General features: G+C 37.4%; 4 protein-coding genes across 8 annotated transcripts; all 4 read right to left on the reverse strand.

The window, feature by feature from the left end:
• Positions 1–9,774: 9,774 nt before the first annotated feature.
• LOC113064097 (beta-1,3-galactosyl-O-glycosyl-glycoprotein beta-1,6-N-acetylglucosaminyltransferase 4) lies at positions 9,775–14,631 on the reverse strand. 3 transcript variants are annotated; one of them, XM_026234648.1, is made up of 3 exons: positions 14,507–14,631; positions 12,239–12,316; positions 9,775–12,125 (listed from the first exon to the last, which is right to left on the reverse strand). In XM_026234648.1, the coding sequence occupies exon 3, from the start codon at positions 12,122–12,124 to the stop codon at positions 10,868–10,870; it is 1,257 nt and encodes a 418-aa protein (XP_026090433.1). In that variant the 5' UTR covers position 12,125; positions 12,239–12,316; positions 14,507–14,631; the 3' UTR covers positions 9,775–10,867. The 3 variants fall into 3 exon arrangements, with proteins under 3 accessions (XP_026090433.1, XP_026090434.1, XP_026090435.1); XM_026234649.1 differs by lacking the exon at positions 14,507–14,631 and adding an exon at positions 14,092–14,496; XM_026234650.1 differs by lacking the exon at positions 14,507–14,631 and adding an exon at positions 13,376–14,074.
• A 2,107-nt stretch (positions 14,632–16,738) lies between these two features.
• Positions 16,739–17,863, reverse strand: LOC113063732 (progonadoliberin IIB-like). The gene is made up of 4 exons (XM_026234060.1): positions 17,737–17,863; positions 17,339–17,478; positions 17,116–17,199; positions 16,739–17,009 (listed from the first exon to the last, which is right to left on the reverse strand). Exons 2-4 carry the CDS (start codon positions 17,474–17,476, stop codon positions 16,971–16,973), a joined length of 261 nt encoding a protein of 86 aa, XP_026089845.1. The 5' UTR covers positions 17,477–17,478; positions 17,737–17,863; the 3' UTR covers positions 16,739–16,970.
• A 1,937-nt stretch (positions 17,864–19,800) lies between these two features.
• On the reverse strand, positions 19,801–48,749 carry LOC113064098 (receptor-type tyrosine-protein phosphatase alpha-like). 2 transcript variants are annotated; one of them, XM_026234652.1, is made up of 23 exons: positions 48,354–48,749; positions 37,255–37,301; positions 36,601–36,688; positions 35,536–35,907; positions 35,387–35,401; positions 33,424–33,508; positions 33,073–33,146; positions 31,475–31,611; positions 31,144–31,234; positions 30,855–30,931; positions 30,168–30,204; positions 29,981–30,078; positions 29,668–29,787; positions 29,185–29,351; positions 28,507–28,642; positions 28,259–28,408; positions 28,045–28,138; positions 26,300–26,376; positions 24,509–24,643; positions 24,105–24,230; positions 23,842–23,993; positions 22,864–22,999; positions 19,801–22,470 (listed from the first exon to the last, which is right to left on the reverse strand). In XM_026234652.1, the coding sequence occupies exons 2-23, from the start codon at positions 37,273–37,275 to the stop codon at positions 22,396–22,398; spliced, it is 2,463 nt and encodes an 820-aa protein (XP_026090437.1). In that variant the 5' UTR covers positions 37,276–37,301; positions 48,354–48,749; the 3' UTR covers positions 19,801–22,395. The 2 variants fall into 2 exon arrangements, with proteins under 2 accessions (XP_026090437.1, XP_026090438.1); XM_026234653.1 differs by lacking the exon at positions 35,387–35,401.
• An 826-nt stretch (positions 48,750–49,575) lies between these two features.
• On the reverse strand, positions 49,576–57,345 carry LOC113064099 (isocitrate dehydrogenase [NAD] subunit beta, mitochondrial-like). Of its 2 annotated transcripts, none has more exons than XM_026234655.1 (11): positions 57,204–57,344; positions 56,253–56,426; positions 55,947–56,067; positions 55,741–55,801; positions 55,506–55,638; positions 54,195–54,328; positions 54,013–54,115; positions 53,389–53,535; positions 53,161–53,255; positions 52,943–53,003; positions 49,576–49,950 (listed from the first exon to the last, which is right to left on the reverse strand). In XM_026234655.1, exons 1-11 carry the CDS (start codon positions 57,246–57,248, stop codon positions 49,873–49,875), a joined length of 1,152 nt encoding a protein of 383 aa, XP_026090440.1. In that variant the 5' UTR covers positions 57,249–57,344; the 3' UTR covers positions 49,576–49,872. The 2 variants fall into 2 exon arrangements, with proteins under 2 accessions (XP_026090440.1, XP_026090439.1); XM_026234654.1 differs by lacking the exon at positions 49,576–49,950 and adding an exon at positions 51,127–51,514 and having other exon boundaries at positions 57,204–57,345.
• Between the last annotated feature and the right edge of the window lie 1,034 nt (positions 57,346–58,379).

Consider the following 58,379-nt stretch of genomic DNA (forward strand, 5'->3'; position numbering starts at 1 on the left):
GCAGACTCAAGCACATTCTCATCGGGTTCTTGTGCTGAATCACTTTAAGAGCCTGTGCTTACACATGAATTTCGTGTGATTTAAGTGTTTTAAACTCCTCTCAACGGATAACCTTTTCTGGGAATAGAATTGGACTCTCGCGCGACGACAGCAAAGCTTCTCTCCCGCGCGCTCAGTCGATTGCGTCATGCGTGCGACACTTCAAAGCAGGTCGCACAGTGACAGCGAGATTGTGCCTCACACTTAGGTCTAATGGCAGCGGCATTCCCCGTAATTTGTCTGGGGTTACTTCACATGCGCCCTTTTCAGTGAAAAATGGGCGGAAAGACGAAATATATCACCCCGTTGTCTTCCGCATCGGACGATTTCGGTGACACGGAGTTGTGTGATGTCGTTAAAACTATGGATGCCAACCGAATTTCTCCTACCGGGGTTCGGCTGGGGATTTGAGCTTTCCCAGAGACCGTCACGACGGATGCGTCTTTGACCGGTTGGGGAGCTGTTTGTCAAGGGCGACCAGCCCATGGAGTGTGGACAGCTGCACAACGCAGTTGGTATATAAACACGTTGGAATTACTGGCAGTTTTCTGCTCTCCAGTAATTCGCGAATCTGCTGATCGGCCTTCTTGTGCTGCTCAGATCAGACAACACAGCGTTTGTCTCATACCTGAATCATTAGGAAGGATTACGCTCTCGCCCCCTGTGCAGGCTGGCGAGACATGTTCTTCTTTGGTCTCAGAACAAATTTCTGTCGATCCGAGTTGTCCATGTCCCCGGACGTTTGAACTTCCGAGCGGATATGCTATCCAGACAGTCTCTGGAACAAGGGGAATGGAGATTACACCCCAAACGATGAATCTCTTATGGCCTACGCATTGCCCACTATGCTTCTCCCCATTGCTCCTGGGCTTTGCTGCGTTAGCTCACAGTTGGCCCAGGACCAGTCTGTATGCTTTTCCCCCGATTCATTTGATCCCAGCGGTATTATCCTAATAAGGCTGGACAGAGTGGAACAGCTGCTGCTGGTGGCTCCGTGATGGCACACGCAGCCGTGGTTTGCAGACCTGATCAGTCTGTTAGCGGGCTCTCCATTGAGTTTTCCCTCAGACAGGATTTGGCACTCGAGGCCGGATCCGTGGAAGTTGTGGGCGTGGCTTCTGAGCAGAGTGAGTTAGTATGTCCCGGTCTTTCTGTTGAAATTACCGAGACTATACTTAATTCTAGAACAGCTTCTACGAGATGCTTATATGCTTTCAAGTGAAGACTGTTTACGACCTGGTGTACAATCGTAATGTGGATCCAGTTTATTGCCCAGTGGCTTCAGTGCTGGAGTTCCTTCAGGATCGTTTTTTTAAGGTTTACGTGGCAGCTATTCAGCTTACCACAAATATATAGACGGTACCTCAGTGGGCCGTTATCCACTGGTTTCTCGTTTCATACAGGGTGCGTGACAGGTGAGGTTTTTCCGCCCCGTGCGAGTCCTTCATGGGATTTATCCATTGTGTTGCAGGGTTATCAGGGCATCTGTTGAGCCCTTGGAAACCATTCCGGATAAAATCCTGACTCTGAAGACACTTCTTATGGCTGTATCCTCCCTCAAGAGAGTTGGGGTTTACAGGCTCTCTCTGTCTCACCCACATGCATGGAATTTGCACCGGGATCTATGTAGGTGTTGTTGCGACCGAGGCCTAATTATGTTTCTAGGTCGCATCTAATCCCTTTCGCTTTCAGCTAATGGTCCTGGAAGCTTTATCCCCTGCTGAGGCGGGGTCAGAAGATCTAAGTCTTTGCCCTGTGAGCTTTAAAGACTTGTGTATCTTACAGCCCCATGGCGTGAGTCTGACCAGCTGTTGTCTGTTTGGACATAAGAGTAAGGCCATGCGGTTACAAACAGCGCATGTCCCATTGGCTGGTGGAGGCAATATCTTTAGCCTATGAGGCGTGCAGACTCGCTTCGCCCTTAGGAGTTAAAGCTCATTCCACTAGAGCTGTGGCTTCTTTTCAAGCTTTTCTCAGTGGATCTTTTATGTATGATATCTGTGCTGCGGCAGGATGTCCTCACTGAGCACTTTTATCTAGTCCTACAGTCTGAATGTGAGGATGGCTCCTGGCTCCCGGGTTCTCTCCGCTGAGCAGATACTTCCTCGGATCCCAGCTATCAGGTACGTCAGGCGTTTTGGTATAGCATTCCCATACGTGGTGACGTCACCGCAGCATCGAAGTGACCTATGAAAGGGAACATCTCGGTTACGTATGTAACCATGGTTCCCTGAATAGGGAACGAGATGCTGCGGTCCTGGCCGTGCCGTACCTGATAGCATTCTTCTTCTTCAGTCATGAAATCTGAGCGAAATGGCGCGCGGCACTCGGGTATACGATGTGTACGCATGCGTAGGGCGGTGCCAAGCGCTATTTGGCCTATAGGATTGGCGGGATGGTATAGGGCTTCAGACATTCGTCACACCGAAGGTGTTCCCATACGTGGTGACGTCACCGCAGCATCTCGTTCCCTATTCAGGGAACCATGACCGAGATGTTATTTTTCGTAAGGGTATACTACTGATGTTTCATGTTGTTTCCATTAACATATATGCACTTATGTGCTGATTTCCAACAAAAGACAGAAATCTGATGCAATTGTACTTACGTGAATTGGGTCTTTTATCACAGGGACCGTTCCATTCTCCAGCGCTGCCGACGATCTCCCGAGGAAGTGCGTTGATGTGCGCGGTCTTGCTCCCCTCTGGTTAACGTGTGCGCGGGCATGCTTTTCCGAGAGAAATGCTCATTTAAGGAGTTCCGCTCTCGTCTACGTCATTAGATCCACGATCGAAAAATAAAACTTTGGATATGTTTAGCATGAGAATCCATCTCTTTAACACTGTGAACAACTCTGAATACATGAAACACCATTGTACCCCCCTTTAATGTTTGCTCTTCATATAAAAGTTGTCAATGATCACCCACATCACCAAACATTTTTAAAGTAAACCATGTATGTATAAGTGCATTCATCTCATGTTGTAGATATTTGCCATAATTACTTCCAAGATTTATTTCCAAGATTCCAATTTGGAGAATTAATCCATAAACCCGGTAAAACTCATAATTACCATCTGTAATCTGGGAATTTTCTTAGAGCTTCAACTTGTATCACATGACTGTACCTGACTGCTGCAGATTTAGGCATCATAGTGTTACTATAGAAACGCACAGTTCTCGGTCCAAAGACATGAACAGTTTTAAGTAGAACATGGTGTGAACGCAACATTTGATCTTGAGTATTTGACAACAGCATTATCTAACTGACTTGAAAATGTATTTATCGATCTGTTTCTCCCTCTGTTAGGATGCAGCTGAAAAGACAGACACCAGTAGGAATCAAGCATGTCCACATCTAGTTTGTTAAACATTTTTTATTTTTTTATGTTTTATGGGGAACTGTTTTCAGATAAAAATGTAGGTTTTGTTTTTTCTTAAATTGACATTTGGAATTTAATTAAAATAAAACGAAATTTGCAAAAATATTATTTTATTTGTTTGCTTTTTTCTTAATTTTATTGTTTAACAAGTTGGAAAAATAAAACAATTGATGGAGATTTAACTTTGGAAATGACACTGAATTTCTTTTTTTCATTCACCCAATTAGGGTAATGATTTCACATCTATATTTTATAATTTGAGTCAATGAAAAATACTTGTCCTAAACAATATTTTCTATGTCTGTGAAAACTATCTCACTATCGCACACATGATTAAAAAATAAAAAAAACTCTCGTGTGCACACACTACTTGATGTGCTGTTGTGGTTGGCCAGTTTCAAATCGCACATCTGGCACACTGCCTTTGTCTTGTCCTCACTCAGTTTATATTGGGAGGAAGTTGAATCTGCACACCCTTTCTTGCTTTGTGAAACAATTATTCACTGAACTTTACTGTTTGCAACTGGACACAATTGATCCTCATACCCTGCAATTTTTTATCTGCTTAGTGTTAAATCAGTAGCACTTTTAAAAGTGTTGAAGAACGTTCTAAAAGAGCTGAACTAACACTGATAACTTTGTGTTCATACAATTCAATAACATTGACATTCAAACTTATATATCTCCTTAATGAATCACAAAATGAATAAAAAAATATAATTAAGATTAATTTCAACAGTATTATTTTAACTTAAAGCAATTATTTTAATTTGTAGTTATTTTACAAAGGTGATACTATGATAAACCAAAAGTGCTCTAATCTTTTGCACACAGCAGGGGGCGACAAAGAGTAATTTATACAATCTGCGCAGTATTTACGGTAATCTTTAGTATTAAAAGGGTCATATGAAAGTTTTTTTTTTTTTTTTTTGTAGTCTGAGCCGGAAGTCCACTTAATAATAATAATAATAATAAGCAACTCTTTATCACCTTTGTTACAACATTCAGTGTATGTAAAATAACCATCATGACAGAAATTCACACATTTAGAAACTGTAAGAAGTAAAAAGCTACAATTTGAGACCAGAAAAGCAGTAACTGTAAGAGTAAATAATAATTATAATAATGATGATAATGATGATGATGATAATAATGACTGCACCCGTTTGTAAGGAAGCTTGTAAATTAATTTCTTTATCCAATGCTGTCACGTCACATGACAAAAAAACAATGATAGTTTAAATTAATACAGTAATTATTTTAATCATTATTAAACAATACAAACATTAAAACATTAAGGCAGTACACTTAAAATCATAATGACAAAAAAATAAAAGGAATATACATACAGATTTGTTGCCAGGGTAACTCCAGTCTATGGTCAAAGCTTATGGTCTGTCACGTGATCAATGACTCAAACCTGAAGAATCATGAGATGAACTAATCAGTTCTCTTTCCGGCTCAGACTGCATTGGTAACGCTTATGGGTACGACTCAAAAAAACATAAGAATCATGAGATGAACTAATCAATTCTCTTTCCGGCTCAGACTGCATTGACTGAAACAGGTGAACTACTAGACAAATTCCACTACAGAACCTATAGAATTTTGCGCATTCACAACTGAACGAATCACTCCCCGAGATAACTCATTCTTCCCGAGTCACTTTAAAGATTAATACGTTCACAATGAACGAAATGTTTAAGAATGACCCATCACTAATCGAGAGCTTCATCTTCAAAATAAATGAAAAGACAGTTCATTTTAAAGTTAAAGCAATAGGGCCTTTTGCACACGGGAACCTTTTCACAGTACCAGAACTATTGTGGAACTACCCACTTTTCTGTGTTTGCGCGCCGCTGGAACTAGGTGCGATTTTAGTATTGGACTGCCTCTTTCGACATAAATACACATTGATTGGCCAGACGCATTCGACAATGCTCTCACCCACCATGATTTAAAAAACAGTGTAAACATACTGTAAACATTCTGTCAAATTATTTCGCAATGATGAACAGTGATAAATGGGTGGACGCTGAAGTGCAGGCACTTGAAGCAAATGTAACACTGTCAGTTGTCGTTGGAGATTCCTTCTCTCCGTTCTTTCAATCGTATAACGTATACATCGACATTCCATGTCCATTATTGTAAAACCCGTGAGACACAACAAAAACACAGCTCCAATCACAGCGTCCTTCATCCTCCTGTTGGTAACGTTGTTCTTTGTTAACGTTGTTGAATGCTGCCATCAAATAACATGGCTGTCGACCGGCTTACGTCACTTCCTAGTACACACTGTTGGTGCGAATGCAACCCTGTGAATGGTACTGGGAAATAGTTAGCGCACAATCGTCCCTGTACTTTAGTACTGTACATTTAGTTCTGGAAATAAAGCGGATCAAAAGGCCCTAGTGTCCTACGTTTTACCATCAGCTTAAGCCCGAAAGGGGAACAGAGTGGTATGACAGACACAGTGATGATGCTCATGTATTTGCAGTATACAAGCCAAGGACGGTTAAGATGCGCAATGTGCAAAATTCTGCATTTGAACATGCAATAGCAAATATGTAAACTAATAACAAAGCATACCTACAGTAGCTGATACAGAAGAGCCAGATTGTTGTCAGAATTATCTCCTCTCCTAGGTTCATGAAACGGTCGTCAATAAAATGCGTTGCCGTTCTGTTGAAAGTAATCTTAAAGAGACTTAAAAATGCATCTACTTTCAGAAGGCCAAATAAAGTGCTTTTGCTTTCGCCTATACACAAAGCATCTCCCTGACATGGCTGCTTCAACAATAACTGCGGTTAGAATCACACTTGAACCACACTTTCTTCCTCTGCGTGAACATTTGGGCGGCAATATGCAAATATTTCCACATAGTGACATAGACATGTGGGGCGTATTTGAATGAACCGTTTTAGCGGGCTATGGCAGAGTCTTAACTTTGATAAAGAATATCTCTTTGGATTTGAGACATGAGTCTTTGCAACTTCACAGATCTTCTTTATGCACCAAGAGCTTGTATGACTCCAAAGAGAAAGGAGAAATTTAAATCACATCATATGATGATCATATGAGATGACCCCTTTAATTCTTATACTGTTATCTGGCACACATATAGTTTTTTAATATATAAATACTATTGAAAACCTTTGTAAACTTGTACACATACAATTGGTTTATTCGTCAACTGCAAGGCCCTACTCCATTCCAAAATAAATAGATAAAAATAAAAACCCTGACATGGATTCTCTCTCATGTGATTTCATATGATTAAATGGTAATATCAGTTTGTGAACATTCTTTTTTTACAAAAAGGGATTGGTGTTCTTTTGTGCTATTTCTTTTCATTCACTATTGTTCCATATCCTTATTGTTAACAGTCCAAAACAATGTTGCTTACATTCCTGCCCAGTTTGCTATGTTATTACATTATAAATACAATACAATAATTTGTATTATTTCAATAAAATTACAATACAGCTTTTTAAATAGCAACATTTCTAAAATGGATATTCCTACAATCTACAATCAAGAGAATTAAAAGACTTGCTCACAGTTTCATAGAGTTTAGGACATCAAATGTGATACAGGCATAACAAACAGCCCAGCGTGTGAGCATAAAAGATTTCAGGTGTGTACCAGAAAGATCAGCATGAACACACAATGTTTTTCTTTTCCTTTTGGCGTTCAAAGAATTGAGGCGTATGTGAAACAATTACTTTCTCATAAAATTCATTTATGATTCACTCCATTTGTTGCAACATTTTGTATAATGTTTCCACTGAACTCGTATGACAGAATACATTTAGAATATGAGCCCTTTGATTCATATGTGCGTGTATGATATTACATATATGCTTTAATAATATAACACATAATTTCTGTTACTGAAATCAGAGGTGCTGCCTCTCAAGTTACCATCGATTTGGATAATGGATCCCATGACGGGCTGATTTGAATATTTCACTATAATGATAAATATTTAAATAATACAATTGTATATTTCAGGAACTACATCAAAGCCATGGACACTCTTCTACTTCATGTTCTTTCTTTATTGGCATTGATGGTTCCATGAAGAAACTTTAACATCTGTGGAAACTTCATGTTACACAAAAGGTTAAAAAAGGTTGAATCAAAAAGAAGTGGAGAGTACTGTGAAAAGAGAAGTGAAAATACAAAGTACGTTTTTACTCTTTTTGTTATCCAGAAAGACTCACTTTTTGTTACAATTAGCAAAATAGGGTTGCGATCTCTTTAATATATTAAAGTTCAGAAGATTGCCAGAGCCATCTTTTACCATCTTTCATCTTTCTCCATTTTAGTCAAAATAATAAGCAAAAATTACCTTTAATTGAATTGTTTTTCTAAAAGCTTCTTTTCAAAATATTCCTTGATAAAAGGATTCATGTTGATTAGCATAATTGTGGCCATATTAAATCCGAATTTTAAGTATAAACTAGATTAGTACATAAAAGAGATTAAGAATGCACAAACGCACAGACATTTTGAGGGGTATAGTGGCCCAAAGTAAAATGATAATTGAAACAAACTTATTCTTCACTGTAAATGATCAATCAGCTTGAATAATTAAAGAAATGTGTATATAAAATTAAAAATAGATATATATAAAACACAATCCCCAAAATAAAAATGAATATTAATGTATAGATACATAATATATATACATATTTGCCCTATATAATAAATGATAGGAAGCATGCAGATTTGCTGAAGGCCATTGTGGCTATTCATTGGAATGTGGCACTCCTTTCTAGTCATGTCTGATTATACGTGTCTGATGAAATAATGGAATCATCCCTAATGGTGAAGTCATACTTATGGAATGGGGCCATGCCCACCTCTTTATTATTTTTGATAATCAGTAAGAAGTCATGTACATCAGAACTTACTGAGTGGCATAAAACATGGGAAACCTGCTTGGCAGGAATTATCTGAAGAGACGTTTAAGTGCAGGTCAGTCCTGACTTGCTGATGTATTATTGAGAAATTGTAGTGGGTTGATTAGCTGATTTATTGACTCCAAAAGCATAATAAATGTTGGCACTGTTGCCACCTACATTTAATGGAAATTAGCTAGAGGCAGTTTGAAAAGCCACTAAATGTCGATAGATGATGTCATACATGGCTTGCAAAAAAGTCGCTAAAGAACTTTGGAAAATTATCAAAAATTACAATAAAATTATGGCAAAAAATAAGAAACAGAAAGTGTGTAATAAAACTATATAAAACTGTGAAGGGATTCCTGATATCTTAAATAGTGTTGCTACGGCAATGTGTCAAATGTTAAGATTCTTTCAACTTTTTTGGCACAAGCAGAAGCCAATGCCTACTTGGACAGGTTGACTCACATGGTAAAAGAAGATTCATGTTAATTTGCATATGCTTGTCAAAAATCAGAAATCACTCTCCTCATCTAACCCAATTGCTCTAAATAATCTGTGTAATCACACCATAAGACAGAACATACTGAAGAGGTACAGTATCTTCCCTCTTCAATGCTGATCTACAATTGAGGCCTTAACAATTGAACAATGTATTCACACACAACAGAGCAAACTTAAACTGATCAAAACTTTATTTTGGATGTACTGGCATATTTACCATAAAGCATCAAATGGAAATGTGAACTCTAAAGTAATTAGAAATGTTAAAAATGCTTGAGTGTTGGAGATAAATTTGTTGAGTTAGTGACCTTCCATGACATTAGACAGCAATGCAAGTTATGAATAAATGATGCATTTATATAGGGGTTTATTATGTATTGCTGTACACTTAAAGCACTTTACAATCATGTGTGTGTGGGGGGGGGAGTACTGCTAATATGAGAATAAAATAATAAAATCAGCAGAATGAAACAAAAAAAAAGAAAGAAACTCAGATTAAAAACCCTCTTTCTACTATATGTAAATATATTTATAAAATTCTGTAAAAGTATCGATAAATTAAATGGAATAAAGTGCATATCTTTTCTCTGAAGTGAGGCTAAACATTTTAGTCATCACTCAAAAACACACATTGCATGTAACTATAAACAACTGACAGCATGACATATGACAGAAAATGAAAGCACTGTGAATATGACTTACAATGAAATAATTTTTTTTTATATAGATTAATCAATACATCAATAAACCACAGATGATTATTAAACTGATTCAAAACAATAAAAAGTTGGGAATTGTAAAGTAAACCCACCCCTTCACTTTATGTATGAAAAAATATATAATGTACAAAAATATTTATTTATATATTTAAATAAGTGTGTGTGTGTATATATATATATATATATATATATATATATATATATATATATATATATATATATATATATATGTATATAGTCTACAAGATTAAATTCTTCAGTATTTACATTCTGATAAAATCAACAAAAAGAGTTCAATGCTCAGAGGTAAATTCACAAGAGATTGTCTGTGGTTTTTCCTCAAAACCTGGGACTCACTCACTAACATCAAATATATATATGGCAGCAGTCAAATGATAGTTGAGCACTCTTTTTAAATGTTAAAGGAATTATTTAGGTATTTGGATTGGTATAGCACCAGTGGTGTGTGTCAGATCAAAGGAAGTCTGCTGCATTCTTACAAGCCTTCAAAACCAGCCCGCAAGTGGAGAAATTGCAACATGCAAATGGTGTCTAGTTCTTTTTTGGGGTTGTGTTTACTCGTGATTCTGACCAAAGACTAACCAGAGAACACATGCAAATTCATTTCCAGTGAATTGTTGTTCGAGTTTCTTTAAGTCATTTCTCTGAGCCTAAATAAATTAGAATATATATTTATATATATATTTGCCGAAAATGTACTCACTCTCAGGCCATCCTCCTGCAAGTTTAAAACAGCTCTAAACAAATATGACAGTGGATTTGATGTGGGAAGTCAACAAAGGATGGATTTTTTTCACTAGAGGACGCATCTATGCATTACAGACTCTTATTTTTCAAGATTTAAATGCCTTAATGATGGATTTAATGTCTCATAAGCACATAGCTTTTCACTTCAAAAGAATTTAACTGATGGACTGGAGTTATGTGAATTATTTGTATATTATTGTGATGTGTTTATCAGCTTTTTGAACTCTCATTCCGACGGCACCCATTTACTGAAGTGGATCCATTGGTGGCCAAGTAATGTGATGCCAAATTTCTCCAAATTTGTTTGGATGAAGAAACAAACTCATTTACATATTGGATAGCCTGGAAATCAATACATATTAATCTAATTTGTTATTTTTCTTTTTGTGAACTATTCATTCATAACTTTGCTCAAATGCCTTTCAAACCCTAAAACTAAGGATTGCACTTCGTGCTGACTGAATCACACAAATATACATACAGTACATTCAAAACAAGTGCATTTTCAAAGTAAGTTATACAAATCCTGAAAAATATGTCCTTCTCACTGCAATTTTGGCTGTTTTTCTGAAAGTATCTCTTCTAAACATTCTGTAAGAACAGGATCCACTTTTGGATCGACTTTGTTAGCAAACCAGTGGCCGTAGTTTAGCAGCCATCTGAGCTCAGCAGCACCATAAATACATACAGAACGTATACTGACTCCAGTGCATGGTGGATAAAGAATCGTTTCTAGATATGACCACTTCACCAGGCGGGTTTTACTGATCAGTTCTGAGATCTCAGGATCCGATCTTGGTACTTCCCCTGGTACTCCAGGCACACGAATCAGAGTTGCCCAGAAATGTTCATCAGGTGAGTATGTATCCTCACACCAAGTCAAGAAATCCCTGACTAGCGAACTCTGGTGAACAATAACCACAAATTCTCTTGAAAGCGTGAAGTATGCGCTGCCCACAAACATTTCTATGTTGTGAGGAGGTGGAGATTTCATCTCAGGGGTGCTTACAGGAGACTCATAATACTGTGAGTTATTATCTTTTAGTAAATAATGAACACTCCAGCGACCTGTCTTTCCTCCAGGCTTCTTGCTCTCCACCATGTTCCTGCCTTTCAGCTCTTTTAGATCTGACACCAGCTCAGCATTTGCCCGCAGTGGAAAGTCCTGACCACAGAGGTTGATGACATACTTCCATTTGACCTCAGAATATAGGAGGTCAGACAAGCAATTAAGATCCGCCTTGAGTCGTGAGATTCCTGCGTACTGCACCCTCTCCAATTTTGAGGCAATGAAGACGTTGGGGATGCAGCGGGCCAGACCTTTCATTGCTGAAATAAAGTCATCTGAGGACTTCAGATCATAATGTATGCAGTATATGTTATGCGGCATATAAATGGCCCTTAGCAACCTCTCCACAAGAGCCGCATCCTGGTGAACGACCAAAGAAAAAGCAAGGGGAAATTCACGCTCAAAGTCAGAGCCTTGAATCTTATCATAGCCCCTTGACATAACAAACTGATCACAGTCAGAGGTGGCATTCACAACAGCCTCATCGGTAGGCCCTATGTAGCTTTTTTGCTTGCGAATTTCTAAAGTTTTGCCCAATTCCACTGGTTCCATTTCATATATTGCTGTGCAATTAATGTTATATCGCACTGTCAGCCGCGGCCTCTCAGACTGTCCTGTTTCCTGTTCTCCTTCATTTACTATTGTGATTCTGAAGCAACATATAAGAAGTGCCAGCGTTAAAACGATAAATATCATATGTCTCAGTTTGAGGCAATTCCACAATCTTCTCATTCTGTAGGGAGAAATTAAAGTTCATATTAGTAATTTAATGACTGTAATGTCTACTGTAATATATTAATGAATGACTTTGACTCTGAGCACACCATACATGAAGTGCAGCCATACCTTTGCAATGCTTTGAGGCCTTAAGATAAAAAATTTTCAGTAGCATTGGCACTATCCTCTGAACGACACCAGCATGCACTGTAAAAAATAAGTGTAATTTTAACTGTACAGAAAAAAAAACTGTAAATAGGTTAACACTCCTGTTACCGTATTATATACAGGGAAAAACTGTTAAATATCTAACCAGACATTTCATGTAATTTTACAGTGAAATGACGTAAATTTTTTGAAGTAAAAGGAACAAATCAATGTATAATTTACAGTCGAAAACTGTAAACTGATTTTCCCAGAATTCCCTTATTAGCAGTGTGCGTTGTGGAATTTACTGGTTTACATTCAAATTTTCTTGTTTGTAAATTACAGCTTTATACCGTAAAATTAAGTTTTTGACCGTTTACAGTTTTTCTGTATTTTTTACAAAATGATTCTGGCAAACACTGTTGCCAAAATTATTTTGTAAAAACTACAGAGTCTTTTTTTTTTTTTTTTTTACAGTGCGAGTTTGGTTAGCATTAGCATCGCCTATTGTTTAAAAAAAAGACAAAATGTTAAAACTTTGGTATAAGCTTCAGAACGACTGAAGAATGTTATGAATATCCAAATTATATGGATTTACATATATGTTGTTCTAGACTGGCTTTTAGTCTGTGCAAAAACATAGTAACTGTATTTATTTTTCTTAGAACTTCCATTTTTTCGTGTGTGTCATCGGATTCCACAACAATACTGAAACCACTGGTTTATATAGTTTACTACCATATTGTTTTCATCAAAAGGAAGTGATTGCGTTAAGAACAAAAACAAGAGATTAACCATAGCAATTTGTTTCTGTAAACTATAAGCACAGATAGCACATGTACATCTGCAAGATGCCTGTTAAAGTTCACTTCATCGGGAAGACTTCTGCTTTGTACAAACATCTGAAACAAATATATGTAAGATATCAGTTACATTCTAAATCATAAACATCATGGAGAAATATCTAAACGTCTATTTGACATATAATAGGAAACGTCCTATAGATGTATTGCAGATGAGGTAACACACTAAAAAAATACTTTCAGATGAATATGATGTCAAATAATAGAGGTGTCTGTGATGTAATTTATATATTATTTTTTTTTAATGTAGGCCTACCACACATTCTTTCATCATTGTGTCAGCCTTTGAGAATCCATGCATTTTGTTCAAGACCGTTTTTGGAATTTGACAGTAAAATCCAGAGTGGGTTCGTTTGGTCACGTGGCATAGAACAGAAATGAAACTTGTCATATCACCGTTTTTCAAACCCCAGACGACTACATTTCTTCTGTCGAACCAAAAGCAGATGATTATTCAATCCGTCGTATGTAAACAAGGTGTATGTCATTCCTCAAAATTCAGCCTTTTTTGTTGAAGAAAGAAACTTGGAACGACACGAGGGTTTGAACATGCTCCAAGTCACTCGTTTATGTCTCATGTGTTTCATGTGGTGTAATCACCTCATGAAACACACCTCGTGGACGCAATATCGATCAATGATCTACCATGACAACCCCAAACCCTTTTGAAAATCAAAGCGCTTCATTTGAAAGAAACCGCTAACTTTTTGTAATCATGCGATCATGCGATCTAAAATGCATTCGAAAGAATAGTAAGAAAACAAGTCAATGTTGATATTTTAAAATAAATAAAACCCTTTTAAATGACTTTAGTGCCTAAATTGAGATTATTTTTTGCACATTAATGTAGTAGGCTAGGCTATATGTCATATAAATGTCATTAAATCAAACGTCATTATTGGCGTATTTCCAGTTTCAAGCGTGTCAACAAATGGATATATAGCCTAACTAAACTAACTAAGTGAAACTTACCAAGTTGTGCAGTTACATCGACGTCATGCGCGCGAACAAAGGAAGTGAACTCGGGATATTTTTTATAAAACTGCTTAAATTTTCATTCCGCTGCGAAAGATGACAAACTTAACAAAGGAATGACATAAATCCAAGAAAAAAAGACAGTGCAGCCCAGGGAAAAGTTTCCAAACTCAAGTGTGCAGTGCTGACATCCCATACGCTTACAAATCTATTTAAAACACAGCTTCTAAATGCAGAAACAAATTCTCCAACGATGACATGCACTTTGTTCAGAATAGCTCTGCGATATGGAAATATTATTCCTGTAGGGCGACAGCAATTATTTGTTTTCCCCAAAGGTACACATTTCAAAGTTATACTATTTTATTTTCATCTCTAAGAAGAAAGAAGAAAATCTCTGGCCACAACTCACCTCTTTCGCAAAAGCTATAGCAAGAATGCAAACTATCAAATGACAACTAGTCTATTCAACATCTGTTTTGCTTATGATGGTGTAATAGCCTGTAGAACAATAAGAGAAAGAAGAGTTCGAGCAGTTAGTTCATGCCATGTTACATTGTTTTAGGTCCCTCCTACTTTACTTGATAAGCCACATATGGTATCTGACTTTAATGCTGGGAAATATACACAAGAATCTTATCTATATTTTCTTTTTGATCGTTCTTGATTGTATTAATTTACATCTGATAGCTATGGGAAAATGTTTTTGGATTTGTTAAGGATGTATTCAATCATAACAGTATGTGTTGTGGTTCAAGAGGTGGAACTTATATATGAATAAACACATTGAGAATTAATAATAATAAATACAATAAAAAAAATCTTTAAATGAATAATTCAACAAAAAATGAAAATTTGCTGAAAATGTACCTGCCCTCAGGCCATCCAAGACTTGGATTAGTTTGCTTCTTCATCAGAACAGATTTGGAGAAATTTTAGCATTCCAGCAAGTAGGCCTAATACATTTATTTAAACTTCTAACCATTACTTGAAGCTAAAATACGGGATTTGTTTTATTTATTTGTTTTAATTTCTTTTTTTGGCTGAGCTATTTCTGTAGTATTGTGCCATAGTGAAACCAAAATGCCTACAACACATGAGAAAACAGAAAAGTCATCTGTGTTATAGCTATTAATATTCTAGTTACCAGTAGTGAACAAAATGCTCTTTCATTTTTCTAGGTCTGTGCTTCCGGTCAGCAGAAATGAAAGTTGGTTGCTTGCTTCAGGCTTATTTCCTTTTTCATCCTGTCACACAAGAGTTAAATTTGTATTACAAAAGTATATAATAATTGTGTGTTCAGTTATTTAATGAATAAGAAAATGTGCACATTTTGAATTTTGTGCATGTCTTTCTGCTGCATGATCTTTTTTCCTTTGGAATGTCTTCAGTTGCTGGAATCATTGACTGGAGAACTGCCTAAACAGACAAAAAATGCATGTACTCTTAATATGAAAACTACACATGTGAATGTAATGCCTTTGACCTAGTCATGTTTATTGCCGTTTTCTGGATTAGAAGAGAACATACATTATATTCCATGGGAATGTGGGTCTTGTAGGCTGTCACAAATATCTGTATGTGTGTGTGTGTGTGTTAGTGTGTGTGTGTGTGTTAGTGTGCGCTCTTGTTTTTGTGAAATATCAGGATACAACTCTGTATAATGACATGGGTATGACACAGGTATTACAAGGAGAGGATGACTAATGAGGACATAACCCATGTCCCCATTTTTCAAAACGCTTATAAATCATACAGAATGAGATTTTTTTTCAGAAAGTAAAAGTGCACAAAGTTTCCTGTGAGACTTATGTTTAGGGGTAGGGTTGGTGTAGGGCGATAGAATATATAGTTTGTAGGGTATGAAAACCATTACGCCTATGGGATGTCCCCACTTTTCACAAAAACAAACGTGTGTGTGTGTGTGTGCTTAAGAGCGAGAGAGAAAGAGAGAGGGGACAAGGTGGTGGAAGAAAGGTTTCAGTGTGTTTTCATGCTCATAATAACATAATTGACTAAATTGAGGTCTCACCCATTTCCTTCCCTGAGGGGAAATTATCTGGATGTACACAACTTCATTGACTATCTCCTTTAAAATCAAAAGCCTCAGTACTAGGGTCAGTTGAGAATTAATTGGTTATAGTGATCATTTCTATTGATCATTTTGATTTTTTGTTTTTACTGGTGATGGCAATATGGTATTTGAGTGGGATCAGTATGTTAAAAATGTACGAAAAGAGCAATAGTGAACATAAAATCCAACTGGAAAATTTAATTAAGAGCAAATGCTTTATTAGCTAAAATATTTTTTTTTTTCTTTTTTTTTTTTGCTTCAGTGTTAAAAGCGTACAGGTGCTGCGCTGAATTTAATGTAGTTTATACTGTCAATGATAACGTGAACATTCCTGGTCCTAATGAATTTTGATAAGCATGTCCATTTGCGCCATCTGGTGGCGAACATTTTAAGTTTAAAACGAGTATAAAATAAAAACGAAATTAATTTTTATATATATATATATATATATATATATATATATATATATATATATATATATATATATATATATATATATATATATATATAATGCAAAAATCTGTGTACCTAGAGCAAATTAAAGAAGACACTGAACAATTAAAACAAAATACCAAAATAAAGTCTTTATTGTAGGAACTGCTGCAAACGGTTACATAGTGCTGGCAGTATAGACTAACTCACAATGGCTTTGAGACGAGAACAAAAATACAGAACATATACAAAAATAAATAAATATATAAATAAATAAAATATCACAGGATAACTTGGATGCAAATGCAGGCCTAATGTGTTTGCTGGAAATGATGTTTCTTTGGACATGGGCTGATGCGTCATCTCGGTGTCACTTTCTCTTCTGGAAATCCCGTGTGAGGGCGTCCAGCTGTTAAAGCCATTAAGTCAGTCAAGTTTTTAAAGAAATATTCACAATATCCCCGTCATGACTATTTACCTACGAGGCTATAAGCCAAAACAACACCTGTACCCACCAGTATTGTCTTCAGAATGTTTCTTCCCTGGGGTATCAGGAAGCTGCATTTCCCTGCATTACAGAGTTTGATTTCTTCTGAAACCTGATTTGAATATAAAATAGAAAGCAACATGATGGCTTAGCACATCAAAATATGCCTTTCAATTAACAAAAGACAGTCCTTTTCTAACAGTAACCTTCTTTCTGACAGAATTATATATATTTTTGAAATATTCACATACCTCTGAAGGATCGTAAACGTCTATCTCTCTCTTTCCTCCAGGGTACCAGCCATGAGACCAGTGCTGAGAGCTGGCAAACTGGACACTTAGAAACATCAGCATCCCCATCACCACAAACAGCCTGCAGATGTGCACCATAACTGAAGAAAGAGAACAGAGACTGATGAGACAAATGGAGAGTAAGCCAGTAACTACACCTTCATGTCTAGGTTTACCAGCCTAACAATTTCAGGAAAAATGTTTGACAGAAAAGTATGATGGCGATGACGTTTAAGAGACAATAAAGCACAATGGAGACCATAATGTCTAAAGAATTCTCTCCGAATCACTGTCACTTAATAACAACAAAATATAATTTTCAAAGACCATCTAAAAGCAAAACTAAACATTGTTATTACCTTGTATCTGAAGGGTCTTCTGCAGTAGTTCCTCGACTGTGAAGTCTTGGTAATCCTGATATGATCTTGTTTCCCTCAAGTGAATGGTTCAGTGAGCTTCTGAGCTCATTCTCTGGAATCTTCCTCCTCCTCTTCCTCAAAGTTTATATTTCACTCCAGATCTCCCTCCCTGTCTAAATACACACACACACATACACACACTGACCTCCTCAGCCCTCAAACACTTTGCCTGGTCATTTCGGTTCCTTTGGGAGGAAAGCATGTGGAAGATAAGCTCAATTCCAATTATCATCTCCAAACACTGTTGACCCCCACGGGACAGTGTCCTCTTATTCCAACAAAACACTCATGTAAATATACACATCACAAGTCGCACCCATACACATTTGTCAACTACGTCACAAATGCGTAAATTTGATGCTATTCATATTTTCAGCTTCAAAACAATGGCCAAGAATGAGCCAAAGTGCAATTTAAAGCAAAGAGGGAAAAAAAGCACTATAAGTGATTCTGTTTATTTATTTAATCATTACGTAATTGTATATCTAGAATTTAATTTAGACAGCAATTTAATTTAAAAGAAACTAATAAAAATATGTATGTGTATATATATATATATATATATATATATACACACACACACACACACAGACACACACATTATTAATTAAATGTAATCTTTTTCAATAGTAAACATTTAAAAACCAGGCAAAGAAAGAAAAGAGAATATACACTAACTCTGCTGTTGAAAAGTTAGACTCTTGATTAAGTTAAAAGTCTTTTATAGTCATCAATGCTGCATTTAGTTAATTAAAATACTGTAAAAAGCTGTATTATTGTAAAATATGCTTGTGATTCAAAATTATCTAATAGTCTTTTCTACATATCTTTAGTATTTAGTATTTAGTCTTTAGTATCTTATGATCATTCACAAACTAATCTAATATGCTGATTTCCTGCTTAAGATTAATTTAAAAAAAATGTTTTTATAAATTAATACTCAGTCTTTAAAAAAATTGTGCTGTTGAATATTTTTGTGAAAATTATGATGTCTATCTTTCAGGATGTTTTAATGAACAGAATCTTCAAAATATCAGCATTATATTTATTTATTTATATATTAATGAACAGTGAAGTGTAGGCTTTTAAGAAATTCTACATTTATTGCACCACCAGCCATCTAAACTGGAACATTGTCAATATTTATCATACATATATAGAATATTCTTTTTTTTTTTTTTAACTTGGCAACTCCAGTGACCCCAATATCACACATTCTTGATGAGCATGTCCTTTTATTAAAGCAAATGTCTAGCTCATTTCCTCTAAGCTGTAAAAAGTGCCCAGTGTGACCTCACATCCATCAGTTGTGACCCCCGACCCGCATGAAACGCACGGTGGCCCAGAGAGAAAAACACTGTGCAAACACTCCAGCCTGACTTTGGTCTTAATTCCACACAAGTCTTCCCTCGGGGTGATCAGAGCAAAGAGTGTGACGGACGGTGTACGACTGACTCATCACAGAGTTTCAAGATCTGATTGAACTCCTGTCACATGGTATTTAAACACGCAGCGGGGTCTCCAGTGATAATCCGTTCACATCTCAGGTCTAAAGGGCCAGGAAGGATGGGAGACAAGGTGACGTGACACTCTCCTTGAATGTCCCCTCGGGGATCAAGCCTCACAGAGAAAGAACACTCACAAAATATGCATTTATTAAAACACAGTCAAAACAGTAATATTGTCAAATATTATTTCAATATTTTTTATTTATTTATTTTAAATATTAATAAGTAATTTATTTCTGTGATGGCACTTGAATTTTCAGCATCATTAGTCCAGTCTTCAGTGTCACATGATCCTTCAGAAATCATTCTAATGTGCTGCTTTGACATTTTTAATGTTCAGTGTATATTTGTTTTACTGTCACTATAGATCAATTTAATTCATCGACACCAAAGTAAAAGTAAAAAAAACTTTTGAATGGTATAGAGTACATATTACATATGTATACATGTATTTCTAATGTTTTAGAGATTTTACACAAAGTAAAATGACTGCAGATAAAATCTCAAGCACTTTTATTAGGTTTGAACAGTATCTTGTTTAGAAAGGCCATTTGGCATTATATAATTATATATCATTTGCATCATATATATAATTATATATACATATATATTCAAATTTGAATAACAAAACACTAGAAGAAAAAAAACAGATGTAAATAAAAAAAAAATTAAGATTTTAAGACAATAATACCGAATTTAAAATGGGGGGAAAATCTAATATTCAAAATGGTCCCAGTACAGTTTAATATACAAGTATCTTAAAAAAAAAAAAAAAAAAAAAAAACGAGTGAAAGAAAAATATAAAACAAAAGCAAGGCAACAGATAGGAATGTAATATAAATAACCTTACATTATGTACAGAAGGGTGCATAAACAGAGGGACGTTTTTAGGATTTATGGAATGTAAAACAGGCTGTAAATTGAGATTTAGAAACGATCCGATCCGATCAAAGAGATAGATTTCAGACAAAATCCTCAATTTCAATTTCCTTTACTTTTCAGTCTTGTTGTCATCTTTAGCTTATCCAAGCAGGCCATTTCAATGTCACATTCGACAGAAGAATGAAGTGAGCAACCAGACACGTGGCTTCCCTTTCTTGTCCAGAAGAACTAGATTGCTCTCAGCACATTAAGAGCTTAGATTTTGAGGAACTTGACCTAAAGTCTGGTGCTTCCTCCAGGATATAGTATGGAAGCAAAGAAGAAGAAGAAAAAAAGCTTTAAAAAACACCAAAAACAGTAACCGACCAAGTAACTATTTGGGTTCCATTACAGATTATCATACGCCATACAGGCCACAATGTCCCAATGGATTGGGAGAACATTGGCTACAAACGAGCAGGCGGCAATAAGCTTGAAGCTAGAGGAACATGAAGAGGCACTTTCCCACCTCTGAAGAAGGTTCCTGCTGCTATTGGCACAGTGTCCTGCTGCTATGTGGCAAGGGTTAGCAAATCACAACAGTCAACTCACACAACATTCAAGCAAATCCATCAGCACTTCTTGGAATATCTTCAAATGAAGCCCACGGAAAGCTGTAATAGAAATCCGTTATTCAGAATTCAGAACATCATGGATCTGTAATAATATATAAAAAAAACAGTTTCCATTGAGAACCCTGTTGACATGGAATGTGACAGATGGGTGACTGTCAATGCATTAACCTACAGGTTAATAGGGCTTAACCTACTGGTACATAAAACAGTCGCTGGAAAATAACTTGCTTTTGATGTTTTCACTAGTTAAAATGACAATACACGTCCTCATTCATACCATCGACCTGCTCTTTTTGCTTGGAGAACCGCTGATGGCTGAAAACATCATTTATCAATCTATCTGGCTCAGTGGAGCTGGAAAGGGCTCGTTGACTTCGGCACGACGGCTGAAGTCCTTTACATGGGCAGGAACAGATGATCAGGCCATCTTGGGTCATATCTACTAGAACTTTCTGGATCAACTTTGCACCAGTACCTTGCAAATAGATGGGCCGGTGGGATCATTTATCTTCAAATGAAGGAAAAGTAAATGCCTGTACACCGAAACCTTATTGTCAAGCACAGTTGTTAAGGCCAATTATCAGACATCTGGGCATGTAAACATCACTTTCTTGGTTACATTTGCATATACAGGAAGTGCTTTTAGATCGATCTTGACAAGAAAAGATGTTTGTGTAAAAAGCATGGAACGAAACTTGACACAAAAACCCTCGTGAGATTCAAAAAAGGGAACAGAACATCAAAAGAAAAACTGAATTTCTCTGGGTTTCCTCTTTTTTTGTCTTTTTAATCTTATCTTCCTCTACCATTGTCTAGTTTGGACCGAGGCAGAACAAGTCGGGTCTGGCACACTATCTAACAAAACGGACGCTTCACATTTTCAAATCTAAGTGATGCTTAGTCACACCGCAAAAAACGGTCCCAGCAAAAATAAAAAATAAAAAATGAACTCACTGAGCGTGTCAAAACACTCAAAATGGTATCTGTCACTCCAGCAAACAATGGAAGAGCACAGTGAAGGGTTTTCTGCGAATGCACGCATTTACAATCGCTCAAGCACCACGATTGGTTGATTTTGCCGTGTTGTGTGCTATGTAGCTACAGGCAAGTGGGATTAAGCTGCCATTCAAATAGGTTTCAGTCACTCAACTGCAGAGAAAGAAGGAAGTTCTTGTTGAAACACCCAGTGAAAAGCACCCTAATCTTGCTACCTCTCTTTTCACGCCCGTCTCTATAGCGCTATTCATATATGCATTTATATACCAGTAAACTATATTAAGGTCACACTAAAAACGGCTTCTAAAACCAAACAAACGAAACGAAACAAAAATACAAGAGCATATTTACACTGAGAGAAATGGGTAAGGGCCTTATTAACAAGAGCAATATTACAAAATATTCAAGAAGGCATCTCTAATGGTGTTTTCTTTGCATCTTCAGCACCAACGTGTTCTCGTGCTTGCCGGCCAAAGGATTCTCATTCCCTTTTGCTTTGCGCTGGCAGTCTTGTCTCATTTAGCGGCGTTTTTGTGAACGTGTGGACGCGAGTGCATGACTGGGAAAGTCTGTGTGTTCTTCTGCAGGTGGGCGGGGCTTTACTTGAAGTTGGCGTAGTCAGAGAAGGCATCAATGTATTCCTGGACCACTTTGTAGCAGAACTCGTACTGCTCCTGTGGGGAGAAGCAAGATATAACGAATCTGAATGACTGAAAAGAGAAGCTTGAAGGATTTTATGTGGTTTCTGCCAAAATAAAAGTTGGTAAATATAGCCATAAAAATGTATATTGTAATTTTACAAATGTACTATGAAATTATCATCATAAATAGTTGTCCGTTTTTATTTTACAGTGAATGTTACAACTGTAATAGTAAATTACAACATTAATATTTCTTATAATATTTAGTCATCACTCCTATTGATATATAACAACCAAAAAATTTTTACTCACATTTTTAAAATCACAATTTTCTCTAGTTTTAAGTCTCTGGCAAAAACAACAGTTGTTCAAAAACAATTAAACTGCACATTGTTAAATTCAGTAGGTCAACACGTGTTTGCTCACCAGTGTCTGCACCATGTGCGGTCTCTGTAGTCTTAGACTCTTCACCGTCTGAAAAACGTCCAGGATGCCCTCGGCCTTCACCCGCTCCAGGACCGTGCTCAGAGCACAGAATGTCCCCGTGCGCCCTGCTCCGGCACTGTTAACACACAAACATCAATCACCCACTCTGTGGATTTCAATGTGTCTGTTTCTACCTTCCTTGACTGGCTGACCCCGAAATCCCACTGGACACAGCAACTCAATCCGTTTCATCATTACCGAGTGCTTTGGAGATGTAATTAATGGACAGGTTTGTTTAATTCATACCAAGCACCCACGGATGCCTTCCAGAATTACAAAACCACTAAACCTTACTTAAGCTGCCAAACCAGTAAGACCTATTAAAGTTGCCATTCCTGTCTAACCAAAATATCCTGTATCCAGCCTAGAAGGTTTGTGGTAAAGTTGAATAACTCTTTATGTAATAATCAGAGTAGTACACAGCTGTCCCAACCATAAAATAATATAAACTTGTTATTTCCCGATTTGTTATATGGGATTCCTTTAAAGCACAAAGAGACAAGCCAAAGCATTTTCAAGCTAAAAAATACATTACTCTTCAAAAGGGTCAGTAAGATTTAAGAAATTATCATAATATATCAATACTTTTCATTATTCAACAAGGGCACATTGAATTGATCAAAGTGCAAGTAGAGACATTTGTGTTTCCATTTCAAATAAATGCCATTCTTCCGAACTTTAAACATTATTACTGTTTTTACTGTATTCATGATTCAAATTTTCAAATTGCAATTAATTTAATTTATTTAATTTTGGATTGCAATTTAGGATTATGAAATAAAATAATAATAATCATAATTGTCATAATAACAAAAATACATATATATATACACACACAAATATATTAATACAAATTATGCTAAATGAAGTTTCATGTTTCGGGGCTCCTGATTGGCTAGAGGAGTAGGTGTGGCTTACCTGCAGTGCACAGTGATTGGGTGGTTTCCAGACTGCTGCTGCTGTTTCTGAACGGCAGCGATGATGTTGATCATACCCTTCCCGTCAGACGGGATGCCCACCTCTGGCCAGCCGTGGAAATGAAACTGCCTCACAGCCCGAGACTTATTTTCCTGCAGAGAGAAAGTGAAATGAGAACGGGAATTACAGTAATGGCAAACATTAAAATACAGTGATAAAAGACGCATAAGTCTCTTTCAGGAGATCCTCTAACATGGACTCACTCTGTTATTGGTGACGAGGAGGTCCCTAACAGTGTAACTTTCACTTTCCTCCTCCCTCTTCAACTCAATAGAGATGTCCCCGCAAACCATCACACCATCACTAGACCAATACTGCGCACACTTCTCCTGCAGATAGTGGGGAACAGACAGATATGATTTTTTTTTTTCAGTCACAACAGGTGGGTTGACATTTTTCTGTTACTGTCCCAGATCTTTAACTATAAGTGAGTGAGTGAAGTGACATGTCACTTCCCCACACCTGAGACTCGAACCCGCAACCTTTGGGTTATAAGTCTGACTCTCTAGCCATTTGGTCACAACTGCTCCACATCAAACTGACAACTCTAAAAACAGAGTTAGCATGATCATATATGCTACAAAAGAGAGAAAGCATGTGAACTTGCCTGTCCTCTCTCCTCCAGCTCGGTCAGCATAACAATAGAACAGCTTCTCCACTCCCAGATCATTCTCCAGAAGTCCTCAATAGTGTGCTGCAGAGGTCCCTGACATGCCATGTAGGAGTCCTTTTGCCTATAACCCTGCACACACACACACACACACACACACAGAATGTCTACTTTATACCTTTGTATAAAATGGGCATCAGTAATTGTGGATATACACTACCAATCAAAAGTTTAGGGTCAGTAAGATTATAATGTTTTTGAAATAAATTCTTATCCTCAGCAAGGCTGCATTTATTGAACATTATGTTTATTAGGTTTTACTGAAATTAAACACAACATATAATCTGAATAGATCATTCCTGTATACACTGACTTATAACATGCCCCAAATAAGCTGTAAATAAAATTAAACGAAAAAGCATAAAAAGTTAGATGATATCTAAGCGTTCTGTCCTATTATGCCCAAATAAGAAAGACGCTTTTTCAAAGGAAATGCAATTATTTCCAAAGGTACATAAGATGACACTTTTTTTTATTTACATAGAAGTAGGTGGTGGTTTAAAATCCTTCCATCTCAAAGTAATACATCCGGTAGAGCGAGCCTGACAAATCTCAGATTAACCCTTTGTTGATAGAGTAGTGAGGTGTCCCCTAAAAGGGTAGGCTGCATTTATTTTATTTTATAACACAGTAAAAACTGTAATATGGTGGAATGTTAATGTTAAGATATTTTCAAATGCAATTTATTCCTGTGATGCTATGTAGTAATATTAACATTTATTATTATCAATGTTGAAAACGGTTGCAACTCTGAAACATTGTTTTCGAAACTGTAATGATTTTTGATTAATAGAAATGAAAAGCAAAGGAACAGCTTTTAAAAATATATATATTTATTAAATATCTTTTGTAACATTTCAAATATCTTTGATGTCACTTTTGACCAATTTAATGAATCTTTGCTAAATAAAAGTATGTTAATCCTTTCTCTTTCCCCAAAAAATACTGACCCCATACTTGTGAACAGCAATGCACATGATGACTATATTAATGGTTTATTAAAAGCAATCATAGTCCACAATGCTGCATATTTTAGATTTCCAGCACTCTTTTGGCAGTCATAATTGGATTTATTTGTGCCGGTGGCATGTACACTATAAAGGCAAAAAATTAAGACAAAACAGGCTTTTGTTCATCAGTATAGTTATCTTCCAGATTGCAAAGCAACTTTGGTTTCCATTATAGCAGCACCGGAGAAGTTTTTTTCTCTGTTTGATTACCTTTTGATTAAGTGCTTCAGCCACAGAAGTGAAAGGGCATTTATCCAAAACAAAGCTACCCCACTCTCACTGATCTGCATGAACCCATGAGGTCTGTCCCAAAAACCTAGTGAGCTGCCTCAATGCCTACTGCTTACTTAGGCAGCTGTCTTCTAAGGCAAACATGCTTATCGTCATGCAACATCCTAAAAGACTGATCTGAACCTTAGACACTCAGCATCAGCTAATTTTAAAAGAGTTTGTAATACTAACACTTTTTGGTACAGAATAAATAAATATATTTATATGACAACGTTCACCGTCCAGGCTCCTGATCTCAGCATGGGCGTCCGTATAACTACATGACAGAAAAATGTGTTTAAACCACTCCTAAAAGAAAAGAAAAGCTCATTTGTGTGGACTCTCGACAGAGCGTGGAATACTGTTGCATAACCTTCAGGCTCCACTGAGCAATATCACAGTTAGTTGGGAGTAAACGTTGGCTTGAGGTCAGACCGGTTGCACTCACATCTATAAAAGAGGCGTTGATGTAGTCGGTGTTCTCCTCCCCTCGTTTTACAGGGATGATCACTCTGTTAAACTCATCTGAAAGAGACAGGAATGCACTTCCTGATAAAACTCACTTTGGAAAAAAGCAGCTGCCAAATAACTTGTGAAAGGATAAAGTTATACAATAAAGTTACAATTCTTCTATCTGAATATATTTTAAAATGTAATTTATTGCCGTGATAGCAAAACTGAATATACAGCATCATTACTACAGTCTTCAGTGTCCCACGATCTTAAAAAAAAAAATCATTGTAATATGCTGATTTGAAAATAACTGCTTAATTTTGCATCTTAATGTGTCTGTGTGTGTGTGTGTGTGTGTGTGTGTGTGTGCATTATTTTGTGACATATCAGGACACAACTCTGTATAATGACATGGGTATGACACAGGTATTACAAGGAGAGGGTGACTTATGAGGACATAACCCATGTCCCCATTTTTCAAAACGCTTATAAATCATACAGAATGAGTTTTTTTGAGAAAGTAAAACTGCACAAAGTTTCCTGTGAGGGTTAGTGTTAGGTGTAGGGTTGGTGAAGGGCGATAGAATATACAGTTTCTACAGTATAAAAACCATTTCACAAAAACAAACGTGTGTGTGCTACTGACCTCTAATTAGGGATATGCCGGTATCTAATTTTCATGTTGTGATTAATTGCTCTTGTTCTTATCAAGGTTTACGGTATTATCATGGTATTTAAATTTCTAAATTTAAATTAAATTTTTAAAAAAGTGGTCATAGTACAGTATAATAGATTTAATAACTTTTTTTCTTATAACAAAAATAACGGAATATTTAAATACAATAATGAAATACAGAAAAAATATATAAAGTAAAAAAAATTCACACAGATTAAAGTGCAAAAGAACTATAAAGACCCATAGGTATCACTTTACAATAAGACCTCATTAGTTAACCATTAGCATTCACAATGAGCAAGCTGCATTTGCTACAGAAGTTTTAGTTCATGTTAGCTCATTAAATAACACAGTTGCAACCTTCAGTTTTAACAATGTAACATTAAATATCGGAATACCTAAGATTAATGAATGTGCAGAATTTTTTTATTGGCAGTTTGTTAACTAATGAGTTAACTAATGTTAACTAATGAAGTGTGAATTAACAATAAAGAATCAAAACAGTTTAAAACAATATCTAGGGCACGTTGTAGTCCAGATTAAAGTCTAAATATATAAGTATTTGGGACTGTGATGAACACATAATCCACAAACTTGACTGGCTATTTAAATACATTTTAGAAAGTAGCAGCTGTTTTATTTATGGGGTTTCCGAGCAAAGGCTGCATTTTCTGAAGTTTAGCACCATCTGCTGTCAGAGAGAGTGAATGTGCTTTCATTCAATACCTCTCTCAAGTGTTTCTCCATGTGCTTCTCATGTGTGCTTGTTTACATCAGAGCACACTGTAGCAGCATACAGCTGTGTTGTGCATTTTGACCAGTCGATGGGAAAAGTATTCTTAAAATGCATTCCAAATTATGGATAATTTATAATATATAATTATTCATGGTTTTTAGCAGTGCCCACGGTAACAATACCTACATATTAATTACAGTAATATATTGCATTACCGAATACTGGCACATGTCTACCTCTAACATATTAAAGGTAACGTGATTTTGATTATTCAAAATATATTCTCACAATTCACAATCCGATTATTAAACATTGATGCACAACTCACATGGAATGATTTGCAAAACACGATTTTTCTTCATGTTGGCAGGCAAGTTTCCTGTTCTCATCTTGTCATTTTGGATTTTAATGGAGGTAAGCTTCTAAAAGACAGAAAAAGATAATAATTAAAATAGAACACGAGAAAAACAACATGGTCCCAGAACAATATATTTTCCAAAAAAGCAAGAAAAAGAGAAAATAAAAAAAGCTGTTTGTGCCACCTTAAACTCTGCCTCCAGGCCTCCACAGCCAGCTCCAGGTAAAGGAGCGTACAGCTTATTCAGGTGAGACTCCAGAGACGTCACTTCTAACTCTGTGTCTCCGTACAGGTAGTGCTCTAGCAAAGCTTGGAATATAAACACATACTGCATCTGTAAGGAGAGAGGGAGGGTGGGAGAGGAGTATTTGGAGCCAGAATACCTAATACAGTTGTATTATGACTTTAATGAGAGGTTTTCTATAAACTCACATCGGTTTGGACCATTTGACAGCGCTGGGCTCTGATCCGTGTGACGAATCCGAAGACGTCGACCTTTCTCTCCGCCCCCATCATGTCCAGCATAGCATCTATCACGATGAAGGTCCCCGTCCTGCCGACACCCGCACTGAGATAAACAGATGAAAATCACAAACCTTCAGAAAAACTGCTCACACATTCTACTTTTAAAATGTTTTGGGTCTTTACTTTTTTTGTATATATTTTTAAATGTTTTAGCATTATCTTATGCTCAGCAAGGCTGCATTTATTTGATCTAAAATATTGTAAAACAGTAAAATAGTGAAATATTATTACAATTCAAAATTTCTGTTCCTATTTTAGTATATTCTAAAAATGAAATTAATTTCAGTGAAAAGCTGCCTTTTTTTTTAGCAGCCTTTACTCTATTATTCTGTGTCAGAAATCATTTTAATATGCTGGTTTGTTGCTCAAGAAACATGTTGAAAACATTTGCACTGTTTGAAATTTTTGTACAAATCTTACTTTCCCCCAGGACTATTTGATGAATAGAAGGTTTAAAAGAACAGCATTTATTGTAACATTATAAATGTCTTTTGATTAATTGAATGCAACCTTGCTGAAAAAGTAAAACATCTAAACATCTGAATGGCCGTTGTGCACATACACAGAAGATAAAAAGCTCTTTACCTGCAGTGAACCACTATGGGTCCAGCATACTGTGGATTGCAGGTCTTGACCTTCTTAAGGAACTTCAGCATGCCAATGGGAGTGAAAGGAACCCCGAAATCAGGCCAGCTGGTGAAGTGAAACTGTGTGACCAGCCTCTGAGGCTTCTTACCGGACACATCACCCACCTAAACACACCCAACAGAGATTGTCTTCATTCACTAAACAAGAGTTCAACAGTACTTTTGTAATAACAGCCTTCTCCGAATTGTTTTTTTTTTTTAAACTGGAACTATTCAAAGAATCACCCAAAAACCCACATCATCAATGATTAAGACTACTGGTATATTGTAACACAAGAGGGCGCTAGCACTTCTTTTATTAGGCCAAATGAGTACATTTATCATCCAGTTCCAATCATTTCAAAATGCCAAAAAACAACCATGTAATCAACCTGTCAAATATATTGCTCAACCACTAATGATTGTTGTCTACACTTCTTACCTGCTGAATGCAGAACTTGCGGATGGTATAGTCAACCAGAACCATCATGTCCTCCACTGACACGCGGATATTTCCGTAGGTCCAGCATCCCTGGTCGGGCCAGTACTGAGCACATTTACACTGCAGATATGAAACACAATCTATCATAATCAGCATCACTGCAGTGATCATACATCTTTATTAACGCCCATCTTCCACAAAGTTGCACTCCATTATGCGAGACCGCGATAAGAGCCGAGGCTGTAAAATCAAAGATCAGCTTACTTCTCCTTTGACACTAGCCTACATTAAATAGATTTCTTGTGGCATTTACCTCTTTCCTCTCTTTCAGATTGGTCACCATGACTATGGTGGCAGTGTTCTGTTCCCAGATCATCCTCCAGAAGTCATTGACCGTTTCCTCCTTTGGACCTACAATGAAAAATCTTGAGTTTAGCTTTTATTTAGTTGTTGGTTAATAAATGCAATGGTATTTATACATTTATACAAATTTTGTTTACCTTGTGCAGCAATAAATTTGTTTTTCTCCTGGTATCCCTGAAGAAAAACATTTTTTGTGTGAAAAAGTGACACGGTCCTGTTCATTTGAGTTTTAACATTAATTATAAGGGATTCTTATTAAGAATTTAAGCATCATATTTCTCTATTTTTTACATTTAGATGACATTTCCTCTAATACTTAACTTAAAATTAATCTTTAAAAACATAAATAAGTTAATTGTAATCTTCAACAAATCTGTATGTGTTGTTATTATTAACTAAACTAAAACTAAAATTATCAAAAAAATTTAGTAATTTAAATGAAGCGGCAATAAAATAAAAATATACTTAATAGTTTAAAAACTTTCAGCTTAAATGAAAATTAAAAAGGTTGCCTCGGCATCTAACTGAAACAGTTTAAGCTGAAGCATCAAAATTACTAAAACTCATTTAAAAATGTCAACTAAAATTAAACCTTAAAACTGAATGGAGAAAAACAAAATTCAATTTTAAAATATTAATAAATACTTTAATAGATTATGTAATAATACAAAAGTAACACAATTCAAAATGTACTTTACTATAAAAAAAAAACTAATTTTATGTTTTAGGGATTTCTTTTTAATTAATTTAAACAAAATTGTATCAAATTTTAAAATAAAAATGATCAGCCAGAATTTTGCTTATGACTAGCGTGTGAGGCTTACATTTATGTAGGAAGCGTTGATGTAGTCTGAGTCTGGAACACCCTCTAAAGACGTCAGATGCACCCTAGAATGATCATCTGAGAAAAGATGTGAAAAATAAAACAAAAAGGGATAAAAAAAGGGCAGTTTGACACATAAACTATGAAAAAAAGATGATAAGGCTCACAGCATTATTGTTATATGTATTACAGCCATTTTAACATAATGAACTCTTTTGTAGGCCTTGTAGCTCTGGTAAAAGCATGCGTTATCAGCTCTGGTTTGGAGATAAGTTGTGGGAAAGCCTTACAGGGCAGGATGTTGACATATCTGTTCTTCTCCTTATTCTCCTCCTTCGAGGCAGCATCACATGAGGCCTGAATAGGACATACAGGCAACGACTGCAAAGCAAAGAAACAGTCAATCCTACAAGTTCACACGGGCCGAGAGCATCACGAGGAGATACACACCAACACCACAGATTTATCTGCCTAAATACACTCTATTTGGGAAATTTTATGTAGTTCAGATGGCAGATTTTTGGGGGGTCATTCTAAATATGGTGAAATTTCGAGTCAGGACTCTGATCTGTCCATTCATGATTTAGAGCACTATGTTTATGTGTTTGTTTGTGGACCTACGTTGAATTCTTCCCGGAAGAGTTTATTGTCATCGGCCATTCGGCGGTTCATTTCCTCTTCCAGCTTGTCGATGGAAAGGGGCGGGTACTTCCTGTTGGTACTAGGAGAGCGAGCCAAAAGCGGCACACTCGAAAGCTCTATTAAATAGTGTAAGGAAAGGAGGTGTAAGGAACAGGGAAGAAACAGAGTGAATAAAAAGAAATATACATGTTAAAGGCAAACCTTTTTTTTTTTTTGTAAATGTAATATTTTAAAAAGGACTTGCAATTTGTCCTTTATCCATGTTGTGTTCACGATGGCCAGTAGGGGGCAAAACAATACAATTCAAGGAAAAAAGCTAAAAAAAAAAAACTTTCATGTGTTTCAAAAATGATGCAATCAACAGCTGACACTAGCATTGCATCCATCAATGTCTTTTAATTGTAACTTTTATTTATTCGCTACTTTTAAAGGGGGGGTGAAATGCTATTTCATGCATACTGAGTTTTTTACACTGTTAAAGAGTTGGATTCCCATGCTAAACATGGACAAAGTTTCAAAAATTAAGTTGTACGTTTGAAGGAGTATTTTTGTTCCCAAAATACTCCTTCCGGTTTGTCACAAGTTTCGGAAAGTTTTTTTTTAGTATGGCTCTGTGTGACGTTAGATGGAGCGGAATTTCCTTATATGGGTCCTAAGGGCACTTCTCCCGGAAGAGCGCGCGCTCCCGTATAGCAGAGCACTGAGAGGCTGTGCACAGACATTCATTCACTGATCAGAGCGAGAGCATCGCGAAAAGTCACAAAAGAAGTGTGTTTTTGGTTGCCAGGGCAAGACAACCCTGCACAGATTACCAAAAAAAAAAACAGCATTAAGGGACCAGTGGATGGAGTTTATTTTTACAGAGCATCAACGGAGTTGTGCAAGTGTTTGTGTAGATGCATTTCGAAGATGCTTGTTTTACAAACAAGGCCCAATTTGACAACTGATTTGCGTATCGTTTATTTCTTAAGGATGATGCAATCCCAAGGAAAAAGGGTCACGATCGTGTGTTGGAACCGCAGGCGGTGAGTAAAACTGCTTCAAATATCTCTGCCTCCTTGTTAGTGCGTCCCCTCCCATCGGAGACTCGGGTTCGAGCCCCGCTCGGAGCGAGTCGTTGCTGCTGCTGCTCTCGTTCAGTTTCAGCCTCGGGATCTGATTCTGGATCATAAATAAACGGCTGAATCTGACTGTTAGCCATGGTTTGTTTTGGATTATGTTTTTTTTCCTCACGGTAATGTCACAACTTCCAAACGCGGTCAACGCAAAAGCCTACTCTCGCTCGTGATTATTTAGCTCGGCCCACATGTCACGCCTCCAGCCGGTCGTGTTTTTCCGGGAAAAATCGGTACAGACTATCTTTCTCTTATGAATATAATAAAACTAAAGACTTTTTGGAGTTATGAAGGATGCAGTACTACTCTATAGGTACTCAAGATTAACAGGATATTGAGTGAAAATGAGCATTTCACCCCCCCTTTAAGGACCAAAATTCCCAAGAGCGTTGACAGAAAGACATACACTCTGATCCCTAGAAAGCCATACACTCTAAGACATACACTATCTCTAATTCCTACCTGTGTCGTCAGCTCTGCCATTGGTCAGGCGGAAGGAATTGGAGTGGCTCCCTGCCTGCTTGTACTTCTTAAACCTGCGACAAAAGAGCGGAACAAAAAGCCAATCATTACCATAGTAACTGGACAATTCAGCCTCGTGGCTCCCTGCAGCCGTTGTAGGTTTCCTGATGAATGGAGCTTTCTGAACTCTCATCTGTTCTATAAGACTGTGCATGTGTATGTGTATGCTGGTTCTTCTATGCTTTGCTTGTAACTTATAAATCTTTATGTAGTTTTCTGAGCTGGAATCTATGCACGGAGCACTTTTTGTACCGAATGAACAGCTGAAAGTTTCTGAAAACTGGGACTCACCTGAGCATATACAGGACAATGATGATGAAGACAATGACCAGCAGAGAGGACAGGGCAACCATCACCGCCATGATCGCAGTGTCATCTGAGTTGAGGACAAAATGAGTTTTAAAAACATAAAAAAAGAAACACTGATACTAAAGAACCCCTTAAAAATTCCACAAAAAAATTGAAAGCAGCATATCTTTTTTCTTACACTTATAATACAAATGTTTTTTGAGCACAAAATCTGAAAAAAGCCTGGAGTAATGACTGCTGAAGATTCAGCTTTGCCATCACAGGAATGAATTATATTTTTAAGGATATTAAAATAGAAAAGTTATTTTGAACTATAATATTTTTTCACAATATTACAGCTTTTACTTTATTTTTTTTTATCAAATAAATGCAGTCTTGTTGAGCATAAGAGACTTCTTTCAAAAACATTCAAATAACCCCTTAATTCATCAATTATTTTTGTTTCCTTCTTTATTTAGAGCCAGTAAGATGAAAATTCTAAGCTTCCTATCACTGTTTATAAGTCCTGTACATTAAGTTTAAATCCATCCAAGGTAAAAAAAAACATTGTCATTTTGTCAAAATATCATTTTAAAATTACCTCAATTCTCAGAGATCCCCAAACGGTTCGCGCGAAGCTGTTCAAAAGATTCAGTTTCCTTAAACCCCACCTTTCGGTAGCATACTGTGTTCTGATTGGTCAACTAACATAAGCAGTTTGGATTGGTTGTTCCGCACACACCTCCACGGTAAACTATGCGTTAGCATCTGTTTGGGGTGAATTATGTCTTATTCCTCTCACCGCGAAGCAAACAGTAAAATAAAAAACTTGAACAGTCTCGCTGCTTTTTCTTCTGTGTGTGCGTATTCAAGCCGCGCGCTTCAGTTTGAATCTGAATAGCGCATTCAGCGTGGGGTCATGGTCACATTAGATATAATGAAGGGAGACGTGAAAAACAGACATCGCGTTGTTTTCATATGGATTACTTTATCACAGAATATCTGTTTTCGGCAGCACTTGTTTAGTTTTAAAGCAGACATGTCAAGCTTTCTATAGATATCTCTCTCATGCCTCTTCGTTGAGTATTCACGGAGTTACACTTCATTTTAATGACGTGTTTGTAAATGAAAATCAGCGCAGAGAAAGGCTGCAGACAGCACACATACTGATAAGACGCTCGGGAGAAAACAAACACATAACTTCATAATCATACTTCGCGTTGTGATTCGGAGATGCTCGTTGGTCTAAATAAAGTTGGTAATGAACCATCTTTTATGGCCAAATGCTTTGAAAATCCCGCTGTACTCACCGAGATTAGAAAAGCAGTCATCAGTGAAATGTTGTGAACACAACAAAAGGGATTTGTTGTACTGCTCTGGTATTGTGGTGAAAATGAATTTTAGCCATTGGTTCTTCTGATCTTCATTCTTTGGCAGTGAAAATAAAACAAACTTGCCTTTACAATTAAAAACACACTGTCTCCTCGACATGATGCTATCACACCAACCAGAGCGTCTGTGTGTGGGGGGGGGCAGGTCAGAGTTCTGTTTCTCCCAAGACTGTAGGCGGAGATTATTATGCAAAGTGTTCCTAGTGACGTACATAGAGATGGGCAAAAGATTTGAAATCTATAACGACTCGTTTCAGCGATTCAGTCGACTCCTTACTTTAGAAGCCAATAACTTCGTGTACTTTTTGGTTTAATTACTTTGCACATTGTTTACACTGATGGACAGCTACATCATACACTGTAATACAGGTCATTTTTGATTTCCCATCTGTGTGGCTCTTTAAGATCTAAATGTGACATCATTGTCTGTATATCGGTTTTAAACAGACCATGGGACTAATATATTTGGACCAGTGACTTAAACTCTAAACAGTTGTGTAATCCATGGCTACTAGTAAACTAGTAAACAAATTCATTCTGCATGAAAATTTTAGTGAAAAAGGTAACAAACTCACCTTGCCCATCATCATCTTCATTACATGAGAAAAACAGAAAGACACAACAGCAATAGAAAGTGTAAGCAGCTCTTTACAAATAGTTGGAAAAGACTAGGATGAAAGAACGGTTCAGTCGGTTTCAAATTGAACAAAGAGACTAATGGTACCTGGAGGCTTGCTGATGTCAGCTGTGGTGGCATCTGTAGGGGCCGATGGAGTGTCTGTCTCAGGCTCTGAAGTTGGCTGAGTGGGTGTTGGCTCAGGTGTAGGGGGCTCTGATGTAGATAAAACTGTAGTCTTGACAGTGGTGAGGGCCGGGGACACAGCAGATGCCTCGGTAGAGACAGGCACAGTTGAAGGGACAACAAGAGGAGGGCCAGTAGGAGCCTCTGGGGTCCCCACGCCCATGAAGTCATTGAGTCCTGGTGTTACAAGTTCAGGAGACGGTGCCGCAGATGGGGTGGATGATATGGGATCCTGGATGGATGTAGCGGGTGATGTGGAAGGAGGGTGTGTAGGTTCGTTAGTCAGGACTGTACCTGAGAGAGAGAGATTTTAAAGCTTTCATCCAAGAATCCCAAAAATAAAAAACAAAAAATTTACCAGCACGATTTTTCAACATTGACAATAATAAGAAATGTCTCTTGAGCAGCAAATCAGCACATAAGAATGATTTCTGAAGGATCATGTGACACTGAAGACTGCTGAAAATTCCTTTTTGCCATCACAGGAATAAATAAATTGTTACTATATTAAAATAGAAAACAGTTATTTTAAAAAATTTTTACTGTATGTGTGACTTCTTTCAACAACATTTTAAAATTCTTATCAACCTCAGTCTTTTAAAAGGCATTGTATGTTTAAAGGAAGTTTGGGATCTCAACGCTAACAGGTGAAAGTAGAGTATCTCACAAACCAAAATCAGGTGTGTAAGGAAATGCCATTTCCTCCAGGCAATTCCTGGGTAATTCCTGAAAATATTTGACATTTTTCGTGGGAGAAGACGGATTGCAACGGTAAACTTTAAAGTAGGCTTGCTTTAACCTCCTGTATAGGAATCTTCCAGGTTAAATATAACTTTTCTCAGTTTAATATGCTGACATAAGTTGCTAACTAACAAAAAAAAAACCTCACCATCAAAAAATAAGTAGAGAGTAATTAGATCTGTTTTTTCTAATGGAGGAAAAGTGACTGTGTTAACCAAAGGTTTTGGGTTCCATTAAGTGCCTTACCTGAAGGGCCAGGGAGTGTCTGGGCCGTGCTGAGGGCCACAAAGGCTACGAGGAGTAGCAGGAGCAGGGGACACACACCCATACTGCCCTGAAACACAGTAAACAAGACATGACCCAAAATCAATCTTCGACATGTTTCAGTCTTCAGTCTTATAATTTCACAGCACTATTTAATTGTAAAGTGTGTCAAATTTTTTTTTGCATCAAACTACATTGTCTTAACCCGGTGTATTGTTCATTGAATTCTATAAGTATGCCATTCATGGGTTTATCTCCCCCAATGTAAATGGAGCATCGTAGGCTCCATCAAAACATTTAGCACTCTGCCAAACATCTAGCGATCCATCTAACTCTTTCCAAGTCAATTTATAGAGAGAGTACTGTAGCAGGCACAGACTGATCGTTTCACTTTATAAGACGGCAATATATCATCAGGAGCCATGCATGGGTATTCATTTTTTTGGACTTAAGTGACAGTTGCCATGACCTGCATTTTATGAGTCACTAAGAACCATTTCACAAGATAAATTGTAATTTTGGGGTGAACTGTTCCTTTAACTATTTACCAGCACTACCAAAATCCAAACCTTTTTTAGAAAGGATTGTCGCTACATGAACTTCTGCTCTTGTCAAGGATCAAATTAATAGACTTACCTGGAGAAACGAAACTTGCATCACTCACTCATCCGCACAATGATCTCCTGTAGATGAAAGAAAGAAAAGAAGAATTTATCGTTAAAACTCAGCAACATTAAAGCTGCAGTAGTTAACTTTTGTAAAAATATATTTTTTACATATTTGTTAAACCTGTCATTATGTCCTGACAGTAGAATATGAGACAGATAATCTGTGAAAAAAATCAAGCTCCTCTGGCTCCTCCCAGTGGTCCTATTGTCATTTGCAGAAACTCCATCGCTCCCGGTAAAAACTAACCAATCAGAGCTGCGGTCCGTAACTTTGTTTGTGTTCAAAATGTAGAAAAATATATATAATAAGCGAGTACACCATGAATCCATTTTCCAAACAGTGTTTTTAGCTTGTCCTGAATCACTAGGGTGCACCTATAATAAGTGTTTATATTCGGACTATTTTAGATTGCTTCGGGGGTACCGCAGTGGAGTAACCCAGTACCTTTGTGATTCTTCATAGACATAAACAGAGAGAAGTAGTTCCGGCTACGATGTTCTTCCGCAAGACGCAAGCAGTTCTGTTTATTAACCGCTAGAGCGTCGAAAGTTACCGACTGCAGCTTTAACTTTTAAATCTACAACACCCTACATTTATGATGTTGTTCACACAGGATAGGAATGTCAAACATGATATCATTCATTCTTTACTACTGATAGTTAACTTGAAGATGATGAAGCAGTTGGACCTGAATATAAAGTGTGATCAAACTAATATTTATTTTGGATGATAATTTTACAGTATTAAAAATGATACTGAATAGTGAAATATGAAATATGCATTATAGGCCATTCATAATTGTGTGCACAACCTCTAAATTGAGTCAGAAAATGAGTCATTGCTTTAAGGCTAACACATCAAGCAGAGAAGTGAAGCTCATGCAGTCAATGTGATGCATTCGGATTAGATTGGGTGTTAAATTCATGAAAACAAGAACTCTATTTAAAAAAAAACTTGCAAAGATTATACAGAGCAATATGAAAAATATATACAAGGCAATACCCTCTCTTTTACAACTCTACACATGATTCAGACATACATGGCCACGTATCTAAACCATAGCAAACGACACTAATCTGGCAACGTCCAAGTGTCTGTAATCATCCAACTCCCTGCGGATTTGGTCCGAGGGAATTAAGCTCTTAGTTGTGAGATGGTTTGATGTGTGGAGTGAAAATATAATCACAGCATCTGACGCCAAGTTCCAGAGGGTAGCAGGTTGACCGCTAACCCGTGCTGTAATCTCAACGGTGTCTCATTAACTAAACCATGATAATCCTTGTGCCAATCTGAAGGGTCAGATCCTGAAATAATCCAGCCTGTCTGGCACTCATCAAGCTAGAGCATCCGTGGTACTGCTGCTCTTCAAACAGCTTCCAATCGCATCTAAGCCACGAACCCCTGTCATTTAAACATCAGCAGACCATGCCCAATAACCGGCCAGGAGCTTTTGGTGGATCATCAAGAGCAGCTTACACAAGAATTTCAATAATCACACCACAATTCGAAAAATGAAATTGCAGTGACTTATATAAAGAGACCTTTCATATGGGTATAGCTCATCCAAAATATGAAACTTGTGTTTTTTTTCACACTCATGTTGTTCAAAGGGCTCAACAATAAGAGTTTTGTCTGCGAGCCCACTGGGGTCAATAGTTCAGATTTATGCTTACCCTGCCAACATCGTCACTGGCCCTAGCACAAAAAATGATTCATTATATTTTTATAATATCTATTTTAAATTATCATTATATTTTTATAATATTATGGTATATGTCTGGAAATATTAATTGTTATTAAAGTATTTATATTTACATGCTCTCATTTAACAAAAGTTTTACATGCTTTCATTTAATTAAGTTGTGCTGCTTAATATAAATTTTTAATGGCAGTCTATATTGAAAGAGGAACCTGAGCCCTTAAGAAATAATCTAGCAACCACTGAACAGCCGCAAAAACCACTCAGAACACCTGTAATAAAACTCAGAACCACAAATAGCGTGATAACATCATTTTTGCCAATGTCTTCATTCATTTCAGTTCGTCATGCTGCCTTAGCTCATTTTGAGCTATGAATGGCTACATGTAAATCGGTGTCCCTCGAATCTTCCCGCGATAATTCGGATGGAAATCCGCAGTTAGGTAATGCAAACAGCTGACCATTTGCATACAAAGAAGTTACACTCGCGGTCACGTTCATCTCTGACAATTTAATCAAATCAGCCTCGCCGCAGCGCCCATTCACATGCCCGTTATTCTACCGCCAACCACGTGAATTTTAAAAGCTTGTTGTCAAAAAGAATTTGTTTAAAGGCTGAGTGTGCACATGGCTGAGCATTCTTCAGGTGGAGGGCAAATCTGAAACGATTGGAGTCGTTTTTGGCTGAGCCTGCAGGAATCCCTCAGATGAGAGGGACAGATGGTCTCGTCTCTCCTCTCCCGCTCCATACATTCACCGTCGATCTCTATCTGTCCCCATCTCCCTTTCTGGAGTTGGCAGGAAAGCCGTAAACCCAAGAGAGCACATTGCTTCCTTCCTTCCTTTGCCGCATGTGTGATTGCCTGCCAGATCCATCATTCAGCCCAAAAGCCGCCAACACCCTCACCTAACTAACACATCACGGAAAGCAAAACAGTGTTTTGGAAAAGTGCCAGGATGTTGCATAATTTTACTTTTTGTTGAATCAGTCAAATATGCATATGCAAACTGCCCCCGTCTATTTGTTTTAAGACTGATGAGTCGGGCCTGGCTATTATCTTAGCGAGTCGTGAGGAAATGGCGCACCTCTAATAGATGACACCAATAATAGGGGTTATCCTCTGGGATCTGACATCATTTATTTTTAAGTGCACAAATGGCCTGTCTCCAGCTCCACCAAGAGGCTTGTTCCTAAAGGACGACAAATCAAAACACAGACTTGGGCGTGTGCAGAATATCTGCATCCTATAGGGAGAGTTCAATCTCAATTGCATTAGATTTCGCACTTTGGCGTGAAAGAAGGTTTTCATACTTGCACTACAGCAGAGGTTGCACGTTCCTCTCTATTGCACAAACTGTTCCTGTTAACAGTTGCAACAGATTTGAATCCAGGATCTTTACAGTTCTTGTTGTTAAAGGAACCGTTCACACAAAAATGTAAATGGTAATCATTCTCATAGCATAATGATGTGTCTTGCATGAGGAACAGAGCAGAATCAGAGCAGTCACACTGGTTTGGAACAACACTGCTTTAAAATAAAAGCTCAATAGCGGTGATTCATGCATAGGTCATGTGTTCAGAAGTAGCAACTTACACTCCCATTGAAAAGTTTAATACGTTTTGTATGATATAACTTTTCTAACCAATCAGGATTCTAAAAACATGCGATAAAGTCGAATGAATGAGGGACCAGAGGTACATCTTGAGATAAGAAAAAACATTCTTCTGCTTGGGCTAATAATAACTACTTGACGGGATCATTCAACCAAAAATTAAATTTCTGTCATTAATTTCCACGACGCATGCATCATTGTACGGTACTCTCTATATTGGTGCCTAAGGTGAGGTTGGAGAAGAATTGTAGAATAAAGTCATTATTTTAGTTTTTATTTCTGCACAAAAATTATTCTTAAATTACAGTTGAACCACTGATGGTTCTATTTTACATGGACTATTTTAAAGATGGTGTCCTTACTACGTTCCTTACTATGTGCCTTGACTATGGTAGGACCCTTGCTGTCTATGGAGGGTCAGAGAGCTCTCGGATTTCAATTTTTTTTAAATTGTGTTCCAAAGATGAATAAAGGTCTTACAGGTTTGAAACGACATGAGGGTGAATATGTAAAGGCAGAATTTCCTTTTTTTGGTGAATTATCCCTTGAAGCTATACATTTACACCATTAATAACGACACAGCAACAGGATAGCGATCCATTATTGCACGTACACTTTCTCTACCTTGAAATGGCCAAAACTGATGACTGAATAATTGTTCAGTCCTAAACACATAAACACATACCAGAGGAGTCGTGCTTTTATAAATGGCTGACTTGTGCTCTCTTTATCTGTCTAGCTCTCAAGCCTGAGAAAATAAACCAGACATTTTCCTATTTTCTACATCCTTTACAGTACGGCAAAACCTCAATCTCAATAAACAGTACAGCTATTATATGAACTACAAACCTGTTAGGTATAGCGAACAGATGTATTTTACTTTCTGTATGCCTTCAGAAACAAAGTTTTTGGAAAATAAATAGATGCAAACTAAGTAAAAACACACTTTATACACTGTAATGATTTTCTGAAGTTGAAATTACTGGAGTATGTTTCAAAAGAATCTCAGTCTTTCTACTTGTGAAATTTCCTAGATATTTCTGAGTGGATTATTATTATTTTTATTTTTTTCCACAGTGTACACTGCAGTTGAGTTCGGGTCAGGGAAACTGGTCCTATATAAATGCAATGGAGGATCTTTCTGTAGCCGGAGAGCATTTCCTAAGGAGAGATAATGGGTATCTGTCTGTCCCCATTCACAGTTTATTAATACGCTGTTCTGCACCCTGGAGGAGTGTGCAGTGTGACAGGAATAATCTCAATGGCCCTCTTCATCTCCCTGAAACTGGGGCAGCCCAGCGGACACGCAGGATGACACTGCATCTGCCGCCATCACAAGAAGAACCCTGATGGTGTTTCACAACACACACAACCCACCATTCCTGCAAGACTTCCCGTGCACAGCTTCCAGCAACAAGAAGAGGGATTGAATGATTACTCAAGTTACCGGATTACAGAATAGCTAAGGGAGGATTTTCATTCTATTCATTTCATTACTTGTAATTCACACATTTCCTGCCAAAATTAGCACAGAAAGTGAAAAGTGACGTGACATTCAGCCAAGTATGGTGACCCATACTGAGAATTTGTGATCTGCATTTAACCCATCTAAAGTGTACACACACACAGCAGTGAACACACACACACACACACACACACACACAGCAGTGGGCAGCCATTTATGCTGCGGTGCCCAGGGAGCCCGAGATTCGAACCCACAACCCTAGGGTTAGGAGTCAAACTCTCTAACCACTAGGCCACGACATCCCACTTCCCACTTTTTATTAAAAAAGTATATAATTTAATGCTAAATAAAAGCTTTTCTTCTAAACATGGAATACAGTTCAAAAGTTTATGGTTACACGATATTATGTTTTTAACTTATTTTGATCAAATAAATGCAGTCTTTGTGAGCATAAGAGAATTCTTTCAAAAACATTAAAAATCTTTCTGATCTCAAAATTTTGAACAGAAGTGTACAGTTTCTGTATCACTGAAGATTTTATTAGCGCTCAGAACTGATCCACTTCTGTTTACCAACAAAGCCATAAGAAATTATGCAAAATAAAAAAGGCAGGCTTAAATAAAAAAAATCTGCAAAAAAAAAAAAAAAAAAAAAAAAACTGGAATGTTGGTTAACCTGAGAATCACAAACAATATAATAGTTAGAGATAGAAATCGTTAACCACTCCCATTACTACTGAAATCACAGTAAACGGATAACGTTAACCCATCTAGTGTATTGCTGGCAGTCTTGTGTCAGGGTTTCCCAGAGAATGCTCTGGTCTAGCCACATCACACACACAGAGGGCAGGAAGTGGCAAAGATGAGGTCAGTATTTAGCACACAGTCAGACGGAGCCGCACAGTGAGTACACACATACAGTGGACCTCCGAAAGAGCGCTTTCTCACAACTCGTGTATCTCTCTCAGATTTGACACAGAACCTGGGGGGGGGGGGTGGGGAACGTGTTTGAAAAAAAAACAACATAAAAAAAAAACACTGCCATGATTTACTCCCCCTTGTGTCACTTCAAACCTGTATGACATTCTTTCTTAAACAAAAGGTACAATATCCTGGCTCAGTCAACAGTTAAAGTGAATGAGAACAACAGCTGTCAAGGACACAAAATCAGCATATACATATCATAAAAGTGGTTCCCAGGACTTATATTTAAAGGGGGGGTGAAATGCTATTTCATGCATACTGAGTTTTTTACACTGTTAAAGAGTTGGATTCCCATGCTAAACATGGACAAATTAAGTTGTACGTTTGAAGGAGTATTTCTGTTCCAAAAATACTCCTTCCGGTTTGTCACAAGTTTCGGAAAGTTTTTTTCGAGTATGGCTCTGTGTGACGTTAGATGGAGCGGAATTTCCTTATATGGGTCCTAAGGGCACGTCTGCTGGAAGAGCGCGCGCTCCCATATAGCAGAGCACTGAGAGCACAACAGGCATTCACTGATCAGAGCGAGAGCGTCGCGAAATGTCACAAAAGAAGTGTGTTTTTGGTTGCCAGGGCAAGACAACCCTGTACAGATTACCAAAAAAAAAAAACAGCATTAAGGGACCAGTGGATGGAGTGTATTTTTACAGAGCATCAACGGAGTTGTGCAAGTGTTTGTGTTTGTTCACTTCATTTCGAAGATGCTTGTTTTACAAACAAGGCCCAGTTTGACGCCGGATTTGCACATCGTTTATTTCTTAAGGATAATGCAGTCCCAACGAAAAAGGGTCACGATCGTGTGTTGGAACCGCAGGCGGTGAGTAAATCTGCTTCAAATATCTCTGTGTTGTTAACTTAGCTATCGGCGCGTGAGCACATCGAGTAAACAACATGCGATGTTGTCATCAAACTGCACGAGTAAAACTGCTTCAAATATCTCTGTGTTGTTAACTTAGCTATCGGCGCGTAAGCACATCAAGTAAACAACATGCGATGTTGTCATCAAACTGCACTTTCCACATGTACAGCTTAAAAAAAAAAAAAAAAAGACGACAAAGTGGAACTTAGTCATTTTCCAAAACCGCTAAGCAAATATATACAGTTTCAGTACATACCACATAGAGACGTCATTGCTAATGCAGGGACGTGGGAACTATATTGTGAGAGGGGGGGCGGCGTTTCCATGGTGACGCGTCATTGCTTGTCACGTGACACACCGCAGCAGCAACAGCGCTGAATGAATGATGATCTGCTTTTATGTCATTTTTCCTTTTTTATTCAGAATATTCACAAATGTGTTAGCTATGGCATGAAATATCTGATATTCCGATTGTCAAATTCATGCAAGTGGAAGTATATTGTTGTTTAAACACCTTTATAACGATCGCGTTAGTTGATCTGTATGCGCGATGGGCGCCGCCGTGTTAGTTTGTGCCGCAGACGCAGTTCAGAGAATCGGATCTGTTGGATTTACAACCTCTATGTTTACAACACGTGAATTCATCCACTTCTCCTGAAATACCTAAAAGTAAGTGGCTGGTGAACTGGGAATAGAATAGAGTAAACATTGAAGTTACTTACACAAAGTGTATCTGATATGAATAAAACGTGTCGAATTATAATGGAAAGGATTATTATTACCTCTTCCATAGACATCAGTGTGTATTTTACAAACTCTAAATGTATTGTTTTTTTTGTACTTATGTGAATTTATATGTTTGAAACCTAAAATAAACAGTATGTGGTTGAAAACACTGAAAAGTTGTGATATATGACAGCTCTGAGCGCGCCTGTCTCTGGCTAAATTCAACATTTAAATTTAGCAGTTGATCATGTGATGCACTTGATCGTATGCGCCAGGGACCAGCCTAGACTGATTACACCTGTGTGATCGTACGTGCGAAAGACTTAAAAACAATACATTTTCTGACACAAAATTTTGAAATGTAGGCTTAAATCAAACACATTTTAATTTAGAATCTGTATATTTATATGGGGTGGGAAAACGGGGAGGAGGACGGCCGCCCCCCCAGCCCCCCTGTTCCAACGTCTATGTGCTGATGCTGCTCGTTCAATTTCAGCCTCTGGATCTGATTCTGGATCATAAATATACGCTGAATCTGACTGTTAGCCATGGTTTGTTTTGGATGGTTTTTTCTTCACGGTAATGTCACAGCTTCCAAACGCTCTCAACGCAAAAGCCTACTGGTGCTCGTGATTCTTTAGCTCCGCCCACACGTCACACCTCCAGCCGGTCGTGTTTTTCCGGGAAAAATTGGTACATACTATCTTTCTCTTATGAATATAATAAAACTAAAGACTTTTTGGAGTTATGAAGGATGCAGTACTACTCTATAGGTACTCAAGATTAACAGGATATTGAGTGAAAACGAGCATTTCACCCATCCCCCCCCCCGCCCCCTTTGATTTTTAAAAGCCCTCAGAAATGCACTTTGTTGAAATTGTGTCAGAAAGTAGCCTACTCAAAATATTACCTAATGCCTGTGCTAATTACAATGCAAAACCCCACACAGATTTTGCAGATGCTGTAATGCCATCTCTCTACTCACTTAGACGGTTGGATCATTGCAAAAGTTAAGCGGCAGGAGAACTGCAGGGCGTCATCTTGCCAAAGGTGCAGGTCTATTTCAAAACCTCACTGCTTGCAGGGAGAGGTAATAACAGGTCTAAACAGGACGAGTCAAAAGAGAAACCCAAGCAAGGTGAGACTAGACCGATGACATCAAATATACGACACCAGCTGAATAGTTAAGAATGCAGATTAAAACAAAAATGTACAAAATATATTTTTCCTGATTTGGAGCGAATTGAGAACTGCAGGATTTCAGATGGGATTTTTACATCTGCATGTCCAAGCACTGCATGCTACATTTTATGTTTACATATTTATAGTTAACTGATTGAGTTTTGGTTCTTTGCACTGTCGCCTTTGGCTTACTCGACTGAGGCTTAAAAGACAAAAATATAAATTATCTGAATGTACTGACACAATCGAATGGGAACACAAAAACATATACTTAACTGAGCTGGATAATGTCAGGTCTGCCTTTGTAAAGCTGCTTAAAGTCACTTGATAATTGAACACACAAATTCAACCCTGCGACAATGTGATTGAACTGAATTGAATCAACCCTGAATTTGAACAGTCCCTGAGTAATGACACGACTGTCTTCAGTAAAGCTACTTCACAGCTAAATTTCAAGCTGTTTCTGTAAATTTCAAACTGATGAATTCTGCTACATTAACACTGATATTTGTTTCTCTTTATAAAGCTGCTGCTAAAAAGCACTGTATAAATAAATGTGATTTGACTTGACTGTCAACATTAAATCATCTTTTAATGTACAATTCATTATCCATGGTTCAACAATAACCAACAAATACCCCTTATGTACAATAAAATATGAGATGCATTGCATCAGCTGACTAAACGTTCCTTGTAACACCTTTAATATAGAGAATCTAAGAAATTCATTCCCTTAATTTATTTGACATGTGACCATTCATTCAAGGGACATATCCAGAAGAGACTAGAACGAGTGCAGTGTGTGATTAGATTTTTAATCCAGTATTCTCTAGGCATGCTAGCACACTACAGTGGCGGGCAAACGACGACCAAGTGGAAGCAAAACTCCGATTTATAAAGCAGAAAGCGGGTAAATTAGCACGGCAACTTTCACCTAAGTGCAGACAATTGATAGCGCACTTGATTGGACATCTGAGCGACATAATTCCTGTGTTTGTGCCCACGTCCACAAAAGCTCCCTATCTACTAGCTCCCTCCCCTTCACACACAAACACAGACCACCCTTTAAAAACATGTAGCGACAAAGCGCTGATCAATATGTTCACTTTCAGCGCCCACAGCGCGTGACGCTAACACACTGGACTCCCATTGTTTTCCCATCCGTTATTGTTGCAATGTTTATAATGTCTCCAGCCTGGGATGATTAATAGTGCTACAACGTATCCAGACAGAATATACATAGCTACAGTGTGTCTAGTTTGGAACTATTAATAGTTACAATTTATCCAGTCAGAAATCATTCATACTGTTACAATACAAACAGTCAGTTACTCACTCTTAACATTACAATGCATCCAGTTAGATAGCATTGACATAGCTTACTAGCCTGGAATCAATAACGGTTGCAATTTATCCAGTCAGAAAACATATTTTACTAGTAAGAAATTATTCACATTGCTACAATGTCTTTTTTGAGACCATTTTATTATACTAATATATCTAGTAAACCGATTAATATTGCAACAATATGTCACCTTCAGAACCATTCAAAAAGCTACAATATATCCCTCAGAAATTATTCATATTACTAGAATGTATCCATTAGAATACATCAAAACAATGTATCCAGTCAGAAAACATGTACATAGCTACAGCGTATCCAGTCTGGAACAAATAATAGTTACATTTTATGCAGCCAAAACAATTAACAGTCAGAATTTATTTCGGAATCTATTTAAATTGCTAAAGTGTTCAAGTTTGAGAGAATGAGCATTATTAGAATTTATCCAATAAAACCGATTAAAATGTAAACAATGTATCCAGCCAGAAAGTACTTATAGTGCTATAATATATCCAGTCTGTGAACACTGATATTGCTAGGTGTCCAGAAATTATTGATATAGCTAGAAAAATAATATCCCGTCAGAAATAATATTGATTACTAAATTTAGTCTTGAACCATTCAATATTGTTACCATTTACCAAAATAATTTGTTAATAATTTGTATTGTTACCATTTACCAAAAACAATTACCCTGCTACACTGTATCCAGTTATACATTTATTTTTTATTTTCTTCAGTCAACCATCACTAACGCTGACTCGATGTGTCAAGTGAAGTATCTTTCATAAGGTCTCATTGTATCCAGTCAGGAATCACGCCTGCGTTCTGGAGCACAATCTGCCTGACTTCCACTAAAAGCTTGCGTGTCTCTCTTCCTCTCCCCTCCCTTCTTTTCTCGGCAGGCCCCCCACCCCCTCATTTTCCCTCCTTGCCTCCCAGCTAGTTCGGCAAATGTTCGCGTTGCTTCAAACATTGTTGGATGCGCTCCCAGGACACCCTTGCGCGGTGCGTAAACCTTACATAAATCTGCGCCGGAGTCTCGGATGTGCCACAAAAGGATTCGGTTTTTTTTGGGCTAGACGAACCACTAACGTGACAAAACCTTAGTTACACAAGGGATAGATATCATACAAACTGTGGCGATAAACAGAAGTTTGCGCTGTTGATATATTCAGAGAAGCAGCGATGTAACTCACCTTGACAGTCCTGTCCCGCGCCACGGAACCTGATGTTCCAGATAAAGTGCTATTGTTTACCACTTCCCCGGCCCCTGTCTCCACACCCCAGGAACCGAGAGTGTGTTCGGGGTGGGGGGCCTGGGTGATAGGAATGATCTCGGACAGACAGCCAATTTGGAGTGGGGCAAAGCAAATAAGGCGCTTACTAGTCTCCAAAATGCATGTCTCGGTAAGTCTTAAAGGTGTGCGCTAGCTTTCCGAAAAGCCTATATTCCTGCCTTCTCCGCGACACGGGGAATCAGTATCCCACGATTTGTTGGTTGTATCCGGGCGCGTCGCTCGCCTCCTAATCCGCCATGTTGTGCCCCTGCGCCTGGAATGGGAAGCAGCGGATTCCCAGGCCAGGCCCCTCCTCTCCTCTTCCCACGCAGACACGCCGCGCGACATCTGGCGGACGCCTTGCTTCCAGGAAAGAGGAATTATAGTAGGCGCTTAGGTAGAATGCGCCACCCTGCGGTCGGTTGCGGTATTTCGTGTTTCAGAGCAGTCTTGAGAGGAGTTCTAATGAAGCATGAATGTAGATTAACTGCAGGGATTTTCTTCAGGTCTTCTTCAGTGTTCGGGGATTTGGCGAAGAAACTCATCTTAATCAAGTCTAAGATGTTTTGCTGGTTTATCAGGTTTAAATTGCTCTCCCATCCTAAATATAATACAGTTCTATCATAACAACAATTATTTTCTTTATTTTTTTTATTCTATAAAATGAACAATGCCATTTGTTAACTAAATTAGTTAACATGAATGTTATTATGAACATAATGTTTAATTTCAACATTTACTAATGCAATATTAAAATCAAAAGTTGTATGTTAACATTATTTAATGGACCTAAGCTGTCATAATAAACAATTTTTATGTATTTTTATTAACATCATAAATATGTAATATATATATATATATATATATATATATATATATATAATTGTTAATTTTAGGATGGGAAACTTTTCATTAATAACAATGAGGACATTCAGCATTAAAAAAAAAAAAAAGAAAAGAAATAGTCTGACTCCAAACTATTTTTATATTGCATAAAGATTTTATGAATAAGGGATATTCTCATTCTTTTATTTCTGTTATATTCTGGCATCCTATTTTCCCCCCTTTACGATACTTTTACATATTTAAATAATATTTAAACCATAGACAACTTACTACTAAGAAAAATACAACATTGCTATAATATTATATATTTTAATAATGGTAAAGATTAAACATGTAGCATTTGCAAGTAATAAATAGCTGAATAAATACATCTTTTTTAAGCAGCATCATAAAGCAGTACAGTCTGGTACATCAGTGGTTCTGGATAGACAACATATTAATTTTTTGCGCTACAGTACACGGTGTAATAATCCAAAAATTGGGCCAATAAGCAAGGCTTGAAATGTGAAATGTTGGACCAAAAGTGTTGACAGTGGACAACCAGTGCTGCAGATTGTGCTTAAAATGATACTCGTGGAGCACTGAGATTGGTTTAGACAGCCAGATTAGAGATGACAGCCCTGGTGAACTCCTCGCTTGACGCATAGCCTCCCAGGTCTGAGGTGCGAACCTACACCAAAAAGAGCAATAAAATATTATACATTTTATGGTGCAGCTTAAAAGAATAACTTAATCTGTAACTAACAGTTTGTCCTCACACACACTTCTTGAACATTCACCACATTTACAGTATTATGTTTATTTTGAGAATATTAAATGAGGATGAAGGTCTTCAAACAATGCAAGCAATCCACATACAACCAGACAAACTGACACTTTTGTTTTTACATATTTATTTTTTGGCTTAAAAAAAAAAATCACATTCGAGGAAACATTGGTCAGTTCATCTAAAGCATGAGTCAACCTTGAAATTATTTTAACCTGAAATGTGTGGTCTCCACCTTCCCAAACAAAGTAAGAGTTGAAATATTAACACTGAATGTGCTGAGCTTAGAAAAATATAAAGACAACATGTCAGATCAGCACCGCCATGACTGAGGTAAGTTTACAAATGCCTGAGAGGCAGTGATTTCATTTGCCTTTGATATCAATCTGTCATCATTTCCACAGCTGGTCATCAATGGCAGGAAGCAGACTTCCTGCTCAGAACATTTGCGATTTTGCATTATCAGATCAATCCAGTAATTGCCCATCTGACTTATGACAGCAGCAGATTTGATTAGTGAGGATTACATTAGTAACAATAAAAAGGGCAAAAACATCAAGTATCACTCCAGGCACTTAATGTGCCCAATAGCTTTTGAAAACTGTCTGAGAATCAAATTCACAGAGGTCCTGCAATCACAAAGGCAATATGACGAAGACCAGCCCCAAACAGAGATTATATGGAAGCAGGAATAAGACCTCTGCTGCTCATGCAGAAACTAAAGTTAGCTATCTAATTTATCTATTTAATTTAATTATTTTTTAATTTAACTTAAACTTACATTTTAACTTAAATCTGGAAAGCAATGTCAGACATATATTACCATTCAAAAGTTTGGGGTGACTTTTTCAAATAACTGAACTTTGCTCTTTTGAACTTTTTCATCAAAGAATCAGTTTTCACAAAAAATAAGCAGCACAAAAGTTTTTTTTTTTAACATTGATAATTGTTTCTTAAGCCTCAAATAAGCATATTAGAACGATTTCTTAAGGATCACAACTTGCCATCACAGAAATACATTTCTTTCAAAATAGAAAAGTTATTTTAACTGTAATAGTATTTCACAATTTTACTGCATTATTGATCAAATAAATACAGCCTTGGTGAGTATAATAAACTTTTTTTTTTTATCTTACCGACCCCAAACTTTTAAACAGAAGTGTAAATCAGGTTAAAGATGCATACTGTGACAAACAGAAATGAAAATAAATGTACATGGATGCATTAAAAAAAATAAAAAATAAACAGAAAATCAGTAACCAGTCAGAAAAATGAGAGAAAAAGAAAGCAATAAATGGGAAACAAAATATAATATGACAGGGCTGCTTTAAAATAAAGTGGCATGTATGAGGTGATCAGGGATAGGCATTGGCAAGCATCTTCAAACAGTCCGATGGCGCAGGTTGGCCACAACCGCACGGACAAAGTCACCAGTGGTGCTGTAACCCCCGAGGTCTCGAGTCCTCACCTGGCACAGGCAAATACACACAGACAGTCAAGCACACCCAGAACGGGATGAGGCGGCAGAGGAGGACAGGTCTTCACACCACATCAGAATTCATGGGCAAGCACAAACTCGAAGCCTAGAGTCTGACTGCATGACAGAGTTTCCATTAGGAGTACATTTTCTAGAAATGCCAATGCTGAAGTTGAATGTATACACTGAGGGACATCCGTGACGGTGTCAGTGAACTGAATGTATGATAATAATGGATTCAAGACCCCATGAAATCAGATTTGGTATTTTAGTTTGGCTTTTTCGTTTCCGTCCGTTAGCCCAATTCCTTCATCAAATATACCACATGCTTTCAACTGGCAACAGCAAACCATAAAAGTCTTCGATTGTTCTTGTTAGTTTTTTTGTACCGGTTTACAAAAAGGTACCATTAATTCATGAACTTACAAGCAATATACTTTTACACCATTTATTTCTCTTTGCTATTAGTTAATAAAAACAATTGTTCTTTGCTTGTTCATGCATTAACTAATATCAGCATGAATGAAGCATTTATGTAGCACTTCAGTGTGTATTGCTGTACACACAAAGTGCTTTACAATCATGAGGGGTCTCTCCTCAACCACCACCAGTGAGCAGCATCCACCTAGATGATGCGACGGCTGTCACAGGGCAACAGCACCAGTGCGCTCACCACACACCAGCTACAGGTGGAGAGCAGAGAGACACTAACACCTCTTCCAGCAGCAACCTAGTTTTTCCAGGAGGTCTCCCATTCAGGTACTGACCAGGCTCAACCCTGCTTAGCTTCTGTGGGGCAACCAGTCTTAGGCTACAGGGTGATATGGCTGTGGCGAAAAACGTGTCAAGATGAAAAATAAAAAGGCCCTTGTCAGACTTTTACCTGAGGTCTTTAAATAAGATGACAGTCTTAATATATAAGACTAAGTCTACATTTATTCATTTAGCTGACTCTTTTATCCAAAGCAACTTACAATTGCTATATATGTCAGAGGTCGCATGCCTCTGGAGCAACTAGGGGTTAAGTGTCTTGCTCAGGGACACATTGGTGCCTCACAGTGGATTCGAACCCGGGTCTCTCACACCAAAGCCATGTGTCTTATCCACTGCGCCAACACCACCTAAAAATCTAAAAGTTGTGTTGCAGTTAGGGTCATTCATTCAAAGCCAACAGCAAAGGGAAACCAACCAATAAGGATGAAAACCAGCGCCACCAGGAATATACAGATTTACATGCATAAACGTCCATAAATACTAAACTTGGCATCTTGAACCCACAGAAAAACATTGAAACACACTTGCACGTACACTCGTGTTCTCTATATGGTATGTACAATGCATATAGTTCTATCAGCCACACAATACACATTTCCCTCCCATTCAGACATGATCACACAAACACACACAATCATCTCTTACCTTGCCCTGCTTGATGACTTTCCTGACAGCCTCAGACACCATGTTTGAATGATACTCAAGACTAAAAGGAGAAACCCACTTACATAAATACAATTACCAAGACTCGTCAAAAGTTTAGAATAATTGACACAGTTTTAAACATCTTTGAAAGAAGTCTTATGTTCACTTAGTTGCATTTATTCGATCAAAAATACAGTAATATTGTAAAATATTCTCACTTGAGGTGTCTCAACATGTTGGATGCAGAGAGAAGCATAGCAGTAGGGTTTGCGATATTCCTGCCGACAGCCTGAGCGAAGGGATGTCTGGCTCCCTGATTGTAAATACAAGACGGGAATCACTGTTAAGTTGTCATACACACTGCAAAGCAGTTTATTCTTGGTCTGAAACTGTTACAGTGGATGTAGAATGAATAAAGGAATGAAAAACAAGATTTAGTCACCAACCGTTTCAAACACGGCATATTCGGCACTGTAACTCTCGCCTGGAACTACACCGGCTCCGCCCACCAGCCCTGCTGCCAGGTTATCAATGATGTTGCCGTAGAGATTTGGCATCACTAGCACATCAAACTGATAAGGATTCTGGACCAGCTGTGGGCCACAGAAGAATATACCAATTATATACCGTATTTTCCGGACTATAAGTCACACTTTTTTTCATAGTTTGGCTGGTCCTGCGACTTATAGTCAGGTGCGACTTATTTATCAAAATTAATTTCACATGAACCAAGAGAATTTAACTAAAAATGAATCAAGAGAAAACATTACCGTCTACAGCCGCAAGAGGGCGCTCTATGCTGCTCAGTGATCCTGTAGCCTACACTGAAAACATAGAGCTCCCTCTTGCGGCTGTAGACGTTAATGTTTTCTCTTGGTTTTAAATAAATGTGACTTATTTATAGTCCAGTGTGACTTATATATGTTTTTTTCCTCATTATGACGTATTTTTGGACTGATGCGACTTATACTCAGGTGCGACTTATAGTCCGAAAAATACAGCATATTATATATACACAGGCCATTCTCATTGCTGGTCATTCATTATAAATAAAAGACAAGACACTATACCTGCATGCAGCAGTTATCAATGATGATGTTTTCATATTTAATCTTGGGGTAAAGTTCAGCCACTTCCGCACAGCTCTGCAGGAAGAGACCATCCGCGAGTTTCCTGCAAAGATGATCCGAGGTGAGCATGTCTATGTGTTTAGCTTTAAAACTGCATGGCAGAATAATCATGGCCCACTTACATAATGTTTGCTTTGTGGACAGCAGTCACTTTGCTGCGGCCTTTCTTGGTGGCATAGTCGAATGCAAATTTTGCGATGCGGCGAGATTTCTCCCTGGTGATGATCTTCAGGCACTCAACCACTCCTGAAACACTCTACAAACACAGAGGTGCTCATAATGCAAATGTACACTAGTTGTTTTTAATACAACTTTCTTTAAAAGTTGATCAACAGGGTCCAATTTCAAATAAATGTTGTTCTTTCTATTCATCAAACATCCTGAAAAAATATATCATGGTTTCCGCAAAACTATTAAGCAGCTCAACTGTTTTTGAGATTGATAATAATAAGAAATATTTCTTGAGCACCTAATCAGCTTATGAGATTGATTTCTGGAGGATCATGTGACACTGAAGACTGGAGTAATGATTTCCATCAAAGGAATAAAAGGCCCATTTATTTTAGCACGATAACTATATCGTTCTAAAAATCGTTCTCAATATTAAAGAATAGCAGAGTCCACACTACAACTATAACGATAAAGGCATAGAGAAACGGTATTGTTGGAATCATTTTCAGAACGATTTTTTCCAGCTGATGAATATACAAACATTGACATCCAATCAGAATCCATCCTGCTGTAACGAGCTCGAAGATTTAAAGCGGCAGATGCACGCTTTAAAAAATTATTTTTATTTTGAATTGTAATAACATTTCACAGTTGTACTGTTTTTATTGTGCTTTGATCAAATAAATGCAGCCTTATGTCTTTTAAAAAAAACGTTTGCCTGGTAATGTAGGGGACAATCTAAAGTCTACGTTTACAGTGGTATAGAAAAGAATCATTATAAAATAATCAGATTTTGTAACTTTGCAGCCTGAAATGAAGACTGACACAGTTTTCTTTATCCAGCTGTATTTACTCAATGCAACCTATAACAGAAAAAGTGAAAGACAGATTTTTTTCTTTTTTAAAATTTAATATCACAATAGTTAACAGAAACCACATCTCTCAGCATAAAAACAAAAATGGCACAAAGAATGATTAAAGCTCATTATGCTATGTAAGCAATATGTAAGCTTTGCGTGTGTATTAGACCTAAATTTAAATGACTGGCAATGTTCTCTTCCAGATCTGTTGGATCTTTCAGCCCAATATGTGAATCTCATCAATTAGCTCAAAATAAAGTTTAATTCAAGAACTGACACTGGTTCTCGGGTTTCAAAAGTGTCTCAAATATCTGGTCAACAGCCCATGGGAGGGGAAGATAATCAAAACCGCAAAACATCTGTACCTCACACAGAAATTAATGATTTGAACATGACAAATACCTCATGCTCCAGAGAGCTGTATTCTCCCTCTGTCTGCTCCCGTATGATAACCAGATCCAGGTTATTGTGGCGGGTGCTATATCCAGGCAGGCTGTTCACATGAACCACATTGGCAAACAGGTCCAGCTTTCTCCTGCACATCAGAAAACAAGAAATAATCAATCAATCAATCAATCAAAAACTAGCAGTACAATGAGCAGTACATGGCAGCAATGGTAAAATGTTAAAGTAGTACCTCAGTCTCATCTCATATGATGCCAGTTCACCCTTGTACTCCATTGGAGTGTGAATCTTTCCTAAGCATAAAAAAATAACTGAATCAGCATTTCTTTTAAATGCCAAATTAGCTTTTTGTCAGCACATCAGAATATAAGTAAGCTTGCACTAATTGTAAATTGCCAGCCAAAATATTACGACATGATCAGCCGTTAGAAATGTTACCCTTGATGGCGACTCTGTTGTTCTTCATAGAGGTCAACACCTCTTCCAGTTTCTCCTCGCTGGCCATGTTCTGCACCTCACTCAAATGAAACTCCTCAAACTCCACAGGAACATCAGCTGCCTAGAGGACGAGGCAAAAAAGGCATTAGGAGCAAGTGAGAGGATGAGAGAGGGCCGAGCTGGAACACAGGATGAATGTGGGAAGATGTTTAACCCAAAACAATAAAGCCTATTATATCATAATCAGTGTTAATGTTTACTTGTGTCTGAAAAAACAACAATATGACTGAGAAAGTACACCAGTACCTTGAAAACCTCTTTGACAGCGGTCATCAGCTCAGGTCCAACTCCATCTCCAGGGACCATGGTGACCTTAAAGGTGCTGTCGGCCCGCGCCGGGGGAGTCTCCGAAACATTCTGACTGGAGGTCAAACTCAGAGAGCGAGCACATAACGGCTGAAACCGGGCACCACTCAAACCCTGAGGGGTCAAAGATGTCACAGGTCAAGTACTGTTACAGCGGGCATCACAGTGTGTCAATGACGCATTTGACACATTTAACACACATGACAGTTTAAGGACCATACAGTCATTGGAAATAAGTTTGTGTGAATCACCTGTATAGTTTGAAAATGCATTTCACATATGTATTATGTGGCCAGGCCATTTGATGAGGCTATATTTTTAACATTTTAAGTTTACTAATAGAAAGTAAATTTTACTAAATTATTGACAGCCCTGACAATAGATATCGATCTATTTATTTTAATTGAATTTTGAATAAGCGTTGTGTAAAATAAGCATTCGTTAAAGCAATTTTGCATAAATGTTATTATTCCCGTTTAGCCTATAATGTAATGTATCGCACCACCAGTATGATTTAATATTTAATTAGAATTTTCTCTATTCCATTAAATGATTGTATAGTATACATAAAAGCTTAATGTCATTAAAACATAAAAACAGAGTCTAAATTAACATATACCATCATTTTACCAAAGTACCACCGCTGTGTAAACGGATGTAAAGGAGGTTAAGGTAAATTGGTTTAAGTCTTTACATCCAGACAATTTCTAAGGGACCTCTCCTGTGAGCTGTCATCTGATATTTCATGTTTTTACTATGTACAATGTTACACCCAATGTGTTGCCGTTCAGACTTCGTTTCCTAGTTATTTTTTGTATTTTCCGTGTGACACAGACAAAAAAATTAGGCATATGTCATTGTGAACTGACAGCACCGGTTGTCAAGACTCACCTTGACCAATGTTACGAGCCTCCCTCTCAACGCGGCCGCCATCATGCATTAACGGGAGGAAAAACAGGAAAAGGTCACTGTGATCTTCCTTCTGAAGTAGGAATCGTGAGAAAAACGTTTCTCTACTGACCCCTGCTGGATGCATGCGTTACCGCAGTGCTTCGCCAACAGGGGTCATGTTTCCTATGAGACACAAGAACGACTTGCTTTAAACAATTACAGAAAGGTTACTTAGTTTCAACTTTTCAGAACTGTATTTTCAGTTTTGAATCATGGCAGGAATTAAATCCCATAAAAGTTAACTAAGATGATGTTAAAACACCGAATACATTTATTAAGAAGTATAGCAAGCATTTGTATGTTCAATGACAGCATAAATACTCATACTACATAAGTCCAAAGTCATCAACATGTGTATACTTCAGGCTCAGCTCTTTGTAATGTTGCTTTCTTTTCATAAATGTCAAGATAATCCAATCACAGATAACCACAGGTCTGTTATATTGACCAAAGCTGCATTAATTCTATCAAGAATACAGTAAAAACTTTAATATTGTGAAATATTATTAGAATTTAAAATAAATCTTTTCTATTTTAATATACTTTACAATGTAATATATTTCTGAAGGCAAAGTTGAATTTTCAGAAGTCAATACTCCAGGTTTCAGTGTCACATGACTCTTCAAAAATCATTCTAATATGCAGTATTTTTTTTTAAATGACACTGAAAAATGCACTGAAAAGTCGTTACAGTGTTTTTTCATTAGCTGTTGTTTCCCATGTTTGTTGAAATTATTGTATTCAAATGTGTAAAAAAACATACGTTCAATTATGTGTTAAACGTCGATGCTAACTTGCATAACATATTACATTAGAAAGGTTAAAGTCTCTGACCTGGCCAAATACCAAGACATCAAAGCGAATACCATAACCCTTGATAAGCGTCCTGGTCTCTGTGCCATCTCTGTCCTTGTAATATTTAGCAAATCTGTAGATTTAATCAAACAACACTCTTTTATTGCAACTTCACTTCCTATCAGGAAAGAAGGGAAAAAGTGAACAAAATGCTATTAAAAACATTTACTAATGTTAGTGTTAAGACCATTTTAATTCAGCAATGTCAGATAAACATAAATTAAGTCTCTGACATGGAAAAACATTGCATTACACCAAATA

The sequence above is a fragment of the Carassius auratus genome, chromosome 46 (assembly GCF_003368295.1).
Source record: "Carassius auratus strain Wakin chromosome 46, ASM336829v1, whole genome shotgun sequence".
NCBI classification, from domain to species: Eukaryota; Metazoa; Chordata; class Actinopteri; order Cypriniformes; family Cyprinidae; genus Carassius; species Carassius auratus.

Bases quoted from the DNA above. Each gene is read 5' to 3' on its own strand.
- LOC113063732 (XM_026234060.1), bottom strand. From the start codon at position 17,476: ATGGTGCACATCTGCAGGCTGTTTGTGGTGATGGGGATGCTGATGTTT. The intron at 17,200-17,338 runs GTATGTGAATAT...TATTCAAATCAG, and splicing joins ACGTTTACGATCCTTCAGAG to GTTTCAGAAGAAATCAAACT. The intron at 17,010-17,115 runs GTGGGTACAGGT...TGGCTTTAACAG, and splicing joins ACATTCTGAAGACAATACTG to CTGGACGCCCTCACACGGGA.
- LOC113064099 (XM_026234654.1), bottom strand. From the start codon at position 57,248: ATGATGGCGGCCGCGTTGAGAGGGAGGCTCGTAACATTGGTCAAG. The intron at 53,536-54,012 runs GTATAGTGTCTT...TGTGGCCCACAG, and splicing joins TTGATAACTGCTGCATGCAG to CTGGTCCAGAATCCTTATCA. The intron at 53,256-53,388 runs GTTGGTGACTAA...ATTTACAATCAG, and splicing joins AATATGCCGTGTTTGAAACG to GGAGCCAGACATCCCTTCGC.
- LOC113064098 (XM_026234652.1), bottom strand. From the start codon at position 37,275: ATGCAAGTTTCGTTTCTCCAG. The intron at 29,788-29,980 runs GTAAATGCCACA...TCATATCTGCAG, and splicing joins ATCTGAAAGAGAGGAAAGAG to TGTAAATGTGCTCAGTACTG. The intron at 22,471-22,863 runs GTGAGCAAACAC...TTCTCCCCACAG, and splicing joins CGCACATGGTGCAGACACTG to GAGCAGTACGAGTTCTGCTA.
- LOC113064097 (XM_026234648.1), bottom strand. From the start codon at position 12,124: ATGAGAAGATTGTGGAATTGCCTCAAACTGAGACATATGATATTTATC.